The 70,416-nt window shown below is 51.5% G+C and overlaps 1 protein-coding gene across 7 annotated transcripts; it reads left to right on the top strand.

The window, feature by feature from the left end:
* The first annotated feature begins 13,803 nt into the window (after positions 1-13,803).
* Positions 13,804-48,376, top strand: LOC144263807 (class I histocompatibility antigen, F10 alpha chain-like). 7 transcript variants are annotated; one of them, XM_077814781.1, is made up of 8 exons: positions 13,804-14,005; positions 24,932-25,195; positions 38,791-39,066; positions 40,698-40,973; positions 43,274-43,375; positions 43,794-43,826; positions 47,332-47,548; positions 48,130-48,376. In XM_077814781.1, the coding sequence occupies exons 1-7, from the start codon at positions 13,819-13,821 to the stop codon at positions 47,418-47,420; spliced, it is 1,227 nt and encodes a 408-aa protein (XP_077670907.1). In that variant the 5' UTR covers positions 13,804-13,818; the 3' UTR covers positions 47,421-47,548; positions 48,130-48,376. The 7 variants fall into 7 exon arrangements, with proteins under 7 accessions (XP_077670907.1, XP_077670912.1, XP_077670913.1 ...); XM_077814786.1 differs by lacking the exon at positions 24,932-25,195; XM_077814787.1 differs by lacking the exon at positions 38,791-39,066.
* Positions 48,377-70,416: the final 22,040 nt, after the last annotated feature.

The following is a 70,416-nucleotide window of genomic DNA, read 5'->3' as shown; positions in this document are numbered from 1 at the left end:
GTGTTGTGGGTTGTGTTGAGTGTGAGACATGTGTATCGTGTTGAGTGTGTGAGTGTGACATGTTGTGGGTCGTGTTGTGTTGAGTGTGTGTGTGTGTGTGACATGTTGTGGGTCATGTGTGTGATGTTTTGTGTGTGATGCTTTCCATGTCGTGTTGTGTGTGTGTCTGTGTCATTTTTGTGTGTCGTGTTGTGGTGCCATTTTGTGTCATCGTGTGTGTGTGACGTGTGTGCGTCCGCACGTTGGACGTATTGTGCGTGTCCGTGTGGGAAGTGCGAAGTGGGAGGGGTCAACTTGCCGCCCCCTTCCCCAACACTTTAGCCCCCTGTCGTAAACATGACCCTACCCCCTCCCCAGGGTGCTACTGACACTAAAACGACCTAAAAGACCCCCGACTTATCACTATTGGCTGCACCCCATTGCCACCCGCACTTCTATGCTGCTACTGGCCAAACCCTCCCCCCAAAATCTAAACCCCACCCCCTACCCGGAACCCAACTGGAACCCTGACCCCATAACCTGCCCCCCAACTCGAAACCCCTGAACCAAAACTGTAGCCCAACCCTCACCCCAACCCGAACCTCCAGCTCTGAACCCCGCTCCTCGAAGCCTGACACCGCTTTAAGCCAGAGCCCGGTTCCCCATTCCCACCCTGGGCAACAACAGTGCAAACCACCCTCCTGCCCCCCGCCCAGGGATCCTGCTTCTTACCACCCCTTCTTTGGAAATGAACCTTTTCTTCACTTGCATCCCACACACCTTCATTCTCCTTTGAGGGGTTATTTAGTGACAGGGGTCCACACAAGGCAACTCTTTGCTATCACAGCGTAACAGGATACAGAGAAGTGAAAACAGTGCAAACAACACTCCACGAGTTTTCAGGAGGTTTAAACACCCAATACAGTTGAACATTGAACAGTCGCTTTGATCTCTACTAACACACACATCCGTTGGCCTGAATACATTCTGACACAAGCTGCTCTGCCAGCGTCACACCTTGTACAAACATTACTGCAACAGCGTGTAGGGCAGCGTGACCCCCGGGGGTCTGTGAGCTGTTTCAGGGCGTCCGCAGGACCCCGCAGCTTCGCCTCCCCGCCTGTTCCACCCACCGCCTGTGCTTCCCCGGAGGGATCTCCAGACTGTCAATGCTGCCCGGAGCTTCCCTTCCCTGCCAGGCCTGAGCAACCAGCGCTTGTAACCAGGACACTCACAGCCTCCCCGCGGGGAGCGTATGGACACAAACCGGCTGGAGAGCAGTTAGGGCAGGAATCCCTGGAGACTCGGGCAGCATCTTCAGCGGATGAGGGTGACACACCCCACAGGAGCTGAATTTCCCACTCGGGTCTAAGTCGTGCCGTGTGGATGGGGCAGCACGGTTGGGAGGCTCTGTTTGCTGCGGTGGATCCACTGGGGGTTGATGTCGTGGGGGTCGAGTGAAGACCCACTAAATTGACAGCAGAGCGCTCTCCGGTCGCCGTTGGGACTGCGCCGGGAACGGCAGGAGGAAGGGAAGTCGACCGAAGAGCGTCTCCCGTTGACCCAGCCTAGTGTAGACACAGCAGTAAGTTGACCAAAGCTACCTCAAATCCAGCTCTGTTATTCACGCAGCGGGAGCAGCGTAACTTAGGACGACTTACTGCGGTAGGATAGAGTCATAAATAGAAAGGGAAGGCTAACCACCTTCAAATCCCTCCTGGCCAGAGGAAAAATCCTCTCACCTGTAAAGGGTTAAGAAGCTTGGAGAACCTCGCTGGCACCTTACCAAAATGACCAATGAGGAGACAAGATACTTTCAAAAGCTGGGGGGAGGGAGAAACAAAAGGTCTGGGTCTGTCTGTGTGATGCTTTTGCCGGGGACAGAACAGGAATGGCGTCTTAGAACTTAGTAAGTAATCAAGCTAGATCTGCGTTAGATTCTGATACCTTTAAATGGGTGAGAAAATAAGCTGTGCTGAATGGAATGGATATTCCTGTTTTTGTGTCTTTTTGTAACTTAAGGTTTTGCTTAGAGGGATTCTCGATATTTTGAATCTAATTACCCTGTAAGGTATTTACCATCCTGAGTTGACAGAGGTGATTCTTTTTACTTTTTCTTCTATTAAAATTCTTCTTTTCAGAAACTGAATGCTTTTTTATTGTTCTTAAGATCCAAGGGTCTGGGTCTGTGGTCACCTATGCAAATTGATGAGGATTTTTACCAAACCTTCCCCAGGAAGGGGGGTGCAATGTTTTGGTGAGGATTTTTGGGGTCTAACCCGGTTAGACTTTTGGTGGTAGCAGCGAAAGTCCAAGGGCAAAAGGTAAAATAGTTTGTACCTTGGGGAAGTTTTAACCTAAGCTGGTAAAAGTAAGCTGAGGAGGTTTTCATGCAGGTCCCCACATCTGTACCCTAGCGTTCAGAGTGGGGAAGGAACCTTGACAGACAGACACAGTGTGAGGCCTGAGTTTCCCCTGCAGTCTGGATGCTCAAACACCGGCTTGGCAACACAAGTCAGCAAGCCCAGGCCACATAGAGACAGGCTCAGTGTGCAGTGTGGACAGACCCTCAGACAGCCCCAGTATTGTCAAATGAGGAAATCCTTCCTGTGTTTTGACTTGCTGGTAGAAGAGCCGAGTGACCTTGGAGCTCACCGAGCTTCACTGACCAACGCAGCGCTCCAGCACCTGAGCTCTCGGGCTCCCTGTTGAAAGAAAAGCTGAAGGAGCGACCAAGGTCAAAGAGAGGTGCTCGTCTTTGGCCCAGGGCAGGGAGTCCCACCCTCAAAGCGAGAACATTTCTCTCTTTGTCTGTCTGTGTTGGGGCAGGAGCGATAACACGTCTCCTGCATTGGCTATTTCAGAGAGTAGTTTCTGACTGTCTTCTCAAAGACAGGGTGCGAAACAGGCCTCAAACCTGACTGAGTGGAAACAAGAACGATGCAGCTCAACTGAGCCAGCTGAGAATTGAGATGTGCCCCTTTGCTCGAGTGAGGGAATGACCTGTGAGGGGACTGGAAACCTGACCGGCCAATTCTTAACTTGCCCTCTCTTCGCATCTTTCCTCTGAGTGCCGTCATGGTATCTTCAATACTCCAGCACCGGACGCCCTGCCAGCTCTGGGCCCGACAAGCTTTCCTTGGGATTGGATTCTGGAGAGCAGGGGGGCAGGGAAGCAACAGGTGCATGTGACTCCGTGGTGAGGTTTTCCTTGCAAGATGTGTGTGTGAGTCTGTGTGTGTTGGAAGCACTGAGTGCGGCTCTCACTGAACCCACAGAGGGCGAGGGTGGCGGGAGCGAGACAGTAGAAGTATCAAGGGGCAAGGACGGGCGTAACGATGATGACTGTTTCATTCCTTAGATGTGGGGCCACCACCTTTCTCTTGAGCCTTGTCGTATCCCAGGGGTGAAACTCACCATCTGTCCAGCTACAAGGGCGTGTTTGTGTTCATTCCTGCGAGCCACACAGGGGTTTGATGTTGCTGCTTCCAATCCTCTGGCTCTGCCGGGAGAAGGGGCAATTCAGGCCACCCCTGAGCTGAGGGAGGGAGATGATTTTCTGACAGGGAGGGACGCCTCCTCCTAAAGGTGCTTGGCAGGCAGCCCTCCTTCCCAGGTCCGTCCCGACAACACCCAGTTGAAAAGGGGCCCTCCCCAGCCCTCCTCAGCGCGGTGACAATGAGTGAGTGAGGGAGCGTGGGGGAGAGGGAGCGACGGAGGGGAGGGAGATGGCGTGAGCGGGCCGGGACCTCGGCGAAGGGGAGCACAAGGGTGTTCAGTTTTTTTGGGTGCGAAAGTTGGCAACCTGAGATCCAGGGGCAACAACTCCAACCTCCAAAGAAGCTGGGCAGGGGCAGGACATCAGCTTGGAGGGGAGGGGTGGGTGGGGCAGTGACATCACCAAGGCCTTTTGCAGGAACTCAGCCCATTGGGCAAAGGTGGTGGGGAGGGGGTGACCTCGCTGAGAGACCCCGACATCAGCCGGGCAGGGCCGAGGTGCAGGGCCAGGGCAGTCCTGGAGACCCCCCCGGCTTTGCAGCCGCACGTCTCCTTCTCCAGGTCTCCCCTCGAGGACGGGGAGAGAATTAGGATTCCCGTCTGTGAGCGTGAGGAGGAGCCTCTGTGGAGTTTTCTCCTTTCCTACCCCTGGTTGTGCCAGAAAACGAACGTCCCTTGGACAAGGGCAGAGGCTCCGAGAGGTTTGGAACCCGCTGGGTCTGATGCACCTGCTGCAGGCAGAATTCTCGGCACAGAAAACACTGGCTTAAGGGGCAGAATTTGATTTCCTACCTCGGACTGTGACCCTTGGAATCACTGGAGCCCTTGGGGTTTATCCTTTTTGGTTTCCCTTTTCCTCTTTTCTCCTATTCGCTTGCTTCTTTTCCCCCTTTTCCCTGCTTCACTCCCTCTAACAAGGAGGGGTGTGTGTGGGGTGTGGGTGAGGCGGGGGATTGCTCTCATTGTGGGGGGTCCTCCCAAAGAGGTGGGTGTGGATCTGAGAGTGATCCCCTCTGGAGATGGTGATGGGGCAGAGGGTTGGGGTGCGGGGGAGGGTTAGGGCTCCGGCTGGGGGTGTGGGGTTCAGGGTGTGGTTGGGGATGAGGGGTTTGGAGTGCAGGTTGCCCCAGGCAGAGAGGACTCCCCCCCCACCCGAGCCCTCTCTTACCACAGCAGCTCAGGGCCAGGGCCGAGGCACCTCTCTCCTGGCCACAGCACCTCCTGTGGGGCTGGTTTGGGGCTGCGGGAGGGGACAGGATTTATTTTTCCTATGTCAAATGGGGGAAGGGAAGGAGTTACGCTTCATTTTTTACCGTGGAAACTGAGGTCCCATCTAATCTACAGGACACTATGGAAATAAGACACCACATCACGTGGGGACCTCCCAAGAGCAGAGGGTGCGAGAACTCCAGCAACTGAGAGGGCAAGGGATTTACCGTCAGATTGTTTCACATGCTGCATTCGTCGGCTGACATTTAACAGCAACGCTCAGCTAACATCGTGGAGAAAGGAATTCTCTGCTAAGGATTCAACGTGCCCCTTTGGCCAACTCCACCCCTTCCCTGAACAGAGTGTGCTCAGAACAACCCCCCCCACACACACACACACACATACAAAGCAAGGGAGGGGCTTGCTTGGCTTGTTTTACTTTTTATTTGGCAGCAGGTTTTTCAAAAAGCATTTCCTGCCCCTGTTCCCCATGGGAAGGAAGCAGATGGTTGTGGGGAAGGGAACCTCAGCATGGTAGAGCTGGGATTTGGGGAGACGCAGAGGGGGGTGAAGGGGCAGTTGCAGGGGAGGGAGTCTAAAGGGGGTCAGGTGGGGCAGCTGGGTCTTCCCCCCCCTACAAACAACTGCCCTCCTTCAGCCTTCCCCCCTACAAACAACTGCCCTCCTTCAGCCTTCGGGGGGAATGAGGGGAGGGGGACTGGGGCAGTTGGGGGAGGCTGAAGGGAGTGATGGGGGGCTGAAAAGGTGATGGGAGGAAGGGGATATTTGGAGGGAGGCTGAAGGGGTGATGAGGAGAAGGAGGCCTGGGGCAGAGAGACAGTTGTGGGGGCTGCTCATCCCCATGGGAGGGGAGGAGGAAGAGGAGCTGCCCTGGTATCGGAACCAGCTTCTTTATTAGAACTTGGTACTTCACTGTTCCTGAGCAGGGTCCTGGGATCAAAAGGTTCGACAGGGAACTAGAGAGATTCCTGCTGGCTCGGTCCATCAATGGCGATTAGCCAGGATGGGCAGGGATGGTGTCCCTAACCTCTGCTTGTCAGAAGCTGGGAATGGGGCGACAAGGGATGGATCCCGGCATGATTCCTGTCTGTTCATTCCCTCTGGGGCACCTGGCACTGGCCACTGTCGGCAGACGGACACTGGGCTAGATGGACCTTTGGTCTGACTCCGTCTGGCCGATCTTTGCTCTTCTGTTCTTATCACCTGCTCAGTGACATCTGCAATTTGCTGCCCCCACTCACCACCAGCATCTGCTCCCTGCAACCAAAGGCAGGGAAAATCCCCCTGAAGGGGGGAAATTGGAGGGGAGGGCTGGGCAGAGGGACAAAACTGGGAGTGGATCAGGGTTTCAGACAGGGGAGCTGCCCTGCCAGATAGGTGCAGAAGAGAAAACCCCCAGATAGAGGGTGGCAGAGGGGATAACAGTTCCCACAGATGCGGGGAGCCATCAGCAGCTGTTCCAAAAGAGGGTGTGGTGGATGGTAGAAGGACTTGTGTTCCTCACTGGATGGTCCCTCTCAGCACCCCCTCCCCAGGGCTGTGGTGTTAAAGGCCCCAGGGGGCCCAATGCCCATGGACCGCAGCTCTTCTCTCGCTGACATGGTGGAGTGAGCTGCCAGTGGAAACTTGATTCAGGGAAATAGTTTACACCCTCCCCACAAACCCCCTCAGCATAACGCAAACAGATACTTTGATAAGTGTTAACCCAGTTTCCAAGAATTCCTGGCCAGTTTCCGTCTCTATAACATGTCTGCTTGGAGCCTCATAGGAGCTCAAAATGTGTCCTATCTGCTGTTCTGATTGCCTGAATTGGTCTCCCAGTCCTGAAACCACCTGGATTTCTGTCGTTCCACATCTTTTCATGATTGATTTCTAACAATGTTATTTGGATGACACTGTCCAGTGGAGCAGGAACCCACCGGAGAGGTTGGAATTAGGAAACCCCGGTGATCCAATCCCCCTGGCCCGAGCTCTTTCCTTATTTAGCCTCAGGGAACCAACTTCCACAGGAGCGCTGGAGAGAGCCCCACCACGGCACCGTGCTTCACACACTGACCTGAGACATGGGGACCCTGGTTCAATCCTTCCTCCCTTGCAGACAGTGGGGGGGTGATGCTGGCAGCACCAGCTCATGGTCAGGCCTCCCAGAGCCACAGATCGAGCCCAAAGGCAGGCTTGCCTCGGTGGCAGGACAGAGCAGAGGGCCCAAGGGGAGTGTCTGGGACTCCCTCTTCAGGCTGTTGCCGTGCCTGGGGAGTTGGCTCTTGGTGGGTGAAAGCAAACTATCAAGCTCCTAGTCCCCATGGGGTGTGTGCCCTAGTGTGTAACAGTCTGCCCTGAGGTTGGTACTCACGCCCCAAGCTACGCTCGGCAGCTGGACACAGCCCAGGTGAGTGCTGTGAGAGAAGGGTCGGGCTAGGACACCTCTCCCTTGTCAGTCTCTCCCATTCAAGTGCTTGGCCGCATCTGGAGTACTGTGTCCAGTTTTGGGCCCCACACTACAAGAAGGAAGTGGAAAAATTGGAAAACGTCCAGTGGAGAGCAACAAACAAGATTAGGGGATAGGAACACATGATTTATGAGGAGAGGCTAGGGGAACTAGGATTGTTTAGTCTGCGGAAGAGAAGAATGAGGGGGGATTTGATAGCTGCTTTCAACTACCTGAAAGGTAGTTCCAGAGAGGATGGTTCTAGACTATTCTCAGTGGTAGAAGAGGACAGGACAAGGCTTCCTACACCGGGGCCATTCCTCTCTATATGGGACTGGGTTCCCGTGAAGGATGTGGGTGACCTAGCACTTCACAAACATCCCTTTCTACCGGTGCTCAACTCACTGTGTGTGCAGGCCCAAAACCACAGCAGCACCCTGCAAACCCTACCCCACTATCACATGAGACCTCTCCACCTCAGAGTCCCTATCACACCCTGACACATAGCCCTGGTCTACACTATGAGTTTAGGTTGAATTTAGCAGCATTAGATCAATTTAACCCTGCACCTGTCCACATGACGAAGCCATTTACTTCGACTTAAAGGGCTCTTAAAATCGATTTCTTTACTCCTCCCCCGATGAGGGGATTAGTGTACATTGGTGAGGCCTCATCTGGAGTACTGTGTCCAGTTTTGGGCCCCACACTACAAGAAGGATGTGGATAAATTGGAAAGAGTCCAGCGAAGGGCAACAAAAATGATTAGGGGTCTGGAACACATGACTTATGAGGAGAGGCTGAGGGAACTGGGATTGTTTAGTCTGCAGAAGAGAAGAATGAGGGGGGATTTGATAGCTACTTTCAACTACCTGAGAGGTAGTTCCAGAGAGGATGGTTCTAGACTATTCTCAGTGGTAGAAGAGGACAGGACAAGGAGTAATGGTCTCAAGTGGCAGTGGGGGAGGTTTAGGTTGGATATTGGGAAAAACTTTTTCACTAGGAGGGTGGTGAAACACTGGAATGCGTTGCCTAGGGAGGTGGTGGAATCTCCTTCCTTAGAAGTTTTTAAGGTCAGGCTTAACAAAGCCCTGGCTGGGATGATTTAATTGGGGATTGGTCCTGCTTTTGAGCAGGGGATTGGACTAGATGACCTCCTGAGGTCCCTTCCAACCCTTATATTCTGTGATTCTAACCCGACAGGACACCTCCTACGATACACTGCTCCGAGTGAGACGCTCAAACAAGTCCCCACAGCTCCCCAGCCTCCCCCCACCGGGAGGCAGGTGTGAGAGGATTGTTCTCCCCAACTGACAGAGGGAGAAACGAAGGCTGAGAAAGGCGAAGGGCGTCGTCTTCCATCACACAACCTGTCGGGATAGAGTTGAGAACAGGACCCGGGTGTCCTGACTTTCAAACGAACCATCAGTCTGGAGTTTCACACACTGAAGGATCAGAATAAAGGGACCTGCAATGAGCTACAGACCAACAACCATTCACACCGATTCTTCAGCAAGTGTTTTAGAAGCAGAAGAACACCAGCGAGAACCAGGAACGTCTCAGAGACAATCAGCTGCAAGGGGGAGAACAATTCACCAAACTGATGATTGGTTCTGGCTTATTTACTGGGCCTTAAACAAGAACAACAAAGTCCTGAATCTCCTCCCTGCCACTAGACCCCCTGCTCAGCCAATCAGCGTGGAGACTCTGGCGGTGGGCTGAGGGTTCCCCAGATGGCCCAGGGATGGCTCAGGTCACCGGTGAGGATCACTCTCAGAGCACGCTTCCTGTCCCATCTCTTTGGGAGGCCTCCCACCATGAGGGCAACAGAGCAGCCCCCTCCTCGCTAGTGGAGGGAGGGAAGCAGGAAAAGGGAAACCAAAAAGGACAAACCCCAAGGACTCGAAGGGACAAAGGCCTAGCTGGGGGAAAATTGTCCCACCTAAACCTCCTGTTTTCCGTGCCGAGAATTTGGCCAGCACCGGGCGGATCAGGCTGCCTCAGTACTAAACCTCTCCGGGGCTCTTCCCTTCTCCAAAGGGACGTCTGTCTTCTCGCTCAATGAGCAATGGGAAAGGAGAAAACTCCAGAGAGGCTCCACCTCGCGCTCACATACGAGACCCTGAATTCTCTCTCAGTCCTCAAGGAGACACCTCAAGAAGGAGACTCCCTGCAGCAAAGCCCCGGGGGTCTCTGAGATCCCCCTGCCCTGCAGCCTGTCCTCCCTGGCCGTTGTCGTGGACTCTCTGTGAGGTCACCGCCTCCCAACCTCCTTTCACCAATCAGCTGAGTGCTGCAAAAGGCCCTTGGGATGTCACTGCCACCCCCACCCCTGCCCTGCAAGGCTCATGTCCTGCCCCGAGCCGGCTCCTGTGCGTGTTTGAGCTGCTCCCCCTGGGTCACCCCCACACACTCAGTGGTCGTGCAAGGGTTCACGCAGGCCACACGTGGAACCATCAGAGGATGCTCCATGTGCCGCACTTGGTTTTGCAGAGATTTGGAGACTTGAAGGCCAGAAGAGACTCTTAGATCATCTCATCTGGCCCCCCTGCACATCACAGGCCTCCTGCATGGCGCAGTAGCGAGTTTTGGACCAAAGCAGACTCGAGAAAGGCATCTCATCAAGGGACGGAGGAAGCACCACTTCCCTTGGGAGTCTGGAGGAAATTGATGCTGTGGGGGGCAGGGAATTGTCCCCAAGGCCACACTTGTGAGTCTGTATCATAACACACATGCATAACAGCACTGCGCGAAGTATGTACATGTCACCTTAACTCTGATGTTTCCTAACGTTTAAAGGCCTGGTCTCCAGGGTGTTCTTTGTGCTTACAGATCTATTTTGGGGAGAGATGCACTAATTTATTTCAGAGTGGTAGTCATGTTAGTCTGTATCAGCAAAAACCCCCAAAAAACGAGGAGTACTTGTGGCACCTTAGAGACTAACAAATGTATTTGGGCATAAACTTTCATGGGCTAAAACCCACTTCATCGGATGCATCCACTGGTGTTAAGGTTCCTTCCCCACTCTGAATGCTAGGGTACAGATGTGGGGACCTGCATGAAAACCTCCTAAGATTACTTTTACCAGCTTAGGATAAAACTTCCCCAAGGTACAAACTATTTTATCCTTTGCCCTTGGACTTCCACTGCCACCACCCAACGTTTATCTGGGTTACTGAGAAAGCGTTGTTTGGAAACGTCTTTCCCCCGAAAATCCTCCCAACCCTTGCACCCCACTTCCTGGGGAAGGTTTGGTAAAAATCCTCACCAATTTGCATAGGTGAGCACAGACCCAAGCCCTTGGATCTTAGAACAATGAAAAAAGCATTCAGTTCTTGAAAAGAAACATTTTAATAAAAGAAACAGTAAAAAAAAAAAAAAGGATCACCTCTGTAAAATCAGGATGGTAGACACCTTACCGGGTAATTAGATTCAAAACTTAAAGAATCCCTCTAGGCAAAACCTTAAGTTACAAAAAAGACACACAGACAGGAATATTCATTCTCTTCAGCACAGCTATTTTCTCAGCCATTTAAAGAAATCATAATCTCACACATACCTAGCTAGATTACTTACTAAATTCTAAGGGTATGTCTACACTACGAAATTAGGTCGAATTTATAGAAGTCAGTTTTTTAGAAATCGTTTTTAGATAGTCGATTGGTGTGTGTCCCCACACAAAATGCTCTAAGTGCATTAAGTGCATTCACTCGGCGGAGTGCTTCCACAGCACCGAGGCTAGCGTCGACTTCCGGAGTGTTGCACTGTGGGTAGCTATCCCACAGTTCCCGCAGTCTCCGCTGCCCATTGGAATTCTGGGTTGAGATCCCAATGCCTGATGGGGCTAAAACATTGTCGCGGGTGGTTCTGGGTCCATATCGTCAGGCCCCCGTTCCCTCCCTCCCTCCCTCCGTGAAAGCAACAGCAGACAATCGTTTTGCACCTTTTTTCTTGAGTTACCTGTGCGGACGCCATGGCATGGCAAGCATGGAGCCCGCTCAGCTCACTTGGGCAATTAGGAGCACATTAAACACCACACACGTTACCCAGCAGTATATGCAGCACGAGAACCTGGCAACGCAATACCGGGCGAGTAGGCGACCTCAGCGTGGTGGCGTGAGTGATGAGCACATGGACACAGACTTCTCTCAAAGCAGGGGCCCTGCCAATGTGGGCATCATGGTGCTAATGGGGCAGGTTCATGCGGTGGAACGCCGATTCTGGGCCCGGGAAACAAGCACAGACTGGTGGGACCGCATAGTGTTGCGGGTCTGGGACGATTCCCAGTGGCTGCAAAACTTTCGCATGTGTAAGGGCACTTTCATGGAACTTTGTGACTTGCTTTCCCCGGCCCTGAAGCGCAGGGGTTTTTGTAACCTTTAAGCTGAACCCCAAGAACTTCACTCTTGGTGCTGAATCCTTGCAGCTGCTCTTTTAATATCTAGCAACTGCCTGAGTCTCCACATGCTTGTTCGTTCTTTCTTTCTTTCTTTCTTTCTTTCTTAATAAAATTTATCTTTTTGAAGACTATGCTTGGATTTCTGTGTCTTTAGAGGTCTGTGCACGTTTTTCAGTTAGTTGCTGGCAACAGCTGATTTCTTCTTCTTTTCCTTTTCTCAGCTCTTCCCCAGGGGTTGGCGGTGGGGGGGTGGAAGAGCTTGGGGGTACCCCACAGGAAGGAATTCCCGAATGTGCCTTCCTGGGCTCTCAGAGGGGTTCTGCATTTGGTGGCAGCATTTCCCAGCCCAAGGCCAGGGGGATCTGGAACCGAGGGAGTTTAATACAAGCCTGGAGTGGCCAGTATTAATGTGTAGAGACCTTGTGGATCCCCACCTTCTGCGCTCGAAGTGCCAGTGGGGAATCTGCCTTGACAGCAACCCAGATGGGGAAGTTTCCCATGAGCCTGGCTCCCCAGACCAGGAGAGACCAGCCCAGGGCAGGATCCAAAACCCAGTGATACTAACGCCCACAGTGACCCTACTGCAGCATGGGGCAACCTTCACAGGCCCCAGAGCCTCGGAACCTCCTCTCCCCGCCAGAGGAGGAGACGCACCAAAAAGAGTTCCCAGAAATGATGTAAACAGCCGAGTGACCGGCAAAAGCAGAGAAAATAAAGGGGTTAGGTCATCATCTGCCTGTGCCTAGATCAGGGGGCTGGAGTCCGGAGTCCTGGGTTCTCTCCCTTGGCTCTGGGAGGGAAGTGGGGTCTAGGGGTTAGAGCAGGGGGCTGGAGCCCGGACTCCTGGGTTCTCTCCCTTGCTCTGGGAGGGAAGTGGGGTCTAGGGGTTAGAGCAGGGGGCTGGAGCCCGGACTCCTGGGTTCTCTCCCTTGCTCTGGGAGGGAAGTGGGGTCTAGGGGTTAGAGCAGGGGGCTGGAGCCCGGACTCCTGGGTTCTCTCCCTTGCTCCGGGAGGAAAGTGGGGTCTAGGGGTTAGAGCAGGGGGCTGGAGTCCGGAGTCCTGGGTTCTCTCCCTTGGCTCTGGGAGGGAAGTGGGGTCTAGGGGTTAGAGCAGGGGGCTGGAGCCCGGACTCCTGGGTTCTCTCCCTTGCTCTGGGAGGGAAGTGGGGTCTAGGGGTTAGAGCAGGGGGCTGGAGCCCGGACTCCTGGGTTCTCTCCCTTGCTCTGGGAGGGAAGTGGGGTCTAGGGGGTAGAGCAGGGGGCTGCAGCCCGGACTCCTGGGTTCTCTCCCTTGCTCCGGGAGGGAAGTGGGGTCTAGGGGGTAGAGCAGGGGGCTGGAGCCCGGACTCCTCTCCCCATGCCCAGGGGGGGTGGCGGCGCTGGGGAGGTGCCGGGATGACTGTGTCTCACTCCCCCGAGGGGAGAGCGGGGCGGGCGCTTCGTTCACCGGCCCCGCGGAGCGGTTCGAGCCCCTCGCCGGCCGGAGCAGCGGCCGAGCTCCGGGAGAGCGGCGAGAGCCCCGGCCCCGGGGCCCCCGGACCGACCGGAGCCCGAGCTGCCGCGGCCCGTCCCCCGCGGGCTGCGGGGCCCCTGGAGGCTCGGGGGGGTCCCCGGCCGGGGCGGGGGGACAAGGGGGGGCGGGACCGGGCCCGGCCCGAGCTGTGACCCCCCCTCTCCCGCCGGCCCCCCCAACCTCCAAACTCGGCATCCATGGAACAGCGACCTCGGCCGGGGAGCGAGTCGCGGCTCCAGGCCGGGCAGCCCCGAGGCCACGGTCCCCGCCGCGCCGAACCCTCCGCCCGTCCTCTCCCGCTCGGACTGCCCCGCCCCTCCCCTCCCCTCCCCTCCGCCTGCCAGCCCCGCCGGGCTCTGCCCAGCGACCGGTGACGGCGCCGGGGCTCCGCGTCGCGATTGGCGGGATGCTCGGGGCAGGAGCTGGCTCCGCCCCCCGCGGCGTTCTCGGGTCCCGAGCCGAACCCGCCCCTCCTCTCCCGCTCGGACTTTCGCTTTCCCTTCGCCTGCCGGCCCCGCCGGGCTCTGCCCAGCGGCTGGTGACGAGACGGGTCTCCGCGTCGCGATTGGTGGGATGCCCCCTCCCCAGCCAATCCCTGCAGGCCGGAGGCTCCCGGGGCAGGAGCTGGCTCCGCCCCCCGCGGCGTTCTAGGTTCCCGCGCTGAACCCGCCCCTCCTCTCCAGCTCGGACTTTCGCTTTCCCTTCGCCTGCCAGCCCCGCCGGAGTCTGCCCAGCGACTGATGACGAGACAGGTCTCCGCGTTGCGATTGGCGAGATGCCCCCTCCCCAGCCAATCCCTGCAGGCTGGAGGCTGCTGTGGGAGGAGCTGGCTCCGCCCCCCGCGGCGTTCTCAGGTCCCGGGGCCGCATCCGGCCGCGCTGCGGGGGGTCCGGGCATGTCCCTGGCGCTGCGCCTCCTGCTGCCGCTGCTGGGGGCTGCAGCCCTGCCGGGGGCCCGATCCCGTGAGCATCGGGGGGGCAGGACGGGGGCAGCCGGGCTGGGGGGAGCTGGGTGCCGGGGGGGGGCAGTTCTGGGCTCTGCGTTCAGAGGTGTCGGGAGACCCCCCCCGGCACTGAGCGGTCGCTGACAGGGATCAGTGACGTTGCTATAGTGACCGGGGGGGGTCCTGGCCCCCTTGTGCCCGGCGCTGCCGGGGGCTGCGGGGACAATGTGCCGTGGGGGGCTGAGCGACCCTGACCCGAGCGGTGACCCCGGCGTCTCCCGCCGACCGCCCCCAGCCGGGGGGTGCGGCCCCGCTCGGACCGGCACCCATGGGTGCTGCACCCGCCGACGAGCCCCTCGCGGCCCCGTGCGGCTCCCGGCTGCGGGGCATCCCCGGGGCCAGGCGCTGCCCAGGCTGGGTCCCTGCCCGCGTCTCCGGGCCGGGCGGGGCTCTCAGACCCGCGTCCTGTGGGCAGAGCCGGGCTGAGGGTCAGCGGGGGGAGTAAACTGACCCCCCAGACAGACCAGGGTTCAGTGACGGGAAAAGGCTTCTCGGGTCTCTCGCACCTTTAATGGCTCCCAGACGGTTCCTCACGCCGGGTTTCACCCCAGGGCCCGGGACTCCCGAGTGCGGCTTGTCCTCGGCTCCGTCCAGCCGGGCTCCGTCAGCACCGGTCTAGTCCCACCCACAGTCCCCAATGGGTCCTGTCTGTCCTGGAAGCAGGTCCTTCGAGGCGCCATCCCAGGGAGGAGATGTCAGCCCCGCTCTCTCTCTGGCCGCGTGTTGGCACCCCGGGGCTGGGGGAGAGTTTGGAGCCCCTGGATCTGTGCGTTAGTCGGGTCTTCGTTTGGGCGAGGTGAGCTCCCGCTGCGGAGCCCAGAACAGCTGCTGCGTTTGTGCGGTTGGGGTCTCCTGAACCTGCCGGATAAAGAGCTTCCGGATCCCTGCAGGTTGGGGTGAGGAGAGGGGAAGGCCCATCCTGCTTTTCTAGGTGTGGACTTGAATCTTCCTTGTTCCCCAGGAGGCAGCAGCTCAGACCCTGGGGAGCTCAGGAGCCCGTATTGAGCTGGGTGAGGCTGCGGGGTGGGTTTGGGGTTTGTTTGAAATGGTTTAAGGCACACTGGTGCCCTTGTGTCACCTCAGTAACAGGCTTGTTTTGACTTAAAGAGGGTTAGGCCCCAGTGCAGCCTGGCCCTACAGGATCATAGGACCATGGAAGACATGGGTTGGAAGAGACCTCAGGAGGTCATCTAATCCAACCCCCTGCTCAAAGCAGGACCAATCCCCAACTAAATCATCCCAGCCAGGGCTTTGTCAAGCTGGACCTTAAAAACCTCTAAGGAGGGAGATTCCACCACCTCCCTAGGTAACCCATTCCAGTGCTTCACCACCCTCCTAGTGAAATAGTGTTTCCTAATATCCAACCTAGATCTCCCCCACTGCAACTTGAGACCATTGCTCCTTGTTGTGTCTTCTGCCACCACTGAGAACAGCTGAGCTCCTTCCTTTTTGGAACTCCCCTTCAGGTAGTTGAAGGCTGCTGTCAAATTCTCCCCTCACTCTTTTCTTCTGCAGACTAAATAACCCCAGTTCTCTCAGCCTCTCCTCATAAGTCATGTGCCCCAGCCCCCTAGTCATTTTCGTTGCCCTCCACTGGACTCTATCCAATTTGTCCACGTCCTTTGTTTAGTGGGGGGGGACCAAAACTGGCCGCAATACTCCAGATGTGGCCTCACCAGTGCTGAATAGAGGGGAATAATCTCTTCCCTCGATCTGCTGGCAATGCTCCGACTAATGCAGCCCAGTATGCCGTTGGCCTTCTTGGCAACAAGGGCACACCGCTGACTCATCTCCAGCTTCCCATGCACTGTCATCCCCCGGTCCTTTTCTGGAGAATTGCCACTTAGCCAGTCGGTCCGCAGCCTGTAGCGGTGCATGGGATGCTTCCATCCTAAGTGCAGGACTCTGCACTTGTCCTTGTTGAACCTCATCAGATTTCTTTTGGCCCAATCCTCTAATTTGTCTTGGTCACTCTGGACCCTGTGCCTACCCTCCAGCATATCTACCTATCCCCCTACCTTAGTGTCATCCGCAAACTTTCTGACGGTGCAATCCATCCCCTCATCCAGATCATTAATAAAGATGTTGAACAAAACCGGCCCCAGGACTGACCCCTGGGGCACTCTGCTTGATACCGGCTGCCAGCTAGACATCGAGCCGTTGATCCCTACTCGTTGAGCCCGACGATCTAGCTAGCTTTCTATCCACCTTATAGTCCATTCATCCAGTCCATACTTCTTTAACTTGCTGACAAGAATACTGTGGGAGACCGTATCAAAAGCTTTGCTAAAGTCAAGGAATAACACGTCCACTGGTTTCCCCATATCCACAGAGCCAGTGCTGCTCTCATAGAAGGCAATCAGGTTGGTCAGGCATGACTTGCTCTTGGTGAATCCATGTTGACTGTTCCTGATCAGCTTCCTCTCCTCCAAGTGCTTCAAAATGGATTCCTTGAAGCTCTGCTCCATGATTTTTCCAGGGACTGAAGTGTGGCTGACAGGTCTGTAGTTCCCTGTATTCTTGTTCTTCCCTTTTTTAAAGATGGACGCTATATTTACCTTTTTCCAGTCGTCCGGCACCTCAGCCCAATGGCCTCAGGTTTTCAAGGATAATGGCCAATGACTCTGCAATCACATCAGCCAACTCTCTCGGCACCCTTGGAGGCACTAGATCCGACTCTATGGACTTGTGCATGTCCAGCTTTTCTAAATAGTCCTTAACCTGTTCTTTTCACCATTGAGGGCTTCTCACCTCCTCCCCATACTCTGCTGCCAAGTGCAGCAGTCTGGGAGCTGACCTTGTCTGTGAAGACCGGCAGAAAAAGCATTGTGAGTACTTCAACTTTTTCTACATCATCTGTCACTAAGTTGCCTCCCCCATTCAGTAAGAGTCCCACACTTTCCCTGACCGCCTTCTTGTTGCTAACATACCTGTAGAAACCCGTCTTGTTACCCTTCACATCCCTTGCTAGCTGCAACTCCAATTGTGCTTTGGCCTTCCTGATTACACCCCCGCATGCTCGAGCAATATGGTTATACTCCTCCCTAGTCATCTAGTTTCCACTTCTTGTAAGCTTCCTTTTTGTATTTAAGTTTACCGAAGATTTTCACTGTGAAGCCAAGCTGGTCACCTGCCATATTTGCCATTCTTTCTGCACATCGGGTTGTTTCTTCCTGTGCCGTCAATAAGGCTTCTTTAAAATACAGCCAGCTCTCCTGGACTCCTTTCCCCTTCATATTAGCCTCTCAGGGGATCCTGCCCATCAATTCCCTGAGGGAGTCAAAATCTGCTTTTCTGAAATCCAGGGTCTGTATTCTGCTGCTCTTCTTTCTTCCTTTTGTCAGGATCCTGAACTCGACCATCTCATGGTCACTGCTGCCTAGGTTGCCACCCACTTCTACTTCCTCTACCAATTCTTCCTTGTTGGTGAGCAGGTCAAGAGGAGCAGGGCCCCTAGTTGGTTCCTCCTGCACCTGCACCAGGAAGTTGTTCCCAACACTCTCCAAAAACTTCCTGGATTGTCTATGCACTGCTGTATTGCTCTCCCAGCAGATGTCAGGGTGATTGAAGTCCCCCATGAGAACCAGGGCCTGTGATCTGGAAACTTGTTAGTTGTCTGAAGAAAGCCTCGTCTACCTCATCCTCCTGATCTGGTGGTCTATAGCACAAGCCCACCACGACATCACTCTTGTTGCTCTCTCCTCTAAACTTAACCTAACCATTAGAGAATGGAAAGTTACAGCAAGTCCATCTGGGTCTGTCCAGAACTTTCTCTTTTGTTCCAGTCCAGAAGCTTCTCCTCCCTCCAGCAGCCCACACTTAGCCCCAAGGGGCCCCTCCTTAGTCTTTTGTTCTTGTTTCTGCCAAACATTGTCATCTGGACTCGTCTTCGGCTCTTTGTTTTTCAGCTGGTCACAGCTGGTTGGCTTCCTGCAGAGAATGGGTCATCCTTCGTCATTAGTTGCTTGGTGCCAAATGTCAAGGCAGTTGTCTTCTGGGACTCCCCATCAGCATGGGGCTCAGACCCCAGATAGTGAGGCATCAGTCACACCTGGATCTCTGCAGCGTAAACAACCTTTTCCCCCACCTTGATAACCATGCCGCTTATAGGGGAAACTGAGGCACACACATTACAAATCATTGGGAGAGGTGATTGGTGGGTGATGCTGAGTAAGACCAGGTGATGATCGGAGCAGAGGAGTCTGCACTGGAGAGCTCAGAGAGCAGGGCTTGGTGAACCCAAGTCCAGTGCATGGCCCTTCTGGAGAGTCGGGGAGCTGTCCCAGGGCAGCCAGGTGAATGCAGAGGGGAGGGTGAGGAGATGGGGAGCAGAGGGTCGGATGGGCCATTGCCTTGGAAGCTGAAGTTACTGAGGAGGAGTGTGGGAAGCTGAGGAAAGGGAGGGAGAGCTGGGGTGGGGACCAGGGAGGGTGACTGAGGGGAGGAGCGGGGTGGATGGCAGATGACAGCAGCGTGGAGAGAAGAAAAGAGAGAAATTAAGTGCAGGGCCCTGTAAAAGAAGAGATGGAGTGAGGAGGGGAGAGGGAGTGGCTGGAAGCAGCAGGCGAGTGGGGAGCAGAGGCCGCTGCAGGGCAGTGTCAAGAGGCAGGGAGCCAGATCTCTGAGAGGCAGGAGCGGGATCAGACTCTGATCCGTAGTGTCCCTGTTGCTCCCATCACTTCAGTGTCCAAGGGCTAGAGCCATAAAGGGGCTAAGGTGCCTAAATCCCAGAATCAGGCCCCCCAGTGTTCACAGTTGTGGGCCCCACGCTGCAGGCCAGTCAGCCTCACCTCAGTCCGTGGAAAAATCATGGAGCAGGCCCTCAAGGAATCAATTCTGAAGCACTTAGAGGAGAGGAAAGTGATCAGGAACAGTCAGCATGGATTCACCAAGGGCAAGTCATGCCTGATTAACCTAACTGCCTTTTATAATGAGATAACTGGCTCTGTGGATGAGGGGAAAGCAATGGACGTGTTATTCCTTGACTTCAGCAAAGCTTTTGATACGGTCTCCCACAGTATCTTGCCAGCAAGTTAAAGAAGTGTGGGCTGGATGAATGGACTATAAGGTGGACAGAAAGTTGGCTAGATCATCTGGCCCAATGGGTAGCGATCAATGGCTCCATGTCTTGTTGGCAACCTGTATCAAGTGGAGTGCCCCAAGGGTCAGTCCTGGGGCCGGTTTTGTTCAATATCTTCATGAATGATCTGGAGGATGGCATGGATTGCACCCGCAGCAAGTTTGCAGATGACACTAAACTGGGAGGAGTGGTAGATATGCTGGAGGGTAGGGATAGGATACAGAGTGACCAAGACAAATTAGAGGATTGGGCCAAAGGAAATCTGATGAGGTTCAACAAGGACAAATGCAGAGTCCTGCACTTAGGACGTAAGAATCCCATGCACTGGTACAGACTAGGGACCGAGTAGCTAGGCAGCAGTTCTGCAGAAAAGGACCTAAGGGTTACAGTGGACAAGAAGCTGGATATGAGTCAACAGTATGCCCTGCTTGGCAACAAGGGCAAATGGCATTTTGGGCTGTATAAGTAGGAACATTGCCAGCAGGTCGAGGGACGTGATCATTCCCCTCTATTAGACATTGGTGAGGCCTCATCTGGAATCCTGTGTCCAGTTTTGGGCCCCACACTACAAGAAGGATGTGGAAAAATTGGAAAGAGTCCAGCGGAGGGCAACAAAAATGATTAGGGGGCTGGAGTACATGATTTATGAGGAGAGGCTGAGGGAACTGGGATTATTTAGTCTGCAGAAGAGAAGAATGAGGAGGGATTTGATAGCTGCTTTCAACTACCTGAAAGGGGGTTACAAGGAGGATGGATCTAGACTGTTCTCAGTGATGGCAGATGACAGAACAAGGAGCAATGGTCTCAAATTGCAGTGGGGGAGGTCTAGGTTGGATATTAGGAAACACTTTCACTGGGAGGGTGGTGAAGCACTGGAATGGGTTACCTAGGGAAGTGGTGGAATCTCCTTCCTTAGAGGTTTTTAAGGTCAGAAATCACATTGGGAAAGAAAGCTACTAGAGCCTCCCCTGGGATAGTGCTTGGAGTGTGCTATAGACCACCGGGATCTGATTTGGATATGGATAGAGACCTCTTTAATGTTTTTAATGAAGTAAATACTAATGGGAACTGCGTGATCATGGGAGACTTTAACTTCCCAGATATAGACTGGAGGACAAGTGCTACTAATAATAATCGGGCTCAGATGTTCCTAGATGCAATAGCCGATCGATTCCTTCATCAAGTAGTTGCTGAACCGACAAGAGGGGGTGCCATTCTAGATTTGTTTTTGGTGAGGAGTGAGCTATTTTTAAGAAAGGAGAAAAAAACGTGATCTGGGTAACTACAGGCCTGTTAGTTTGACATCTGTAGTATGCAAGGTCTTGGAAAAATTTTTGAAGGAGAAAGTAGTTAAGGACATTGAGGTCAGTGGTAAATGGGACAAAATACAAGATGGTTTTACAAAAGGTAGATCATGCCAAACCAACCTGATCTCCTTCTTTGAGAAAGTAACAGATTTTTTAGACAAAGGAAACGCAGTGGATCTAATTGACCAAGATTTCAGGAAGATGTTTGATATGGTGCCACATGGGGAATTATTGGTTAAACTGGCAAAGATGGGGATCAATATGAAAATTGAAAGATGAATAAGGAAATGGTTAACAGGGAGATTATAGCAGGTCCTGCTCAAAGGTGAAATGTCAGGCTAGAGGAAGGTTACCAGTGGAGTTCCTCAGGGATCGGTTTTGGGACCAATCTTATTTAATCTTATTACTGATTTCGGCACAAAAAGTGGGAGTGTGCTAATAAAGTTTGCGGATGACACAAAGCTGGGAGGTATTGCCAATTTAGAGAAGGACCGGGATATCATACAGGAAGATCTGTATGATCTTGTAAACTGGAGTGATATTAATAGGATGAAATTTAATCGTGGGAAGTGTAAGGTCATGCACTTAGGGATTAATAACAAGAATTTTAGTTATAAGCTGGGAACACATCAATTAGAAGTAACGGAGGAGGGAAAGGACCTTGGAGTACTGGTTGACCACAGGATGACTATGAGCCGCCAATGTGATATGGCCGTGAAAAAAGCTAATGCGGTCTTCGGTGCACCAGGCGAGGTATTTCCAGTCGAGATAAGGAGGTTTTAGTACCATTATACAAGGCACTGGTGAGACCTCACCTGGAATACTGTGTGCAGTTCTGGTCTCCCATGTTTAAGAAGGATGAATTGAAACTCGAACAGGTACAGAGAAGGGCTACTAGGATGATCCGAGGAATGGAAAACCTGTCTTATGAAAGGAGACTCAAGGAGCTTGGCTTGTTTAGCCTAACCAAAAGAAGGCTGAGGAGAGATATGATTGCTCTCTCTAAATATATCAGAGGGATAAATACCGGAGAGGGAGAGCAATTATTTAAGCTCAGTACCAATGTGGACCCAAGAACAAATGGCTATAAACTGGTCACGGGGAAGTTTAGACTTGAAATTAGATGAAGGTTTCGAACCATCAGAGGAGTGAAGTTCTGGAACAGCCTTCCAAGGGAAGCAGCGGGGGCAAAAGACCTATCTGGCTTCAAGATTAAACTCAATAAGTTTATGGAAGAGATGATATGATGGGATAACATGATTTTGGCTATTAATTGATCTTTGTCTACTAGTGGTAAATAGGCCCAATGGCCTGTGATGGGATGTTGCGGGGGATCTGAGTTACTACAGAGAATTCTTTCCTGGGTATCTGGCTCGTGAGTCTTTCCCACATGTTCAGGGTTTAGCTGATTGCCATAATTGGGGTCGGGAAGGAATTTTCCTCCAGGGCAGATTGGCAGAGGCCCTGGGGTTTTTTCGCCTTCCTCTGCAGTGTGGGGCACCGGACACTTGGTGGAGGATTCTCTGCACCTTGAAGTTTTTAAACCGTGATTTGAGGACTTCAGTAGCTCAGATATAGGTGAGAGGTTTATTGCAGGAGTGGGTGGGTGAGATTCTGTGGCCTGCTTTGTGCCGGAGGTCAGACTAGATGATCATAATGGTCCCTTCTGACCTTAGAGTCTATGAGTCCGGCTTGACAAAGCCCTGGCTGGGATGATTTAGTTGGGGTTGGTCCTGTTTTGAGCTGGAGGTTGGACGAGATGACCTCCTGAAGTCCCTTCCACCCTGATATTCTATGAGCTCACACAACAGTGTGGGAGGAACCGAGTGATTTGGGCATCACCTGGGGGGTAGGAGACACCTGGTTTCAGGCTCCCTCTGCCTGTGCGGGAGACTGGATTTGAGCAAGGCTCTGCCACCTCACAGGGTGCCTTAGTCCCTGCGCTGTGGGGTACTCTGCTGTGGGGCCTCCTCCATCGCTCCTGTAGGAGCTATTCCACTGGGGAAAAGTAGAACTGGGCCAGAGAGCAGGGGCTTGAGAATGGCTCTGGAGCCGGGTGGTTGGAGACCCTGGGTCCAGTCCCCCTGCTCCACTGACTCTCTTTAATTAGTTAGCCAGGGAGAAGCAGCATCAGCAGCCCTGCTCGCCGGATCCGGCGGCTGATTGTGACTGAAGGGGAGTGAAATGGACAGTGGCTGGTGCACAGCCGGAGGAGCTGAGGGGAAGAAAAGGGGAGAGCTCCGTCCCCGTTAGATCCGTCTGTTCTTCAGCTCATACATAAGCCAGGTCAGGGCTGTCCCTGTTGTGTGTGTCCAGCGTCCAGCACGGGGGGCGGCCCTCTGGTCTGTAACTGGCCATTAGGAACTAGGGAGCAAGGCCCCGATCCTGCAGACGCTGTGTGTCACGTTACTGAGGTGAGGGAAGGCTCCAGGGGGCTGTGAGAGTGAGTGAGGGTCCACACTGCGAGGCTGCAGGATCTGAGACTAAATAATCCCTGAGACATTGAGGAACTAACGGGACCAAATAAGTTACCAGCCTGCGTCAGCCTGTCCCCCCGCCTCCCCAGGTCCTGATGCCCCCCCCAGACGTGTGTGTAACTCCCCTGAGCCATGTCTGACGTCAGTGGGACGCTCATATGGGTGAAGGGATCAGGGATTCAGTCTCTGCATCATCAGGCGGTTTGGGAGCTGTCGTCCTTCCCCATCCCCTTTGGCCCTGATCCTGCCTGTGGATCTGTGGGGCCGGGGGATCAGCCTGTGAAGTCTGTGGGGCAGGGCCTGTGCAGTGACTGGCACGACAAGGGGCCCGATCCCTACAGGGGACCTGGTGTGCAGCCACAGCATGAATAAGTGAAGACCAAAGCAGACTGTGAAGAGTTACAAAGGGGATTACAGTGGACGAGAAGCTGGAGACGAGTCAGCAGTGTGCCCTTCTTGCCAAGAAGGCTAATGGCATATTAGGCTGCATTAGTAGGAGCGTTGCCAGCAGATCGAGGGACGTGATTGTTCCCCTCTGTTCAGCACTGGTGAGGCCGCATCTAGAGTATTGTGTCCAGTTTTGATTCCCCATCTACAGAAAGGATTTGGACAAATTGGAAAGACTCCGGTGGAGGGTAACGAAAATGATTGGGGGCTGGGGCACATGACTTCTGAGGAGAGGCTGAGGGAACTGTGTTAATTTAGTATGCAGAAGAGATGGGTGAGGCGGGATTTGATAGCAGCCCCAACTACCTGAAAGAGGGTTCCAAAGAGGATGGACGTAGGCTGTTCTAAGTGGTGGGAGATGACAGAACAAGGAGCAATGGTCTCATGTTGCAGTGAGGGAGGTCTAGGTTGGATATTAGGAAACACTATTTCACTAGGAGGGTGGTGAAGCACTGGAACGGGTTACCTGGGGAGCTGGTGGAATCTCCATCCTTAGAGATTTTTAAGGCCCGTCTTGACAAAGTCCTGGCTGGGATGAATTAGTTGGGTTTGGTCCTTCTTTGGGCAGGGGGTTGGACTAGATGACCTCGTGAGGTCTCTTCCAACCCTAATCTTCTATGATTCTATGATCTTACAAAACTGGGTGACTGGGTGACTGGGCAACAAAATGGTAAATGAAATTCAGTGTGAATAAACGCAAAGTAATGTACACTGGAAAACATAATCCCAACTATACATATAAAGTGACAGGGTCTAAATTAGCTGTTACCATTCAAGAGAGATCTTAGAGTCATTGTGGATAGTTCTCTGAAAACATGCACTCAGTGTGCAGTTTCAGAGCGGTAGCCGTGTTAGTTTGTTTATGGAGGACACGTGTCTCAGTGGCTATTCGTCACGATGAGGCAGGGATGGTGTCCCTAGCCTCTGTTTGTCAGAAGCTGGGAATGGGGCGACAATCCCGGCATGATTCCTGTCTGTTCATTCCCTCTGGGGCACCTGGCACTGGCCACTGTCGGCAGACGGACACTGGGCTAGGTGGAGCTTTGGTCTGACCCCGTCTGGCCGTTCTTATGTTCTGAATAAGTTATAGTAAATTGTGTGCACAGCCAGTGTCCTGGCTCCCACCTGTATCTTGGACACATCCCCCTGCCCACCTTGCCTTCCCCAGCTTCAGCTCCTGCATCTCCCATCCCCCAGTCCTCCTGCCCCACCCTCTCCCATAACACCCCCTTCCATTTCCCCACACCGCACTCCAGCCCTGCCCCTCCTCCTGGGCCCCCTTTCCTTCTTCACACTTCCCTGCACCCCCAATACACTCTCCCCATATACTCCCCTCCTCCTCCTCACACGTGCTCCAGCCCCCCCGTACGTCCCCACCCCTTCCCCTCCTCACTCCCCCTCCAGCCCTGCCTCCCTTTCTCCTCGTACCACACCATCTCTTGCTCCCCAGTCAGGCCGTTCTGTGAGCCCTTCCCCAGGTCTCCCTCCCACAGGAGCGCTCCTGTGTATTGCCAGGGGCTCCCTGGCAGGGTCTGGTTTGATCTGACCTCCCTGCCCCCAATCTTTCCCCCCAGGCCTGCACTCCAGGCGTGTATTGGACACGGTGGTGTCGGAGCCCGGCCCGGGGCTTCCCTGGTACAGCCGTGTTGTGTACGTGGACGATCAGGTCACCTATGTCTACACCAGCGGGATGAAGAGGGCAAAGCCCTACACAGTGTGGATGGCGCAGAACGAGGGTCTGGAGTTCTGGGACGAGGTGACCTGGTGGGGACTGCGCTTCCAGAAATGGTACAATGTGAGTCTGAACACCCTGGGTCAGCTCTACAACCAGAGTGAGGGTGAGTGCGGGACCCGACCCGACCTAGGGACGCAGAGACATGGGGTGGGGGGCCTGGTTGATGTAAACAGGGTGAAGGGACACAGGGATGCGTGTTGGGGATGGGGGGAAGGGACAGCCCCCAGGGGCATTTTCTCGCTGGAGTCCGTGTGAATGTGGGGGACAAAGGGACATGGGGCGGGGGGAGGGGCTGCAGGATGGAGGGTTCATGCGAAAGACATGTTTTGACACCCTCCAAAGTGGGACTCTCATACTGTCCCCTCCCCAGACACCCCAGATTTGTGCTACCAGTCCCATTTGCAGCTTCCTCTGCTGCCCTTCGGGGGACCCCCCGCCCCTCGTGTGTGGTCATTTCCTGGGCAGAGCGGCAGAGGTGCGAAAGCCAGAAGTTCCCGTCAGACCCGGCTAGTCTGACCTCCTGGTCACCCAGGCCAGAGAATCGTACCCAGCAATTCCTGCACGGAGGGGTTTGTTCCTCTCGGCTACGACAGTGACGCTGTCAGACCCTAGAGCTAGAGCAGGGCTCTGGGACGTCTTGTCTCAATTCCCAGACACCGAGTGATGGGGAATCCCAGTATCGACAGCCCCAAGTGTTGAGACATCACGAGTCAGGCCCACAAAATCCTGAGTTTGGCTTAAATGTCGTCAGTATTTTGGGAATAGTATTGGAGCTTATTTTTATTTGCCCTCTGGTCTGAGCCTTTAGGGGACACATTTCCGGGGTTTTCCCTGCTCCTAGAAGGACTAGAAGTTACTGCTGTAAGAAGAGAGCTGAGACTCTCCTCTAATCTCATGAGTCCAGGAACTAGGGATTTAATAAAACCACCCAGCATCATGAGACGCACGGTAAAGTCACAAGAGCAGGCAGTGCTGCATTCACCCAGCCCTGGGGAGAAGCTGCTCACCAGTGAGCCTCCTTCATTGTTCGCTTTGTCTTATTTCCAGAGTGAGTTTATCGAAGGTCAGATTCCTCTTCACTCTGCAGAGTGAGGGTCTGACATTGACTTGGGCTGGAGAGTTAGTGAGAGAATCAGTCCCTGCAACGTGCAGAGACTCCCGGGCTTCCTTACTCCCGGCAGCACAAACCCCAGCCTGTGTCCGCTGGTTGGAGCCCCTGGGGTCAGGCAGGTTCCCCTGCACACTATCGATAAATGTGTAAAGAGCCGTTCTTCCTGCTCAGCCTTATATATGGGGTGTAGCCCCTTGGCCAGGCCCCTGGATTGGGCTGTCTCACTTAGCATGGGGATGATCCATAAGCGTTCAGTGCCTGTCACTGCTGAACTATTCCTGGCAGATGAGGGTCTCTGATGTAAGTGCTCTGCCCTTCCTGACAGGAATTTTCACTCGCCAGCCCCGTGATTCCCCTGTGTCAGTGGTACTGGCCTGTCACATTGGTCCTCACCCAGGAGTGTCCCCAACCCCTTGTTATAGCACCCCCCGGCCTGCCCGAATCCCTCCTGGCTCCCAGCACTGAGACAGCAGCAATGAGAACTAATTCCCATCCTCTCATGGACACCTGGGTTCCTGGTGGCGCTGCCCCATGGCTAAGCGACAGGGTGGAGGGTTGTCAAGTGTCTGCCCCCCTAATGTGGGAGCACCTTCTGTAGCTAGTTTAACCCTCTCCTGACTAGTCTCACCCATTGGTCCCCGGCTGCTGAGACTCCAACCTGACCTGCTCACACGGACACTTGCCTCCCCAATGTTAAGAAAGGGGCTCCGCTCGCCTGCCCCTAACCCTGCGCTGGGGAGCTGCTCTTCTGTCCCCGCTGCCCCCTCCCGAACCACTGTCCTGACTGCCCCCTCCTGCCTTCCTCCCCCCATTTACCCCCTCCTCGCAGTCCTCGGGCTGCCAGGTCACCAGAGACTGTCCTGAGTCCTGCATCCTGGCCACCAACGCTGTTCCCCTCTCTAGCTGTGTCTGCCCCCAACACGCATATGGGGGAATTCGGAGTCTGGTCCCTCTGAGACCCCATCGGTGCCCCCACCCTGCTCATCCCTGTGGAGATCAGTATAGAGAAGAAGAGGGATGTGTGGGGCTGCTTGCTTCTCTCATTACTCCATCCCTTTTCCCCTTAGTTGTTTTTCTCTCTTTTTGACTTCAGTTGACTGGAATAAATAGTTAGTTGGACTCTCATAGCAGAGTTTCTTCTGGTCCTGAAACTGGACATGCCTTGGTCTCCGGGCTTCAAACCCGGCACCTTCTGCGGCGAGCCCATGCCTTTGAGCGACCGGCACTCTAGCTTTCTAAAGTGTGTGGATGAGACTCCTCTTGCGGATCTCTGTCAGCTCTGCCACCAGTTCAGTCCACATGTGAAACAGGATAGGGAGGCCACGCTGAAGTTGTGACAGGTTTGGTCACAGAGACTCCCATCGAGACTGTCACTCAATGTGCTGAGATACCAATGAAAACAACCCTCCTGCGAGAATAGGCTCCCCTCTACTCCTATCTTGCTGAGTTAGACACACCAGTCATCTCCAGCACAGACACAGAGGTTGGGCCACAGAAACTGAGTTTCACTCAGCCCTGGGGCTTTTCAGTTAACAGGGACTTTCCCAGCACCCAGTGTTCAGCCTTTCTGGGAGCCTGAACCCCAAATAAATCCGTTTTACTCTGTATAAAGCTTATACAGGGTAAATTCATAAATTGTCCACCCTCTATAACACTGCTAGAGAGAGATGGAAAGCTGTTTGCTCACCAAGGTATTAATCACTTACTCTGGGTTTATTAATAAACAAAAGTGATTTTATTAAGTATAGAAAGTAGGATTTAAGTGGTTTCAAGTAATAACAGACAGAACAAAGTAAGTCACAAAAGGAAAATAAAACAAACTCGCAAGTCTAAGCCTAATACATTAAGTAACTGATTACCAGAAATATCTCACCCTCAAAGAAGTTCCAATAAATTTCTTTCACAGACTAGACTCCTTCCTAGTCTGGGCCCAATCCTTTCCCCTGGTACCGTCTTTGTTAGATCCAGCAGATAACTCAGGTGGTAAAAGCAGGGGTTTTCTCATGACTGTCAGCCCCCTTTGTCCTGCTCCACCCCCTTTTATAGCTTTGGCACAAGGTGGAAACCTTTTGTCTCTCTGGGTCCCCACCTCTCCTGCTAAATGGAAAAGTACGAGATTTAAGATGGATTTCATTACCAGGTGATATGGTCACTGTAAGACCCCTAGTCTCCATTCTTCCTGGGTTGGCCCTCACATGCACAGTAAGGCTTGCAAGTATATGGAGCCATTCACAGTTCATTGACTCTGAAGCATCCTTAATGGTTTCCAATTAATATATTTACATTAGTGATACAAGTTTATATCTTATTCTCCTAACTCCAGAGATGGAATTAATACATGCAAACAAATGGGATGAATACACTTAGTAGATTACAAGCTTTCTAATAATACCATACAAGAGACCTTTTGCATAAAGCATATTCCAGTTACATCATATTCACATTCATAAGCATATTTCCGTAAAACATATGGAGTGCAACGTCACAGAAGTCCCTCCTGATGGAATCAGCACTCAAACCTTCTTCAGAGCTGAGCCAGTCAAACTTGGCACCGTGTACCTCAGTGCTGGTACGAAGAGCTGCTGCAGAGAGAGTCCGTACGGGACTCTCAGCACCGTTCCCCATGCCCAGGGCCAGGAAAGAAACATGAGCAGCAGCTGCCTGAGAGGTTCCCCATCTCTCAGAATGGACAAGCATGGGGAGTGCCGGGGAGTGCGACCAGCGTCTGGCCACTCCTCTGCCCCTGCTCCGCGGCGATACCGTCGACTCCGCCCTGTCCACAGGCCCTGTGGAGTCCAGTGCCCGACCAGCCGCCAGCACCAGAGGGGCAGAGAGGCACAGCAGGGTCGCGGTGCCGTCCGTCCAGGAGGGGTTTGCGGTGGCCAGGGACTGGCTGGCATGGTCGCTACCACCCTTGCTGGCAGTACAAGAGTTGGTGCCAGCAGTGGGGGAAGCAGAAGGGAGCATGTTGCCTCGAGCTCCCGTCTGGTACCAGGCCCCTTGCTCTCTGCTTATGTCGAAGCAGCTTCCCCATCTCGGCCCGATCCCTGGATCCTCAGCACCGTCCCTTGGAGCCGACGGGTACCACACCCCCCTCGTCCCCACGAGATGACTCATCAACCAAGTTGGAGTTTGAATCTTGCACCCAACCGAGGGATTAGTACCAGTACCCCAGCAATCAGCCCTATGCAATGGTGGATCCCGGGGTGGGGGTTCCTCCGATTGCCTGGCTCAGTGGGCAACGGCCCATGCAGATACAATGGCCTTTTCAGAACCCCTGGGGTTTTCCTCCACTGCCTGGCCTCCCGTCTAGGTGCTCCTGCTCAGTGGTGTCTGAGAGAAGGCTGCCTCCTCCTCCCCAGAAGAGGCAGGGATGGGTGTTTTGCCACCCCAGGACACTTCAAGGCTCACCAGGAGTTATGGAAGAAGGTGGCCTCAAACTTAGGGCTGAAAGTGGAGGTAGTTTAAAAAAAATCCTCCAACAGCTTTGTCAACATCTCGGCTGCAGTGGTCCTGTTGAAGGTAGCTCTGCCTTTCAATGAGGCCATAGTGGGTCCAGTTAAAACCCTATGGCAGACCCCTTCCTCACTGCCCCCCACGTCAAAGAAGGCAGATAGGAAGTACTATGTCTCCACCAAAGGGTAGGAGTACATATGTTCCCATCCCCCTCCCGGATCCTTGGTCGTCTCGGCAGCCAATGAGAGGGAAAGGCCAGGGTTATGAGGGGCCACCCACAAGTCAAAAGACTAAAAAAAGCAGGACTATTTTGGTAGGAAAATGTATTCTACCAATGGTCTATAGCTCCACAGCGCCAGCCAACAGGCACTGCTGGGCAGATATGACTTTCACTCCATGTTGAAATTTAAAGACTCGTTTCCCCAAGAGTCCAGGCAGAGGATTGTTGCTGTGGTGGAAGAAGGGAAGGCAGTGACCAGGGCTTCCCCACAAGCCACCCTTGACAGAGTGAATGCGGCAGCCGGGGCTATGCCGTCACCAGTGGCCATGCAAAGGGGCTCCTGGCTTCAGTCCTCTGGCCTACAGACAAAGGTACAGCAGTCTCTTCAAGACCGTCTGTTTAAAGGGACTTTGCTCTTCTCAGAGCAAACAGATGCCAAACTACACTGCCTGAAGGACTCCAGAGCCATCCTCAAGTCCTTGAATCTCCATGTCCCAGTGCCTTTGAGGAAAGAATTCAAACCCCAACAACCTGCCCACTTCCCAGGCCCGCCGCCTTGTCAAGCCCTGTTCAAAAAGCAGAACAGCAGTAGTAGATGCAGACAGGCGCCCCCATCTGCCTCAGCCTCGCTGTTTGGCCCTCATGGATACTCAGGGGGCTCCAAGCAAAACTTTTGATGGGGCACCCAAGGGCATTACACCAGTCCACATACCAGATCCTGCCCCCCTTTTGTTTTTGGACCATCTCTCCTGCTTCAGTTTGGCATGGTCCCTTATCACCACAGACCATTTGGTGCTGAGTACGGTGGAGGCGGGATTATACAAAGCAGTTCGTTTCCATTCCTCCCTCCTACCCCTCATCCCTGTCCCTCTTCAGGGACCCTTCTCATGAGCAACTTTTAGCCCAGGAGGTGCAAGTCCTTCTGTGGCTCGGAGCCATGAAGGAGGTGCCTTGGAACTTAAGAGGGAAAGGGTTTCACTCCTGTTATTCCTGTGATGGATTCTGTCACAGAGATCCCCTTGGGACTGTCACTGATATACTGAAATCATCTCTGAGCCAGTTTTCCCTGCCAGCTTGGGAATTCCAGAACCCTGTCTTGTTGAGCAGACATGCTAGTCTGTTTACATAGACCCAGGGTCCGGGTCACGCTCCCAAAGCTGCAGGCTTTAGCTGAAAGCTGTTCTGCAGGTTACCTGTCTCCAGTGCCCAGACACCCAGTTCCCAATGGGATCCAAACCCCAGATAAATCTGTTTTACTCTGTATAATGCTTATACAGGGTAAATTCATAAATTGTCCGAACCCTATAACACTGATAGCGAGATATGCACAGCTGTTTGCTCCTCCAGGTATTAATCACCTACTCTGGGTTTATTAAAAAACAACAGTGATTTTATTAAGTATAAAAGGTAGGATTTAAGTGATTTCAAATAATAACAGACAGAACAAAGTAGGTCATAGAGCAAAATGAAACAAAACACGCAAGTCTAAGCCTAATACATTAAGAAACTGATTACAGGAAATATCTCGCCCTCAAAGATGTTCCAATAAGTTTACTTCACAGACTAGACTTTTTCCTTGTCTGGGCCCAGTCCTTTTCTCCTCGTACAGTCTTTGTTAGATCCAGCAGACATCTCAGGTGATAAGCAGGGGTTTTCTCATGACTGGCACCCCATTTTATAACTTTGGCACAAGGCGGTAATCTTGTGTGTCTCTGGGTCCCCGCCCCTCCTGCTAAATGGAAAAGTACCAGATTTAAGATGGATTTCACGACCAGGTAACATGGTCACCTGTCTAGTCTCCATTCCTCCTGGGTTGTCCCCCACATACACAGGAAGGCTTTCAGGTAAATAAACCATTTACCATCAATTGTTCTAACTAATGGGAGCCATCAAGTTCCTAATGCCCCATTGACGGCCCTCACCTGGTGTGACTACAACAGTGATACAAGTTTATATCTTATTTCCCCAACTCCAGACATAGAAATAATACATGCAAACAAATAGGATGAACACACTCAGTAGATTACAAGCTTTCTAATGACATCATACAAGAGCCCTTTTGCGTAAAGCATATTCCAGATACATCATATTCACATTCATAAGTGTATTTCCATAAAGCATATGGAGAGCAAAATCACAATTCATTAATCCTGAGTGTCAAAGGGCGTCTCTGACCCATTCTAGCCCTGCAACACCTCAAAGGCTGAAGTTGTGCATTGTCTCCCTGGCCTCCATCATTCCTTCCCTGGATCCAGGGGACGGGTACGCTGCCCTCGATTTGAAAGATGCCTATTTCTACATCTCTATTTTCGGAGACCACAGAAGGTTTCTCAGGACTGTTGTGAACCAGGCTCATTAGCAGTTTACCATCCTCCTGTTCATCCTGTCAGCAGCCAAATGGGTCTTTATGAAATGCATGGTAATAGTGGCAGCCTTCCTGAGAAGGTGAGGGGTGCAGGTGTATCCGTATCTCAGTGACTGGCTGGTCAAGGGCCAGTCCAAGTGCCAGGTAAAAGCCAGTATCCACCTCGTCCAAGCAACCTTTCGAGCACTGGGCCTGCTGATAAACGAGCAGAAGTTTATTGAAGCAATGCTCTATTATACCCAGGCCAGGGCCTTCCTCCCAGAAGCCCACTTCCAGTCAGTGTCGTCACAGGTCAAGGCCCTCTCAGGCTGTTGGGTCACAAGGCCTTCTACATATACGTGGTGCGGTATGCGAGGTTGCACCTCAGACCCCTTCAGGCTTGGCTGGCCTTGGTGTACTGGCCAAACAGCCATCATTTGGACTCGGTGCTCATGGTGCCTGCCCATCTCAGGCACCTCAGGACACAAGGTCAGTGGTCCCAGCAGTAACTCTTGCTACAGATGAACATCAGAGAGCTCAGGGTGGTCCGCCTAGCACGTCAGGTATTCTTACCCCCCATCGCAAGCAAGGTGGTGCAAGTTCTTACAGAGAATATGGCAGCCATGTTTTACATCGACAGGCAGAGAGCGGCCCGCTCTTCTACCCCTGTGTCAGGAGGCCATTTGCTTGTGGGAGTTCTGCATAAAGCACTCGAGCCACCTCGAAGCTTCTCACCTTTGGGGAGCCCAGAACGAGCTGGCAGATCAGCTCTTCTCACCGCAAATGGTCCCTATGCCCCGACATAGCACGGGCCAGTTTCCAGTGGTAGGTCACTCCACTTGTAGACCTGTTCATGACCAAACAGAACAGGAAATGTCAGCAGTTCTGCTGTCTGCATGACTGCAACCCGGGATCGCTCCCAGATGCCTTCTTACTCCTGTTGGGAACACTGGGGCATGGCCACTAGGTAACTCGAGGGGATGGAAGACCACGAGTGTCGATGAAGCCCCCTTGCACTAGGCCCCGGTGTCCTTGGCCCCCCCCTCCTGCCTGGAGGCACTCGCAGCAGCTCTGCGTACTAGGCCCAAGTGTCCTTGGCCCCCCTGCCTGGAGGCACACACAGCAGTTATGCTGAGAATCTGCAACAGTATGTTGCAGAGTCAGACTGCCTGAAACTAAGCAAGGCCAAACAGGGGAGATATGGAAGAACAATGCTGAATAAAGCAGCTTTATGTAGAGTTTAACAAATGATACAGAGAATCAGGGAACTAGCTGGGAACTGGATTGGCTGGCTATATGGATACTTGGGGCAGCTTGCTATTGGATAAGTATGCTGGGAAAAAGGATGTATAAAAGCCTGTGTAACTTCCTGCTCTGTTGTGCAGGATTTGAGATTTTATTCTCCCTGTACCTTTTTGCAGCTGCAAATAAACTTTTCTGCTTCTCCGCCCCGTTGTGATTATTGGGTGCAGCACACCGGGTAATGAACCAACTCAAGCTGTTGTTCAGCCTCTCGGCACTGGGTGCCGGCAACACTCCCTTGGAGAAAGCACCTGTTCTGTGCCTTCCCCCCCATTCCTTTTGTGCACAAGGTCTTGCTGAGGTCAGGGGTGAAGGTTATTCTCATAGCCTCAGCCTGGCCATGTCAGCACGAGTCTGGCTTATTTCTAGACCTGCCAGTAGCTACTCCAATGCCGCTCCCTCCCCTTCTGGACCTGATCTCGCAAGATCAGGCCAAATGCTCCATCTGCCTGACAGCTCCATGGTGAAGCCTGCAGAACTGGCCTGTGCGGAGCAAGTCTGCTAGGTCTTGCTAGGCAGTCGGAAACCATTTACCAGAGCTACTTACCTCCCCGAGTGGAAGCGTTTCTCCATTTGGTCGACCCAGCAAGGCCTCTCACCGGGGTGCCAGAACCTCCCTATGAGTGGGGGGCCCCCGGGGCTGAAACTGTGACTCCGTCTCTTCCCCTGACACCCTCCCCCCCGCTCCAGCTCTTCTCCTGAGGCTCTGCCCCCTTCCCCCTGCTGCTGAAGTGGCAGGGCCCTGGCCCCTCGGTCCCCCTGTGCCGGCACCCCTGCCTCTCACCGGCTGAGTCATCTCTCAGATGAAGCAGATTCTCCAGAACAGTCTGGGAACAGCCAGGTCTAGCGATTCCATCTGTTGAGGTGCACCTAGCCGCCATCTCCGCATTCGACCCCCAGGTGGGTGGGTGGTCAGTTTTTTCACATGAAATGTCCCTTCACTTCCTGAAAGGCTTTGAAAGGCTTTACCCGCAAATCTGGGAACCCGTCTGTGATAAATGAGGGTGGGTAGCACCCTTATGTAACTCCCCAACCATTCAGTTAGCCTTAGAATCCTCCTTAGCCGCTGCACCCTAATTGCCTTACCTGTGAAGGGTTAAGAGGTAAACGTCAAATGAGTTGGCACCTGACCAGGGGAACCAATAAGGAAGCTGTACCCTCTCGAATTGGGAAAGACTGCTGGGTGTGTGGGTCTTTTGTTCTCTCGGCTGCAGAGGGACAGGGCAGCAGTCATGCTGTAAAAAGCTCTGGGCCAGGTATGAAAAGTCATCTGGATCATACCTAGAAACTATTCATTTGGAACCACAGATGTGGAAGTAGAACAGGAAATGGTCAGGTAGACGCGATTAGGCTTGTCTCTTTTTATGGCTTGTGGACTCCTCTGTGCTGACCCCAGGTGCTTTTGTTTTGTTGTAACCTTTAAGCTGGACCCCAAGAAAGCTACTCTCGGTGATTAATCCTTGCGGTTGCTCTTTTAAGATCTAGCAATAACTTAAGCTTTCCAAACGTGTTTTCTTTCTTTTTTCTTTTTTAATAAAATTTCCTTTTTTTAAGAACATGATTGGATTTCTATGTCTTTTGAGGTGAGGAGGTTGTGCATATCTTAATCTGCCAATACAACAGCTGGGTTCCCCTTTTCTTTTGTTTCCTTTCTCGGCTTCCCCGAGGAAGGGGTGGAAAAGCCGAGGAGCCCCAGAAAATCTTCCCAAGTGAGTTTTTCTGGATTGGCAAAAGGCAGATTTTCACTTGGGTGGTGGCAGCATTACCAGCCTGGAGTGGCCAGTATTAATTTTTAGAGTCCTTGCAGGCCCCCACCTTCTGCACTCGAAGTGCCAGAGTGGGGAATCAGCCCTGACACCATCCCCCTGGGGGACTTAAACATGGTCCTGTCAGAGCTCACAGGGCCTCCCTTTGAGCACTGGCATTGTGCCCTCTGTTGTACCTTTCCTGGAAGGTCGCCTTTCTGGTAGCAATTACCTCAGTCAGGAGGGTCTCAGAGATCAGAGCTCTTATGTCAAAATCTCCGTATACAGTGTTCTTTAATGACAAGGGTTGCCCCCACCCTTGTTCCTCCCGAAGGTAGTCTTGGAGTTTCCTAGTAATCAGGCTATTTTCCTGCCCATTTTCTTCTTGAAGCTGCACAAGAATAGGGAGGAAAGACATCTCCATACTCTTGGATGTTAGGCAGGGCATCCTAGTGTTCTGTATAGAAAGGACTATATAGAAAGTCGATCCATAAATCCACACAGCTCTTTGTGGCAGTAGCTGATAGGATGAAAGCCCCACCCATTTCAGCTCAGAGAATTTCATTGTGGATCACACTGTGTATTCACATGTGGTACGAGCAGGCAGGTATCCCACCACCTGCCTTCCCGGCGGCCCGTTCTATGAGAGCACGAGCTTCCTCAGTGGTGTTCATGGCCCAGGCTTGATCCAGGACATTTGTAAAGCAGCGACCTGGGCGTCAGGACATACTTTTTCTTCCAACTACGCCATCACCCAGCAAGCTAGAGATGACACTGGCTTTGGTTGGCCCACCTCTTACGGTACTGCAAGGGAGTCACGGAACGTGGCATGAACGTGTGCAAGCAGCTGAAGAAGAAAAAATGGTTACAAACCATTCTGTAACTCTTGGTCTTAGAGACGTGTTGCAAACGTCCATTCCACGAGCCACCATCCTCCTCCTCTGTTGGAGTTGCTGGCAACAAGGAACTGAGAATGTGCGGGGTCGACTGGTCCTCTTATACTGCGCCATGAGCGCATGGTACCAGAGGGCACGAGAGGCGACCTGACGGGTACCACTGAGAGAGAAATTTCTGGCGACTGTGTGCGGGGCCCGCACACCAAGCGTGGAATGGACGTGTGCAGCACAGCTCTGAGAACGGCCGTCACAGGAAGGTTAGTAACCGGTTTTTGCCCAAGCCTGGGGCATGGTTCAGGGATACAGCTCAGTGGGCTCGGCTCTCACCTGTGGCTGTGACCCCAAGTGGTATTTTAATCCCTTGGCTGACGTTTTTCCAAACGTGATTCGTGATTTTTTGGGTGTCTGAGATTCAGCGGCCGGGTGCCCCCATGTTCTGATCAGGCCCCTTTAAAAGGTCTCAGTTGGGCACCCAAAATCACTAGTGATTGCTGAAAATCTAGGCATTTACCTCGGTGTATCTAATGCATGATGGGGGAAGGGTGTAAATACTTGGGACCCTGTGTGGGGTATTTTTGTGCCCCCACATTCTGCCCTGTTTGCCAAGCGAGGGGTCTGATCCGTTCCCCACGCGTTTCAGTCTTCCTCGTGATCCTCACAGTGTTCTCTGTTCACCACAGCCTCCCTCCCTCTCTCCTAAATTCTCCTTCCTGTCCCCATCTCCCTTCCCTCCCCCCTAGTCTCCCTCCCTGCCTCCTGTCAGCCCAGGGGTGGCTGTATTAACTGAGTCTGCTCTTGGTTGTGTGCGAGATGGTGGCCGTTGTTGTGAAGATTAGCCTGGCTGTGGGAAAATGGAGGCCAGTTGAACTAAAGGCCGTCAATGGCCTGATCCTTACAGGGAATCACCTTGAGACAGTGGCCGTGTGAAAAAGAGGCCAAGCATCCGAAGTTGGTGCTTTGCCGTTCCTAGATTGAGCTGGAGGCACGGGGAAGATGGGGCAGGGAAACAGAGGGACCCTGGGGATTCTGTGAGGTCATTAAACCAGAGCAGAAGTTAGTGTGGGGGACAGATCTCCTGTACCCCTTCTCTACAGGGACATGCGGGTAATGTGAATGGAGGAGGTGGGGGACCAAGTCATCCTGAGGATCCTGCAAAATTAATACACCCAGAGCAGGAGAGAGTGGGGTATAGACACCCCGAACTCTCTCTCTTCTCCAGAATGACCCTGATTACCAGAACTGGGGGACTCCTCAGAGAGCAGAAGAGAGCTGGAGGGGATAGACCTCTGCAATATGGACTATATGGTGGATAGAAAATTGGTCCTCGGGCCGGTTTTGTTCAATATCTTCATAAATGATCTGGAGGATGGTGTGGATTGCACCCTCAGCAAGTTTGCAGATGACACTAAACTGGGAGAAGAGGTAGATACGCTGAAGGGTAGGGATACGATACAGAGGGACCTAGACAAATTGGAGGATTGGGCCAAAAGAAATCTGACGAGGTTCAACAAGGACAAGTGCAGAGTCCTGCACTTAGGACGGAAGAATCCCATGCATCGCTACAGACTAGGGACCGAATGGCTCGGCAGCAGTTCTGCAGAAAAGGACCTAGGGGTTACAGTGGACAAGAAGCTGGATATGAGTCAACAGTGTGCCCTTGTTGCCAAGAAGGCCAATGGCATTTTGGGATGTATATGTAGGGGCATTGCCAGAAGATTGAGGGACGTGATCGTTCCCCTCTATTCGACATTGGTGAGGCCTCATCTGGAGTCCTGTGTCCAATTTTGGGCCCCACACTATAAGAAGGATGTGGACAAATTGGAAAGCATCCAGCGGAGGGCAACAAAAATTATTAGGGGACTGGAACACATGACTTATGAGGAGAGGCTGAGGGAACTGGGATTGTTTAGTCTGTGGAAGAGAAGAATGAGGGGGGATTTGATAGCTGCTTTCAACTACTTGAAAGGGGGTTCCAAAGAGGATGGTTCTAGACTATTCTCAGTGGTGGCAGATGACAGAACAAGGAGTAATGGTCTCAAATTGCAGTGGAGGAGGTTTAGTTTGGATATTAGGAAAAACTTTTTCACTAGGAGGGTGGTGAAACACTGGAATGCGTTCCCTAGGGAGTTGGTGGAATCTCCTTCCCTAGAAGTTTTTAAGGTCAGGCTTGACAAAGCCCTGGCTAGGATGATTTAGTTGGGGATTGGTCCTGCTTTGAGTAGGGGGTTGGACTAGATGACCTCCTGAGGTCCCTTCCAACCCTAATGTTCTATGATTCTATTAATATCCAGAGGACTCCCTTTGGGGTTGTGCCACCCTGCACCCCCTACAGGGAACATACAAGAACAAGCAGCAGTGAGGTGATCCTTGAAGGTTGTGAGCTCTCTATAGTGGGGGGTCTTTAGTGTACAAAGACCCAACAGATGGAGCGTGGGCCCCCTGTGGGTTTGGCTTCCCTCCTGAAAGGAGCTGGGAGGGTGTAGGACCCAGCAGCATAAGTGGGAACCCCATTTCTCGGGGGAGGGAGGGTCCAGTAGCAAGGGGAGGACCCAGTGGTCTACCTGCAATGGGGTCTTGGTGAGATTTCAGAGAGAGGCTGCTGCTGACCCTCAGCTGTGTTTCAGGGTTTCACATTATCCAGACGATATACGGCTGTGATCTCCGGGAAGACAACACCACTTGGGGGTTTTACCAGGATTTGTATGATGGACGCGACTTTCTTACCTTCGATAAGGAGACCATGACTTGGGTAGCAGCAGATATTGGGGCTCAGATCTCCAAGAGGAGATGGGATGCTGAAGTACTTGACAACCAGCGGTGGAAACGCTACCTGGAGGAGAAATGTATTCCCTGGCTAAGGAGTTCTCTAGATTACGGGAAGGAGACTCTGCAGAGGAAAGGTAAGATGGGGGACAAGCCCCACCCAAGAGGTCACTACAAGTTACATCTCCATTCCCCAGCCCCAGTTCCAAAATGGAGCAGGGGAGTAAGGGGCAATTCAGCGAACCTTGCACCAGGGATGGGTGGGGAAACAACCCCTTCCCCGCCAGCGCTGCTGGAAAAAAAGATAAGAAATTGAAAATGTTAAAAGCAGCTCACTGTAGAGAAGCTGATCAAATGAGCCCAAATTTGCAGCACACATTCTAGCTCTTCCCCTGGTGTGACACAGTAGTTATCAAGGCAATCTGCCAATGCGTGTGCATGTTAGAGCACTTTACTTAATTATGGAAGAGCCACCACTTCTCTGGACACCAGCTTCATTCACCATGTAATTCTTCCTCATTCACTGTCTGCACCATCATATTTTCTTGTGTTACCCCCAGCCCCTGTGTTCCACCAATGACGGTAGCTTTGTTCTTGTTGCCTTTGTCCAAACTTCTCCCACAGTCACCTATGTGCTTTCTTCCATGCCATCCCCTACGTGTGGAATTGCCCTCCCCATACTAATCTGGAAGAAGGCTCCCCTTGTCCTTAAAGTTTTCCCCCTCAAGACCTACCTTTGCTGTAACACCCTCTTACTTATTCCTTGATTCTTTTATCAATAAGACATCTGATAATCACACTCAAATTTATCAGAGCTTTTTAGTTAAAGATTAATCAGCACAAACATAGAAGGGAAGAGGTTAAACGCTTTACCACTCTGACTCAGGAGGACAGTTGCAGCATAGTCTGCTTCAAAATGTTAACTTGCTATTACCCACATATGTACCTTGTGTGTTACCATGGACACACATTTCCCAAATTAGTTAGCATCATTACACACCCTAATCTTTCCCTTCCCAAACAGTTTGCACTTGCTGTTCAAAAGTTACTTGAAATTTGCACCCAGTTTTTTGCAACATACTAGTTACTTATTTCTCTCACGAACCTCAGCAGAACATTATCTTTTCAATTGCCATCTTTACAAATGCCAAGAAGTAAAAGCCGTACACAGCAGTGTAATGTATATTTCAGTGCCAACGGGCTGGGAAACTGATTTTTCAACATAAGGGTAAATACATTTGAAATCCATAATATTGGGGTAAATAGATTTGGTAACAACCTACAAGAAATTAGCCAATTAATATTAGCTAGTTTGAGGGGCAATTTAGCAGTGTGCGTCACTTTTTGTTTAATGTGCCCTTTCCATCTCTAATTGGTCATTTTATCCAGTTCATTTTTTTGCTCCTTGGCCAGGGCAAGATTCTTCTTTCTTTCATATCCAGGGACTGAGAGGAGATGGGCACAAACCTAGCATGTGATTGACACGTGTATCTGGAGCTTAGTGAAGCCTTTCAAGGTACTTGTGTCACTGGTTGGGAGCAGAGGCCAGGTCAGGGACCTGGATTGGGGGTTCACCGTTGCTGATGCTGTGAATTGGGCACAGGAATCTTCTAACATGGTGGCTCTCTCTCATCAGAGGGATTCCGTCTCATGGATTTTCGTCCTCTCCCGCTCCTGGGGTCTCAGAATTTCATGCTGCAAAGCTCCAGCAAAGGCTGCCTGGATTAGAGCTTGAAAATAACTAACTTCAGTTTCTTCTTTTTCCCAGTGCGCCCAACAGCTAGAGTGAGCGACAGGTCATCTCATGACGGCCTCACCACCCTCTCCTGTAAGGTCAGTGGGTTCTACCCCCGGGACATCACCGTGACCTGGCTGAGAAATGGGGAGAGCAGACAGCAGGAGACCTACTCTGAAGGCATCCTACCCAGTGGGGACGGGACCTACCAGACCTGGGTGACAATGGAGATTGATCCCAAGATCAAAGGCCATTATTCATGTCACGTGGAGCATGAAAGCCTATCAGAGCCACTCTCCGTCTCCTGGGGTAAGGCATTTGTGTGTGTGTCTCTTTTCTCCTTGTGGGAGAGGGGGAATCCATTAAACTCAACCCCTGAAAAATTCTCATTTGGATTTATAGGCTGAAGCTGGAATTTCCTCAGGGTCTGTGAGGCCCTGTCCCTCTGCAGTCAAGTTCTTGTGCTAGAGTTGGGACCCACAGTGCCTGGGGCTCATGTCTTGCTCTCCAGTTTGCTGCCTCTGGGGTTGTTCGATACATCTCAGCAATACACTGTCTCTGAAGGGAGAGGATTAGTAATCGGACATTAAGGCCTGAAGGGACCATTCTAATCATCTGCTCTGAGCTCCTGCATAGCCCAGGGCAGGGGGGAATCACACCAGGGACCCCAGCATCCAGTCTGGTCATCTGTGAGCAAACTAGAGCTCATCCTTCAGAAAGAGATGCCCATTCCAGATGTAAAGTCTCCAAGGGATGGAGAATTTACCACATCCCAGGGGAAGCTCAAATCTGCCCCTTATTTCCAGACAGAATTGGTCTTGCTTCAGCTTGCAGCCCGGTGTCAGAGAAAAACACAGTTCTCACTCTCAGGTTGGGTGCAGCAAGTCAGATACACTTTATTATCTCAAGCAATTGCACAGAGGGAGAGAGTGCCCTAGGACACAGGGTTTCCCACACCTAGGCAGGTCTCTCTACAGATAAACAATTAGAGCAAGTATTTATACCTTTATTACAGACAATAATAAGCAACAGCTGCATATTGTTTATACATATTCCTTCATGATATCTCATTTTGCTCAATTTCTCTTATAGTCTACGTTCTATTCTTATCTAATACAAGGTCACAACAGCCTCTTTCACAGTTCTTTTCCACTCGCTTTGCACTATCCCCGCTTCTACAAATCTTGCGTTATTAAGGCTAGAGTTAGCCTGACTTCTGTTCATTTCAGAGGCCTGCATCCAAATTCCCTTTATATACTTCCACATCGGTCTCAACTTCATGCACTTGTGGTCCTGCCATGAGTGCAGGGGACGGGACTAGATGACCTCTCGAGGTCCCTTCCGGTCCTCTGATTCAGCAGGTTCTCAGAAACATGGCTCTGCGGGCCCTTCATTCTTGCCCATGTGGCCAGAGAGGGAGGTTTAATGTTGGGAGCAGCTTGTTTCTGTGCGCAGTGATGCTGGAAGGGACGTATGGCCTTGGAATGGAGCGAGGAGGCAGATGAGAGCCCTGCATCACGGGGGAGAGACTCCTATGCCCCTAGCACAAGAAAGTCTAGGAAGAATTTATTACACATGGAGCTGCCTTCCAGCCATCTTTTTGCTTGGTTAAATGGGATGTGGAAAAATGCAGGATTTGGAAGTGCAAACAATTTCTGAGAGGGCAGCCTGCACCGGGACTCTCGTCAGCAGATGGTTTACATCACAATCCTGCTACCACGTCCCCTGCCAATTTTTGTGTCATAACCCACATTTCCTTATTCTCTTCGAAATATTTTTCTTTTTGCTGTATTATTATGCGGCTCTTTCAGACAACAGGAGAAGCTGATTAGGGAAACTGAAAGTGTGTACAGAACACGGGGTTTAACAGGTTTATATAAACCAAAAACAGTATTAATATTTCTGTCTTCCCCTCTTCACTTCCTGCCCCCTCAAAAAGCACGCATTGTGTCTGTAACTCCATTCATGGCAGAGAAATCCAGAGCTTTGAAGTCAGTTTCCAGTTTGGCACCAGATTTCCACAGTGGGACTATGTTCCATTAGTCATGAAAGTCAGCCTGGTCAAGGAGGGTTAGGGGCTGGGAGCCAGGACTCCTGGGTTCTGTCCTTGGCTTTAGAAGAGGAGTGGGGTCTCATAGGTTAGAGCAGGAGGTCTGGGAGCCAGGACTCCTGGGTTCTGTCTCTGGAAGGGGAGCTGGGGTTAGTGGGTTAGAGCAGGAGGGGCTGGAAGTCAGGATTCCTGGGTCGATTCCTGGCTCTTGCACTGCCTCACTGTATGATCTTCAGCAAGTCTTCCCCCTTTCCCGTGTAGGGACGATACTGACATCCATGCTCTCCCACAGTTCTGAAGATTGGTTAACGTTATAAAAGTCTTCGAGTTTAAGAGCTAAATATTTATTATGACTGGAAGTGGTAGAGACTGTGTCCAGGACTTCCTATGGTGGGGTGCAATGCATGGTGGATGCACTGGAAGGGATGGAGGGTTGCAGGACTCAGCCCTAACTTGGGGAGCTGACTGACAGATCCCTGCAGTGGGATGAAAGGAGGATTTTAGTGGTGGGGGGGAAGGAGATTTTTCCCCATTGATCATTCTTTCCATTCCATTTCAGAACCAAATAACAATCTGATTCCCACTGTGGCTGGAGTTATTACTGCAGCTGTCCTGATTGGTGTTATAATCGGAGTAGTCGTCTGGAAAAAGAAACGCCCAGGTAAAGAGCCTGGGATGGGGGGATTCTCTGGACTTGCCAGGCCCTGCACACCCGCCTAAGGGCAACAGCAGTTCAGGAGCCTGTGTCAGTCCGGTGTAACTGCCCCATTGCGGGACTGAGCTAATGACCCCCAATGGGAGCTGCTGGAGGGCCAGACCCAGAAACTGGGTGCAGGTTACAGTTTATATGGGGCTAGGATTTCCAAAGAGCTCAGCACCCAGTGCGCCGAGGTCTTTGGAAACTGTCTCATTGTGTCTTTCTCTCCTGCCAATTGTGAGCGCCTGGGACCTTGAGTCCATTACTGAGCGCCAGGGGGCTGTGCTGGGCCAGGGTTCCCGGTTTCGGAGCTGTGGACACAGATCAGAGTCGGTTCCTGCCTTGGGAGCTGAATTCACTGAAATTTGCCTTCTCTCTGCAGGGAAGAAGGGAGATGGCTATGCTGTAGCTCAGGGTAAGTGACAAGAGACCCATCGCCTCTTTTCAAGTGGCCATCTCTGAACGGCCATCATTGCTTGTGGATTTTAGCCTGGAGCCACTGACAGGAGATCCTCGCTTCCACTCATAGGCCTTGTCTACACTGAGAATTTTAGGGAAATGTCCAACTATTGCTCTAGTACCATAGAATCGTAGGACCGGAAGGGACCTTGAGAGGACACCTCGTCTTGTTCCCTGCACTCATGGCGGGACTAGGTATTATCTAGACCATCCCTGAGTAACCTGCTCTTAAAACCCTCCAATGAGGGAGATTCCACAACCTCTCTAGGCAATTTATTCCAGTGCTTAACCACCTCTTCCAGTCCTCTCTCCCATCTTTCATGACTTTTCAGAGCTATTGACTCAGATATCTCCTCTTTCAGTTCCTTGACTATTCTAGGATGCTTTTCATCAGGCCTTGGTGACTTGAAGACATCTAACTTGTCTAAATAATTTTTAACTTGTTCTTTCCCTATTTTAGCCTCAGATTCTACCTCAATTTCACTGGTGTTCACTATGTTAGACATCCAATCACTATGACACGTTTGGGTGAAAACTGAAACAAAAAAGTCATTAAGCCCTTTTTCCATTTTCACATGTTCTGTTATTGTCTTTCCTTCCTCATAGTCTAATGGGCCTGCCCTGTCCTTGGTCTTCCTCTTGCTTCTAATGTATTTGTAGAATGTTTTCATAGAATCATAGAATCATAGACTATCAGGGTTGGAAGGGACCTCAGGAGGTCATCTAGTCCAACCCCCTGCTCAAAAGCAGGACCAATCCCCAGTTAAATCATCCCAGCCAGGGCTTTGTCAAGCCTGACCTTAAAAACTTCCAAGGAAGGGGATTCCACCACCTCCCTAGGGAACGCATTCCAGTGTTTCACAACCCTCCTAGTGAAAAAGATTTTCCTAATATCCAACCTAAATCTCCTCCACTGCAACTTGAGACCATTACTCCTCATTCTGTCATCTGCTATCACTGAGAATAGTCTAGATCCATCCTCTTTGGATCCACCTTTCAGGGAGTTATCAACTCCCCCCTCATTCTTCTCTTCCGTAGACTAAACAATCCCAGTTCCCTCAGCCTCTCCTCATAAGTCATGTGTTCCAGACTCCTAATCAATTTTGTTGCCCTCCACTGGACGTTTTCCAATTTCTCCACATCCTTCTTGTAGTGTGGGGCCCAAAACTGGACATAGTACTCCAGATGAGGCCTCACCAGTGTCGAATAGAGGGGAACGATAACGTCCCTCAATCTGCTGGCAATGCCCCTAATTATACACCCCAAAATGCCATTGGCCTTCTTGGCAACAAGGGCACACTGTTGACTCATATCCAGCTTCTCGTCCACTGTCACTCTGAAGTCCTTCTCTGCAGAACTGCTGCCTAGCCATTCGGTCCCTAGTCTGTAGCGGTGCATTGGATTCTTCTGTCCTAAGTGCAGGACTCTGCACTTGTCCTTGTTGAACCTCATCAGATTTCTTTTGGCCCAATCCTCCAATTTGTCTAGGTCCCTCTGTATCCTATCCCTACCCTCCAGCATCTCCTCCCAGTTTAGTGTCATCCGCAAACTTGCTGAGGGTGCAATCCACACCATCCTCCAGATCATTTATGAAGATATTGAACAAAACCGGCCCCAGGACCGACCCTTGGGGCACTCCGCTAGATACCGGCTGCCAACTGGACATGGAGCCATTGATCAGTACCCGTTGAGCCCGACAATCTAGCCAACTTTCTACCCACCTTGTAGTGCATCCATCCAGCCCATACTTCTTTAATTTGCTGACAAGAATACTTCGGGAGACCGTGTCAAAAGCTTTGCTAAAGTCAAGGAACAACATGTCCACTGCTTTCCCTTCATCCACAGAACCAGTTATCTCATCATAGAAGGCAATTAGATAAGTCATGCATGACTTGCCCTTTGTGAATCCATGCTGACTGTTCCTGATCACTTTCCTCTCCTCTAAGTGCTTCAGAATTGATTCCTTGAGGACCTGCTCCATGATTTTTCCGGGGATTGAGGTGAGGCTGACTGGCCTGTAGTTTCCAGGATCCTCCTTCTTCCCTTTTTAAAAGATTGGCACTATATTAGCCTTTTTCCAGTCTTCCGGGACTTCCCCCGGTCGCCATGAGTTTTCAAAGATAATGGCCAATGGCTCTGCAATCACATCCGCCAATTCCTTTAGCAATCTCGGATGCAACGCATCCGGCCCCATGGACTTGTGCACGTCCAGTTTTTCTAAATAGTCCCGAACCACTTCTTCCTTCACAGAGGGCTGGCCACCTCCTCCCCATGCTGTGCTGCCCAGTGCAGTAGTCTGGGAGCTGACCTTGTTCGTGAAAACAGAGGCAAAAAAAGCATTTAGTACATTAGCTTTTTTCACATCCTCTGTCACTAGATTGCCTCCCTCATTCAGTAAGGGGCCCACAATTTCCTTGTCTTTCTTCTTATTGCCAACATACCTGAAGAAACCCTTCTTGGTACTCTTAACATCCCTCGCTAGCTGCAACTCCAGGTGTGATTTAGCCTTCCTGATTTCATTCCTACATGCCCGAGCAATATTTATATACTCATCCCTGGTCATTTGTCCAATATTCCACTTCTTGTAAGCCTCTTTTTTGTGTTTAAGATCAGCAAGGATTTCACTGTTAAGCCAAGCTGGTCGCCTGCCATATTTACTATTCTTTCTACACATCGGGATGGTTTGTCCCTGTAACCTCAATAAGGATTCTTTAAAATACAGCCAGCTCTCCTGGACTCCTTTCCCCCTCATGTTATTCTCCCAGGGTATCCTGCCCATCAGTTCCCAGAAGGAGTCAAAGTCTGCTTTTCTGAAGTCAAGGGTCCGTATTCTGCTGCTTACCTTTCTTCCTTGTGTCAGGATCCTGAACTTGACCATCTCATGGTCACTGCCTCCCAGGTTCCCATCCACTTTTGCTTCCCCTACTAATTCTTCCCGGTTTGTGAGCAGCAGGTCAAGAAGAGCTCAGCCCTTAGTTGGTTCCTCCAGCACTTGCACCAGGAAATTGTCCCCTACAGTTTCCAAAAACTTCCTGGATTGTCTGTGCACCGCTGTATTGCTCTCCCAGCAGATATCAGACATACATGACCCTGAATTCTCTCTCAGTCCTCAGGGAGACACCTCAAGAAGGAGACTCCCTGCAGCAAAGCCCCGGGGGTCTCTGAGATCCCCCTGCCCTGCAGCCTGTCCTCCCTGGCCATTGTCGTGGACTCTCTGTGAGGTCACCGCCTCCCAACCTCCTTTCACCAATCAGCTGAGTGCTGCAAAAGGCCCTTGTGATGTCACTGCCACCCCCACCCCTGCCCTGCAGGGCTCATGTCCTGCCCCGAGCCGGCTCCTGTGCGTGTTTGAGCTGCTCCCCCTGGGTCACCCCCACACACTCAGTGGTTGTGCAAGGGTTCACGCAGGCCACACGTGGAACCATCAGAGGATGCTCAATGTGCCGCACTTGGTTTTGCAGAGATTTGGAGACTTGAAGGCCAGAAGAGACTATTAGATCATCTCATCTGGCCCCCCTACACATCACAGGCCTCCTGCATGGCGCAGTAGCGAGTTTTGGACCAAAGCAGACTCGAGAAAGGCATCTCATCAGGGGATGGAGGAAGCACCACTTCCCTTGGGAGTCTGGAGGAAATTGATGCTGTGGGGGGCAGGGAATTGACCCCAAGGCCACACTTGTGAGTCTGTATCATAACACACATGTACAATAGCACTGCGCGAAGTATGTACATGTCACCTTAACTCTGATGTTTCCTAACGTTTAAAGGCCTGATCTCCAGGGTGTTCTTTGTGCTTCTAGATCGATTTTGGGGAGAGATGCAATCATTTAGTTCAGAGTGGGAGCAGTGTTAGTCTGTATCAGCAAAAAACCAAAACAAAACGAGGAGTAGTTCTGGCACCTTAGAGACTAACAAATGTATTTGGGCACATTTGATGGTGTGGCTGATGTGATTAGGTCCGAGGATGGTGTCCCTAGACTAGATATGTGGACAGAGTTGGCAATGGGTTTGTTGCAAGGATAGGTTCCTGGGTTAGTTGTTTTTGTTGTGTGGTTGCTGGTGAGTATTTGCTTCAGGTTGGGGGGCTGTCTGTAAGCGAGGACTGGCCTGTCTCCCAAGATCTGTGAGATTGAGCGATTGTCCTTCAGAATAGGTTGTAGATCCTTGATCCCTAAGGAACTCCACTTGTAACCTCCCTCCAGTCTGACAGTTCACCTTTCAGCAGGACCTTCTATAATCTCCCTGTTTTTAATTCATAGATTCATAGATATTGAGGTCAGAAGGGACCATCATGATCATCTAGTCTGACCTCCTGCACAAAGGAAACCACAGAATCTCACTCCTGCGCAAAACCTCTCACCGATGTCTGAGCCATTGAAGTCCTCAAATCAGGATTTGAAGACCTCAAGGAGCAGAGATATGGGGAGGTATTTGTAGTGTTCCCCATTGTGAATCTTCCCCCAGTTGTACTTATCCCTTAATAAATCTTCTTTCTGTTTAAGGTTATATTCTTTCTATCCTTTATTTCAGTGCAACATGGGTGGGAGGCACAGAGGTTGCTAATGCTCCCAGTTGATAAATGCTAGTAGGAGTCGGACCTGTTGAAAATGTCACCTCCTTATTATTCCTGACAGAGATTTTGGGATTACATCTATTGGTGACCGCGGCAGGACACCTCAGAGATTTAGCTCTCTGATTGGGGTCCTTCGGTTACATAGATTCCAGCTAACAGTCCGTAGACTCGGGGAGGGAAGGGTCTGGAACAGTGCCGGTGAGGGCGTCGACCGGTGGGTGGGACTGGTTCCCGGGTCACTGCCTGTTCAGACAGGTGCTGTATCCCCACTTGGTTGTCGTTTATGTGGAGTGAGCTAGAGGCCGACAGGCCGAGGCTCCCTGCAGTGTAGTATTCTGCTGACGTCAGTAGCTTGGGAAGCAGATCCAAGCAGCCTGCAGCAAGTCCTGGGTTAAGTGGACCTGGCCAGTCCCTTAATCTAAGGCAGAGGTGGAGAGTAAGGCCCTAACTGTCCGCCTCTAGGACAACTGTCCATTGTCATGACCGAGCACTGTTGGGTTCCAAAAGGAGGCAACTGTGGGGTCTTGTGAATTACTGACCACAGGCAAATCGTCCCCACAAGTCTAGGACAGTGGGCTATTCGGCTTTGACATAATTGCTGTCTATTTTATCCGTGGTCAGATGGAGAAGTTTTCAACCTAGAAGGATGGTCCTGGCAGTCTAATAAAAATCGTTTGGAATATGCAGTGTCTGTTTTCGGGAAATCTCAAAAGCCTTGGAAAGAAGGGGCTTTCCAGGGAGATGAAGCACAATGGAAATCGCAGCTATTGTAGGGACGGTATTTGGCAAGCAAGACGGTTCCCAAGAAAAAATTGCAGAAGCGAGCATTGATTTATATAGATATGCCTCCTATAATGCTCAAAACAGCACACACTGCTGTACAGTACATCTTGTCAGGAAAGGCGAATTCAGGGAAGGTCAGCAATCCAAGACTGACAGCGTGGACTTTAACCCTTTTAAATAGGGAGATAGAAGTGCAAAAGTTTCAACACTTGGCTGCTGTACCTGATGCTTTAATGTCTGCAGAAGAAGCTCATGAATGTCCATTACCTGATATGCATGCACCAGCATTTAAGACTCCATTTCTCCTTGAAGCTAAATATGAGGATGCTAAAGAAAACTCTCAGGAAATTTGGGTGGTAGATGGATCCAGTTCCCATCATAGTACATCCCCTCTTGCTGGTTTTGCAGCTATGCAGGCTTTTTCAGGGAAGATAGTGCAAGGCACCATCCGTCATCACTCAGCGCAAGCGGCTGAAATCGCAGCAGTGATGGCTGCTTTAAGATCAGCAGATCCACAGAAGGACATCACAGTGTGTACAGACTGCAACTGGGTCCTGAGGGCATTCATCGATTGGATGGCAGTTTGGCTGGAGAGAAACATGTGTTCAGCAGATCAACAGCCAATAGCTTATGCTTCATATTTACTCTATGCTTGGAAGCTGGCAGAAGGAAGGCAAGGAAAAACTTTTCTATTCAAGGTCAAGGCTCACAGGAAAAATCAGTCATAGATCTCCATCCTGAATAGTGCTATGGATAAATTGGCGAAACAGGCTGCTTTATTGGGTGTAGAAGCTGAATGGAATGTACCAACAGATGTTGTAAACACTGTCCATCCCACTGAAACCCTGCAACATCAGGATTTAAGACAGCTTCAGCAGAAGGATACCAGTGTGATGGAGCTGTTGAGTAAGCAGCGGTGCAAAGGATTTACCATCTCCACAGATAAGACAGGATTAATTCTGGCAAGAAAAGAAAACCAACCAGAAGGCATCGAAGGCATCCCTGTGTTTGTAATTCCATCCTATCTCTGCCAAGAGTTAATTAAATTAGCCCACAAGCAAGGTCATTATGGAATGGAGAAAACCTTAAAGCTGCTACTCACCTTAGGATGGTGGCCTTCAATGGTCAAGGGAAGTAGAATCCTGGACATACAACTGTCTTCCAAGTGCCACGTGTAACCCAGATTCAAGGATCTAAAAGGGACCATTACTTCACCAGCCTATCAATGGCTCTTGGACAAGAGTGCAAACAGATTTTGTAGGTCCATTGCCAAGGACAGGCTGAAGAAATCCATACTGCTTAGTGCTTATAGAGCCATTCACCAAATGGAGAGAGGCCGGTCCCACAGAGAACTGCACTGCAAATACCACCGCTAGAGTCCTTTTAGAACAAGCTTTTAGTAGGTTTGGGTGTGATTTAACATATCAGGTCCATTTAATATATCCATCACCATGGGTATTGCCCCCACTAATGTATCCTCAATAAAGGTAAAGGTCTTCCTCCCTAGTCATCAAATGGATCATATTGAACTAAAATGTCAAAAATGTGCTGCTCTTTGCAATAAGTCTCCTAAGGAGGTTGTAAAATCAACATTTTATGAAATGGAAGAACACCCTAGAAATTTTGGAGCAGTATGTCACACTTTGTTAAAACTAAATGTTTCTGTAAATGATACTGGGAATTGAAAGGTCCTTTTGGCTTAGTGAACAGCAGAGAGGCTTACAGAGGGAGTTTGCCTGGGATCTGCCTGAGAGGAGGTACGCTAAGGGCTGCATTAAGGAGGCTGTGTTGGTGAGTATCTGAGTGTCTGTTGTGGGGACAGTTTGACAGTTTGACCGTGTGCTTGACTGGTTGTTTGAAAAGTGTGAATTGGGAGTGCTTTGTTCCAGGAGAGCCTTGAGTGGGCCTGACTGTTCTAAAAAGCCAGTCAGCTGCGAACCAGCTGAGCAGTGAACAACAGAGAGGCTAACAGAGGGAGTTTGCCTGGGAGTTTGCCTGGGGAAAGCCCATGGAGGCTTACATCTTGCCGGCTTCTCTGAGTAGTTACTACAACTCCTGAGGAAGGTCGTAGAAGGAAGGCAATATGGATGGGGGGTGTTCAGCTGTTGTGACCTGCACTGGATGTGCCATGTCTGTCTTTCTTCCACAGGACAGAAATGACTTTGTCTGTGGAAAGTGCAAGCTGGTCTCCATATTGGAAGAGAAGGTTCAAGATCTGGAGCAACAGGTATCGACCCTGCATTGCATAAGAGAAACTGAAGATTTCCTGGACAGACGTCAGGATATGCTTCTACGGACATAATGTTCTGAAGATTCAGAGCAGGCTGTGCAGCGGGGACAGGAGGATGGTGAAGAAATTTGGCAGCATGTGACCTCCAGAAGAAGAAAGGGGAGCGTCCATGTACCAGCAACGCAGATACAGGTAAGGAACCGTTTTCATGTTCTCTCCACAGGTACTAATGCGGAGAGTGGACTAGATGATACATCTGAGGGAAGGGAACAGAAGGAGACTCCACCGATTGGAAGGCATGAGATGCACTGTCCTAGGGTTGGGGGTTCCACGACCACCGCTCCCAAGAGAAGGAGGCGGGTGGTGGTGGTCGGGGACTCTCTCCTCAGGGGGAGAGAAGGATAAAGGAGTTTGAGGTGCAAGTGGTGTTCTCGTCCATCCTCCCCGTGGAAGGAAAAGGCCTGGGTAGAGACCGTCGAATCGTGGAAGTCAACGAATGGCTACACAGGTGGTGTCGGAGAGAAGGCTTTGGATTCTTTGACCATGGGATGGTGTTCCAAGAAGAAGGATTGCTAGGCAGAGATGGGCTCCACCTAACGAAGAGAGGGAAGAGCATCTTTGCAAGCAGGCTGGCTAACCTAGTGAGGAGGGCTTTAAACGAGGTTCACCGGGGAAAGGAGACCAAAGCCCTGAGGTAAGTGGGGAAGTGGGATACCGGGAGGAAGCAGGAGTGCGCGAGAGAGCAGGGCTCCTACCTCATACTGAGAAAGAGGGACGATCAGCGAGTTATCTCAAGTGCCTATACACAAATGCAAGAAGCCTGGGAAACAAGCAGGGAGAACTGGAGGTCCTGGTGATGTCAAGGAATTATGAGGTGATTGGAACAACAGAGACTTGGAACAACAGAGACTTGGAGGGATAACTCACATGACTGGAGTACCATCATGGATGGATATAAACTGTTCAGGAAGGACAGGCAGGGCAGAAAAGGTGGGGGAGTTGCACTGTATGTAAGAGAGCAGTATGACAGCTCAGAGCTCAAGTATGAAAGTGCAGAAAAACCTGAGTGTCTCTGGATTAAGTTTAGAAGTGTGAGCAACAAGGGTGATGTTGTGGTGGGAGTCTGCTATAGACCACCAGACCAGGGGGATGAGGTGGACGAGGCTTTCTTCCGGCAACTCACGGAAGTTACTAGATCGCACGCCCTGGTTCTCATGGGAGACTTCAATCATCCTGATATCTGCTGGGAGAGCAATACAGAGGTGCACAGACAATCCAGGAAGTTTTTGGAAAGTGTAGGGGACAATTTCCTGGTGCAAGTGCTAGAGGAGCCAACTAGGGGCAGAGCTCTTCTTGACCTGCGGCTCACAAACTGGGAAGAATTAGTAGGGGAAGCAAAAGTGGATGGGAACCTGGGAGGCAGTGACCATGAGATGGTCAAGTTCAGGATCCTGACACAAGAAAGAAAGGAAAGCAGCAGAATACGGACCCTGGACTTCAGAAAAGCAGACTTTGACTCCCTCCGGGAACTGATGGGCAGGATCCCCTGGGAGAATAACAGGAGGGGGAAAGGAGTCCAGGAGACCAAGCTGTATTATAAAGAATCCTTATTGAGGTTTCAGGGACAAACCATCCCGATGTGTAGAAAGAATAGTAAATATGGCAGGCGACCAGCTTGGCTTAGCAGTGAAATCCTTGCTGATCTATGTACAAAAAAGAAGCTTACAAGAACTGGAAGATTGGACAAAGGACCAGAGAAGAGTATAAAAATATTGCTCGGGGATGCAGGAGTGAAATCAGGACGGCTAAATCACACCTGGAGTTGCAGCTAGCAAGAGATGTGAAGAGTAACAAGAAGGGTTTCTTCAGGTATGTTAGCAACAAGAAGAAAGTCAAGGAGCGTGTGGGCCCCTTACTGAATGAGGGAGGCAACCTAGTGAGAGAGAATGTGGAAAAAGCTAATGTACTCAATGCTTTTCTTGCCTCTGTCTTCACGAACAAGGTCAGCTCCCAGACTACTGCTCTAGGCAGCATAGCATGGGGAGGATGTGACCAGCCCTCTGTGGAGAAAGAAGTGGTTTGGGACTATTTAGAAAAGCTGGACGTGCACAAGTCCATGGGGCCGGATGCGCTGCATCCGAGAGTGCTAAAGGAGCTGGCAGATGTGATTGCAGAGCCATTGGCCATTATCTTTGAAAACTTCTGGCGATCGGGGGAAGTCCCGGATGACTGGAAAAAGGCTAATGTAGTGCCCATCTTTAAAAAAGGGAAGGAGGAGGATCCTGGAAACTACAGGCCAGTCAGCCTCACCTCAGTCCCTGGAAAAATCGTGGAGCAGGTCCTCAAGGAATCAATTCTGAAGCACTCAGAGGAGAGGAAAGTGATCAGGAACAGTCAGCATGGATTCACCAAGGGCAAGTCATGCCTCACTAATCTAATTGCCTTCTGTGACAAGATAACTGGCTCTGTGGATGCGGCGAAAGCAGTGGACGCGTTGTTTCTTGACTTTAGCAAAACTTTTGACATGGTCTCCCACAGTATTCTTGCCAGCAAGTTAAAGAAGTATGGGCTGGATGAATGGACGATAAGGTGCATAGAATATTGGCTAAATCGTCGGGCTCAACAGGTAGTGATCAATGGCTCCATGTCCAGTTGGCAGCCGGTATCAAGCGGAGTGCCCCAAGGGTCGGTCCTGGGGCCGGTTTTGTTCAATATCTTCATTAATGATCTGGAGGATGGTGTGGATTGCACCCTCAGCAAGTTTGCAGATGACACTAAACTGGGAGGAGAGGTGGATATGCTGGAGGGTAGGGATAGGATACAGAGGGCCCTAGACAAATTAGAGGATTGGTCCAAAAGAAATCTGATGAGGCTCAACAAGGACAAGTGCAGAGTCCTGCACTTAAGACGGTAGAATCCCATGCACCGCTACAGACTAGGGACCGAATGGCTCAGCAGCATTTCTGCAGAAAAGGACCTAGGGGTTACAGTGGACGAAAAGCTGGATCTGAGTCAATAGTGTGCCCTTGTTGCCAAGAAGGCCAATTGCATTTTGGGATGTATAAGTAGGGGCATTGCCAGCAGATCGAGGGATGTGATCATTCCCCTCTATTCGACGTTGGTGAGGCCTCATCTGGAGTACTGTGTCCAGTTTTGGGCCCCACACTACAAGAAGGATGTGGAAAAATTGGAGAGAGTCCAGTGGGGGGCAACAAAAATGATTAGCGGACTGGAGCACATGACTTATGAGGAGAGGCTGAAGGAACTGGGATTGTTTAGTCTGCGGAAGAGAAGAATGAGGGGGGATTTGATAGCTGCTTTCAACTACCTGAAAGGGGTTCCAAAGAGGTTGGATCTAGACTGTTCTCAGTGGTAGCAGATGACAGAAGAAGGAGTAATGGTTTCAAGTTGCAGTGGGGGAGGTTTAGGTTGGATATTAGGAAAAAAAACTTTTTCACGAGGAGGGTGGTGAAACACTGGAATGCGTTACCTAGGGAGATGGTGGAATCTCCTTCCTTAGAAGTTTTTAAGGTCAGGCTTGACAAAGCCCTGGCTGGGTTGATTTAGTTGGCGATCAGTCCTGCTTTGAGCAGAGGGTTGGACTAGATGACCTCCTGAGGTCCCTTCCAACCCTGAAATTCTATGATTCTATGATTTAAAATTTTTGTAGCCCCTGTGCCATACATTAGTTTCTTGGGACTACTTGTAGTAAAAAGGGATGTATCTTGCACATAAACCCTCACTTTGTATGAAAAAAATTGGTTTTAAACGTTCAAGTTTCTGTTATCCCTATGCATGCAGAATGTGCCCGGTATTTAACCCCTTTGCTAATGGGGTGGATGGCATGGGTGCAAGGTAAGGACTTGCAACCACCATCTCCCCACAGAACTAAGAGAGATCTAGCTGCTAAGGTCCTAGGAGGGGTGGGGACTGGACTAGGAGTGCTAAATACGGTGGATCAGCAGTTCCTGGCATGACGTATAGGTGAAGTGGGACATGATATCTCCTCACTAGCCAATCCCCTCTCTGCAGCATTGAATGATTTGGGTGAACTAGGCTGTTGTGTTGCTAACACGTGACCAGCGTGGTTAGAAGTGCAGGAAATGGATCACCTGCAGGTGACAGGAGCACGGGAGACACTGCAGCCTGGTCTGACAGAAGCCCTTGCACGTGTCCAAGCGCAGCAGCTGCTTCTCGATATTGCAAAGGCCGTAACCAGGGCTGGTGAGAATGGGAACAGGCCGCAGGAAATTCAGCACGTTTTCTGGTCTCATGCCACCAAATTCGCGAAAGAAAAACAGCAATGGTGGAAAATGGTGAATTTCACCTATGAGCATGCTAATGAGACTATTGTGGCATCCATACTTCCTTTAAGGGATGCCACAGAGGAAATAATTCACCCCCCTGATTCCTTTGGGAATGTTTGTAAACAATTCCCTAATGCTGCCGACGGAAAATACCAAATGGGTGCATGTAAGAGGAGAGCAATATTATTCTTTACATTTACAAGCTTGTGTGGAGGAAGCGAAAGTGGGTTTTACCTGTACCACTGGGGTATGGGAGGAGACCCATCTTTGTTTAGATCCCCATGAAGGTGTTAGGGAAAAGGGGTTTCCCTCCATCTAGGGTTGGGAGGGTGGCCTTCCCTGGACTTCTGTATTAGCCAAACAAACACAGAGTCAGGACTCTTAGCTAAAATGAGGCACTTTAATGCTAGCAAGTACAACAGGTGAAGGGCTCACCAATTCCTACACAGAGGAATATGGCGAAGCCCAGAACAAAGAACAAGGTAGAGCTTTTATAGCTTGGTTCACCATACTTTGTGATATCTCTTCCAGTTCAAACCGGTCAACCCCTGTTGGTCTGAGTCCTGAGGTATGAACATGGAGCCCCATCTGTATAAGGAATTCTTTCCCCAAACGGGGAGTACAGGTTACACATAGTTCAAATGCTTTCCACCCATAAACACAGGGAAAGGAGAGATAAGCAGAGAAAAAAGACAGAAGCCTAGCTTTACATGATTATAGGGTTGTTTTCTGGTTCTTTTCTTTACCAAAGGGAAATGTAACTACCGGCTTCACCATCCTATGCATTTTCAAAATTCAGCGATAGTGGTTATTGATAGTCATTGTTTGTGTATAAGAACTTGATGTAACCATGTTCATTAATGGTTTCTATCATATTGAACACGATGCAGGAGATAATAGATGTTTACGTTCAGTTTTTTCTGTGAGGGGCTGCGCTACAGACATGAATCTGTCAGGTGTGGAAGTGAGGAGCACAATAGCATCTTACGCTACATATGACCATCCTCCACCTATTCATATCGGAGCAGACCTCCAAGCACTGAAACATTTAATGCACCATAAGGAGATGGTTGACCACCTAAAACAGCTTCAACAGCATGGAGCTCACACTTTCCTCATGGTACACCATTCTGTGGGTCAAATCAGAAAGGTGTTAAAAAGAATTGGTGATGAAACCAAATCATCCAGCTGGTGGGAAGATCGTTTTACAGCTCGATCAGGTAAAGATAAAAAGGCTTGGGAAATTCCGCTCCATCCAATTGGAGTAATACTGATCAGACAGGGGGTTATGGTCATATCTCTAGTAATTATATCTGTGTATGTGTGTGCAAAAAGAAATTTAAAGCTAAAATTCGGCTGTGATGCCTTTTGTAATGTGTCAACCTGCATAACTTCATTATGGGTTCAATGTTCAATGGTATTAATGTAACAGTAATGCCAGATGTTTGTTAAAATGTTCACACCTGTCAAGGAGGGGATATGGAAGGTGATTTTGGTACATGGTCATATTCTGTGATGAATGTTGCTGCAATTAAGAATGGAGTTTAGAAATTCAAGATGGCGCACATGATTGGAAGGGTTTGAACTCCATCTTGGTACCCATTCTTCCTGGCATTTTCCCGCCAAAACTCTGTGACCCTGATGGAACCGGAGGGGCAGAGAACTGGCTGGGCCCGGTGGGGCAGGGCCCGTCAGCGTGCGCCTCAGGAATGTGCGCTACGGCGAGCGTACGAGGGAGGGTCGGGGGTGACGCAGGCGCTGTCCATCATGGAGGCAGCCAGGGCCAGGTTCTTTGCGCGGCACCAGATCAAGACTCCGGCTACTAACATCTGTCAAGGACTCAGATACTTACCTGACTCCTGTCACCCACCAAAGGCCCCAGTGGAGGCTTTGCTGTCGGCCCAGATCTGTTGATCTGCTTCGGCAGTAGAGAGCCGGATCCTCCGATGCTCCAGAGATCCTGAGACGGACCATCCGTTGTCGGGGTCCTCCTTCTGCAGCTTGGAGAGAGAGAGTCATTATTTTTTGGGCATTTATTAGTTTAACCAAAGGACAGTTTAAGGGTCTGGGCTTTATGCCCCTTGCTGGACTCTATGGGGAGGTATTTGTAGTGTTCCCCATTGTGAATCTTCCCCCAGCTGTATCTATCCCTTAATAAATCTTCTTTCTGTTTAAGGTTATATTCTTTCTATCCTTTATTTCAGTGCAACATGGGTGGGAGGCACAGAGATTTCTAATGCTCCCAGTTGATAGATGCTGGTCGGAGTCGGACCTGTTGAAAATGTCACCTCCTTATTATTCCTGACAGAGATTTGGGGGTAACAGTGCAGAATGAATGTTGTTCTGTGCACCAATAAGGAGATGAGGGGTGACCCCTCCCCTGTACATTGCTGCTCATTCCAAAATTCATTCTGCACATGGACGGTGTGTGGTAGGCTGAAGGGTTCGGCGTGTGGGAGGGGGCTCAGGTGGGGCAGAGGGTTGGGGTGTGGGCTGTTGGGTGGGGCCAGGGATGAGGGGCTCAGGGCTAGGGCAGACGGTTGGGGTGCAAGAGTGTGAGGGGTCCGGCTGGAGGTGCGGGCTCTGGGGTCGATGAGGGGTTTGGGATGCAGGTTCCTCCGTCTAATCTCCAAGATGCTCCAGAAATAAGATGCTGTGTCCTGTGATGAGCTCACACCCAAGAGCAGAGGGTGAGAGAACTCCAGCAACTGAGAGGGTAAGGGATTTACCGTCAAATTGTTTCAAATGCTGCATTCGTCAGGTGACATGTAACAGCAACAATCAGCTAACATCGTGGAGAAAAGAATTCTCTGCTAAGGATTCAACATGTCCCTTTGGCCAACTCCACCCCTTCCCTGAAGGGAGTGTGCTCAGAACAACCCCTCCTCAGCCGAACACACACAAACCCACAACTTGGCGCCCAGCGCAAAGCAAGGGAGGGGCTTACTTGGATTGTTTTACTTTTTACTTTACAAAAGGTTTTTTCAAAAGCATTTCCTTTCCCCATGGGAAGGAAGTGGATGGTTGTGGGGAAGGGAACCTCAGCGTGGTGGAGCTGGGAATTTGGGGAGAGGCAGAGGGAGGGGAGTGGGTGAGGGGGTGAAGGGGCAGTTGCAGGGGAGGGAGGCTAAAGGGGGTCAGGTGGGGCAGCTAGGTGAGGGGTTTTGGGGGTAAGGCTGAAGGAGGGCAGTTGGTTGTAGGGGAGGAAGACTGAAAGGGCAGCTGGGGAGGAGCCTAGGTGGGGGGAAAGGTTGAGGGGAGCGATGAGGGGAAGGTGACCAGGGCAGTTGGGCGAGGCTGAAGGGGGGCTGAAGAGGTGATGGGGGGAAGGGAACATTTGGAGGGAGGCTAAAGGGGTGATGAGGTATAGGGGGCCAGGGCAGAGAGACAGCTGCGGGGGCTGCTCATCCCCACGGGAGGGGAGGAGGAAGAGGAGCTCCCCGGTATCAGAAGCTGCTTCTTTATTAGAACTTTCTATGTTCCTGAGCAGGGTCCTGGAATCAAAAGGTTCGACAGGGAACTAGAGAGATTCCTGGCGGCTCAGTCCATCGATGGCGATTAGCCAGGATGGGCAGGGATGGTGTCCCTAACCTCTGTTTGTCAGAAGCTGGGGAAGGGGCGACAAGGGATGGATCCCGGCATGATTCCTGTCTGTTCATTCCCTCTGGGGCACCTGGCACTGGCCACTGTCGGCAGATGGACACTGGGCTAGATGGACCTTTGGTCTGACCCCATCTGGCTGTTCTTTGCTCTTCTGTTCTTAACACCTGCTCAGTGACATCTTCAAGTTGCTGCCCTCACTCACCACCAGCATCTGCTCCCTGCAACCAAAGGCAGGGAAAATCCCCCTGAAGGGGGGAAACTGGAGGGGAGGGATGGGCAGAGGGACAAAACTGGGAGCGGATCAGGGGGTCAGACAGGGGGCTGCCCTGCCAGATAGGCGCAGAAGAGAAAAGCCCCAGATAGAGGGTGGCAGAGGGGATAACAGTTCCCACAGATGGGCTGAGCCATCAGCAGCCGTTCCAAAAGAGGGTGTGGTGGACGGTAGAAGGACTTGTGTTCCTCACAGGGTGGTCCCTCTCAGCACACCCTCCCCAGGGCTGTGGTGTTAAAGGCCCCGGGGGTCCCAATGCCCAAGTACCGCAGCTCTTCTCTCGCTGACATGGTGGACTGAGCTGCCAGTGGAAACTTGATTCAGGGAAATAGTTTACACCCACCCCCAAACCCCCTCATCATAAAGCGAACGAATACTTTTATAAGTGTTAACCCAATTTCCAAGAATTCCTGGCTAGTTTCCGTCTCTATAACGTGTCTGCTTGGAGCCTCATAGGAGCTCCAAATGTGTCCTATCTGCTGTTCTGATTGCCTGAATTGGTCTCCCTGTCTTGAAACCCCCTGGCTTGCTGTCATTCCACATCATTTCATGATTGATTTCTAACAATGTTATTTGGATGACACTGTCCAGTGGAGCAGGAACCCACCGGAGAGGTCGGAATTAGGAAACCCCGGTGATCCAATCCCCCCTGGCCCGAGCTCTTTCATTATTTAGCCTCAGGGAACCAACTTCCACAGGAGCGCGGGAGAGAGCCCCACCACAGCACCGTGCTTCACACACTGACCTGAAACATGGGGACCCTGGTTCAATCCTTCCTCCCCTGCAGACAGTGGGGGGTGATGCTGGCAGCACCAGCTCCTGCTCAGGCCTCCCTGAGCCACAGATCGAGCCCAAAGGCAGGCTTGCCTCGGTGGCAGGACAGAGCAGAGGGCCCAAGGGGAGTGTCTGGCACTCCCTCTTCAGGCTGTTGCCGTGCCTGGGGAGTTGGCTCTTGGTGGGTGAAAGCAAACTATCGAGCTCCCAGTCCCCATGGGGTGTGTGCCCTGGTGTGCAACAGTCTGCCCTGAGGTTGGTACTCACGCCCCGAGCTACGCTCCACAGCTGGACACAGCCCAGGTGAGTGCTGTGAGAGAAGGGTCGGGCTAGGACACCTCCCCCTTGTCAGTCTCTCCCATTCAAGTGCTTGGCCTCATCTGGAGTACTGTGTCCAGTTTTGGGCCCCACACTACAAGAAGGAAGTGGAAAAATTGGAAAACGTCCAGTGGAGAGCAACAAACAAGATTAGGGGATAGGAACACATGATTTATGAGGAGAGGCTAAGGGAACTAGGATTGTTTAGTCTGCGGAAGAGAAGAATGAGGGGGGATTTGATAGCTGCTTTCAACTACCTGAAAGGGGGTTCCAAAGAGGATGGATCTAGACTGTTCTCAGTGGTAGAAGAGGACAGAACAAGGAGTAATGGTCTCAAGTTGCAGTGGGAGAGGTTTAGGTTGGATATTAGGAAAAACTTTTCACTAGGAGGGTGGTGAAACACTGGAATGCGTTACTTAGGGAGGTGGTGGAATCTCCTTCCTTAGAAGTTTTTAAGGTCAGGCTTGACAAAGCCCTGGCTGGGATGATTTAGTTGGGGATTGGTCCTGCTTTGAGCAGGGGGTTGGACTAGATGACCTCCTGATGTCCCTTCCAACCCTGATATTCTATGATTCTATCAATATGGGGGTTACAGGGCACCTAGAGGAGTTGGATTTGATGTTTGCATTTTGCATAACGAAAGAGAAGGGATAATCATGTATTAAATGGATTGATGTAGGATAGCATTTGACCATATTCTGCCCACCACCCTTTCTGAGAGCAGGAAGGAATGGCCTCGTGTGCCATTGGTAAAGAGGCATCAGCCAGATTCTGATGTCTGAAGCTGATTTCAGGCAGGAATAGACCAGAACAGTCCTGGTCACCTTTTATTTTAGGATAAGGTTTCATTAGGGTATTTGCTCCGAAGTCTTGTTCCTTATCTGCATTACAAATTAAGTTGTGTTTCTTCTCTGCATTGGAAACTAAGTTGCCCAAAGTTCTTTTGTAATCCCTTTAGAAATCATATCATCCTTTCTAAAATGTTATCCTGTCTGAAAGTCTCCCTGAAATTGTGTGGTGCGAGTGAGAAATGTGTGCATAGTTCAAAATAAAGGTGGAAAACCATCACAAATGTCCAGATGGTCAGGAAGACGTGAGAGACTTGGAAACAGCAGGAGACAATCAGAAAACATCCACCGTATCCGACGCTAAACATGTTAGCAGCACTGATGACCTCAGAGGCTAGGCAGGCGCCCTGAATGCAAGACAAAGAAGAGCTCAGGATGGGAAGCCAACAAAACCACCAAATGATAACAGCGGAAAACCCGGAGATTAACCCCACTTGAGGACTAACGATTACAGAATGACATTGCAAAATCCATCGACGAAAGTGGGAATTGACAAGTCTAAAGCTGGGTTGTTTTGCCATAAGACTCTGGGTTCAGTCCTGCAAAGCCTCGGAGCATGGGATCGCGACCGACGGAGCCCAGCTCCTCGCTTGTGTTCAATCTAACTGGCCATTAGATTGACAAGAGCTACAGCAAACTGGTAACTGTAAAACCATCTGCAGGACGTGTGTGTGTGTGTGTGTGTGTGTGTGTGTGTGTGTGTGTGATTAAATGCGTATGCTAAGAGTTGTATTTTCAAGAAATGCGGCGTATTGCCTTTTCCCCTGAAAAGATCCCGTGTGCTTCTTATCAGCATAAGACGCTCCCCCAAGGTGTAGAGTGTCACAAACACATCCCATGACTCTCCCGCCAACAACTGGAACTAGGACATGAATGTGGAAGAAAGAAAAAGAATTGTGTTAATGGTTTATTTACAGTAACTGGAAAGCAGGAAAGTAAAAGGAGCTGAGAAGGAGCTTTCATAACCACAGCGTAGGGCAAGGAGACCAACAGATTTTGAGAACACTTTTCTTAATGGCGCTAAAGTCACAGAAATGGCCAGGAAGTAACCCAGGGAATTAATGAATTACCATCTCACGTGAATAAATCTCTCTGTCCCGCTCACTGTCCCGTTCCTTCTCCTTTTCCTTTGTTGTTGGTCCAGGAGAAGCTTTTCTTTCCCTGCTCAAGAGCATGACTGGCTGTCAGTCGCCCCATCCTCTTCTGGGAGCAGGTGCTGAGAACTAAAAGAGCTTTCAAAGACTGGGCTCTTTCCGTTTTGATTTTCCTTCGACTCCCTATAGGCCTGTGTCCTTGCTTCCCTTTTGCTGCTGCTTCCAGGTGGTTGGTTTGAGGTCCGTGGGGTCTGTGGTGTCCTGGTTTGGATGGGTTATTGGAGGAGGGGGAGGACGAGTCTTTGTGGCAACAGCGTGTGATTTGCCTTGACTGCCTGGCTTGCGCTTTTGGCTTCACTTTTGTTTTTTGATTTTTTCCTTCCACTATCATCAGTTCATCTCTTCACCACATAACTGTCCGGAGCCTGGCTCGGAGCCGGAGGCAGAAGGAGAGAGACAAGAGAGAGATTACAGCATCTCCAGGTAGGGACCACGGCTCCAGGAGGCCCCAACAAACAGTGTGGGGTTTTTAATTCATAGCTGTTGGTCGGTCTTGGGGAAACCCTGGTGCACCAGCGGGGGGGGGGGGGTGTCTGACGGGGTGGGTGGGGTGGCGGGGGGCGGTGAGGGGGCCAAGCTGGGAGGTGGAGGGGTCTGTGTGGTGGGAGCTGTGGGAGGGTAGGGGATGGATTGGTGCTGTGGGAGGAGGAAAGGGGGGTTGTGGACAGGGGGCGATTGGGTTGTCGGGATGGGGACTGGGTCTGGGAGGGCTGTGGGGGAGGGAGAGGCTATAGGGGACTTGGATCGGGGACTTGGGTCAATGGCATGGCTGTGGCTGTTGGGTTGGGTTGGGTTGGGAGGGGCAGCTCCATGGCCGCCCCCAGGGGGACACAGCATGGCTGTGGGGGGCTGTAGGGAGGGGAGGGGTCTGTGGGGTGGGGCGGCTGCAGCGTGGCTTGGGGCGAGGAGGACAGTCGGGAGGGGACTGTGGAGGGGCTCGGCCACACTGGGGCCTGGGGCCTGGAGCCTGGAGCCTGGTGGGGAGGGGTAGTGGGGTGGCAGCCGGCCATGGCTGTGGTTCGCTCTTGGGGCATCTCAGGTGGGGGGCCCCAGCGGGGGACGGGGGGTCTGGCAGTGCCCCCAGAGAGAGAAGGGGAGACCTGCCCCCCAGGGAGCTGCTCCCGGTGCAGCCTGTGGGGGGCGGGGAGGCCCAGGCTGCTCCCAGCGGGGGGCTGAGAGTCCCTGCCCTGGGCAGAGGGAAGCTGAGGCAGCTCCTGGGGTTTGGGGGGCAGCGACACGTGGGGAGCGGGGTGGGGGCAGAATGGGGGCCGGGGGCCTTGAGCTGTTCCGCCCGGCCCCGAGCTCTGGAGAGCCCCCGGCCCCGCCCCTGCTGTCCCCCCCGACAGCCTCTGCTTCCAGCGGGAGGTGGGGTAGAGGGCAGGGGAGTTCGGGGGGGGTCAGGGGCTGGGGGGCGGATGGGGTCGGGGCAGTGAGAGGGCGGGGAACAGGGGGTTGAATGGGGGCAGGAGGTCCCAGGGTGGTCAGGGAGAAGGGGTGGTTGGATGGGGCAGGAGATACGGGGGGGCAGGCAGGAAGGAGAGGGGGGTTGGATGGAGTGGTGGGGGACTGTTAGGGGCGGGGGGGATCTGGGGCCCCTCAGGGAACAGAGGGGTTGGATAGGGCCGGAGGCCCGGGGCGGCCGTCAGGGGTCGAGAAGCGGGGGTCGGATGGGGGCGGGGGCTGGACCATGCCTTGCTGTTTGAGGAGGCCCAGCCTCCCCTAACTGTCCCTCCGTACAATTTCTGAAACCCGATCCAGCATCAGGCCAAAAGTTTGCCTGCCCCTGGCTTAGGGCCTGATTCATGCAAAGACCCATTGGGAGTGTGTGAACATTGCCCCATTTCTGAAACTGGAAACAACCCCCTGCACAGGGCTGGGAAAACAGAGCAGAGCGCTGGAGCCTGAACCCCTCATCAGAGACTGCGATGAAATCCTCTCAGACGTTGGCATCCTGATAGCAGGAGTATCTGGCTGTGTCGACTCTCTCCTCAGGCCCTGCGCGACCAGCACCCCTAGCCAATGCCTGAGATGACGGGGCATCCAGGATTTCCAGGTTTATGGATCTTGGGTAGCAGATAGAAGACCCCTGGTCGGGGTTCCAGGGGCGGGTCTGTGCAGATTTGTTCTTGTGCTTTTTCAGGGAGTTTCTTGAGCAGATGGTGCAGTTTATCTTGGTCACCCTGAGTGGGATCAGAGGGGAAAGGGCTGGAGAATGTGCAGTTGGAGACCTGCCGAGCAGCCTCTTGTTCATATTCCAACCTATTCATGAAGACGACAGCACCTCCTTTGTCAGCCTTTTTGATTCGGATGTCAGAGTTGTTCCTGAGGCCGTGGACGGTGTTGTGTTCTGCACGGCTGAGGTTATGGGCCAAGTGATGCTGCTTTTCGACCACTTCAGCCCGTGCTTGTCGGCTGAAGCACTTGAGTTGAAGTCCAGTCTACTGTTTCGACCTTCAGGCAGAATCCTTCTTTTTGTCGTGTTGGTCGGAAGGTCTCTGTGGATTAGTGTGTTGTTCAGAGGTGTGTTGGAAATAGTCCTTCCGTCGGAGACGTGGAAAGTAGGATTCCAGGTCATCGCAGAACTGTATCATGTTGGTGGGAGTGGAGGGGCAGAAGGAGAGGTCACACAAGACACCCACTTCCTGGACACTACAGTGCTAATAAGCAATGGTCACATAAACACCACCCTATCCTGGACCGCTATATTTACCGACATGCCTCCAGCTTTCATCCAGACCACATCACACGATCCGTTGTCTTCAGCCAAGCTCTAAAATACCACCACATATGCTCCAATCCCTCAGACAGAGACAAACACCTCCAGGATCTCTATCAAGCATTCTTAAAACTTCAATCCCCACCTGCTGAAGGGAAGAATACCCAGAAGTCACCTACTCCAGAACAGGCCCAACAAAGAAAGGAACAGAACGCCACCAGCCATCAGCTTCAGCCCTCAACTAAAAGATCTCCAGGGCAGGATCAAGGATCTACAATCTATTCTGAAGGATGATCCCTCAATCTCACAGATCTTGGGAGACAGGCCAGTCCTCGCTTACAGACAGCCCCCCAACCTGAAGCAAATACTCACTAGCAACCACACAACAAAAACACTAACCCAGGAACCTATCCTTGCAACAAACCCATTGCCAACTCTGTCCACATATCTAGTCTAGGGACACCATCCTAGGACCTAATCACATCAGCCACACCATCAAATGTGCCCAAATACATTTGTTACTCTCTAAGGTGCCAGAACTGCTCCTTGTTTTGTTTTTGGTTTTGTTTTTTGCTAATACAGACTAACAAGGCTCCCACTCTCCTCAAAATCGATCTAGAAGCACAAAGAACACCCTGGAGACCAGGCCTTTAAACATTAGGAAACATCAGAGTTAAGATGACGTGTACATACTTTGCACAGTGCTGTTGTGCATGTGTGTTATGATACAGACTCACAAGTGTGGCCTTGGGGTCAATTCCATGCCCCACACAGCATCAATTTCCTCCAGACTCCCAAGGGAAGTGTTTCAGAGTAACAGCCGTGTTAGTCTGTATTCGCAAAAAGAAAAGGAGTACTTGTGGCACCTTAGAGACTAACCAATTTATTTGAACATAAGCTTTCTTGAGCTATAGCTCACTTCATCGGATGCATACCGTGGAAACTGCAGAAGACATTATATGCACAGACCATATAATGTCTTCTTCAGTTTCCACGGTATGCATCCGATGAAGTGAGCTGTAGTTCACGAAAGCTCATGCTCAAATAAATTGGTTAGTCTCTAAGGTCCCACAAGTACTCCATTTCTTTTTGCGAAGACAGACTAACACGGCTGTTACTCCGAAACCTGTCATTGTAGGAGAGTGGTCACTTTAGATAAGCTATTACCAACAGGAGAGTGGGTTTGTGTGTGGGGGGGGGCGGGGAGAAAACCTGAATTTGTGCTGGAAATCGCCCAACTTGATTATCATACACATTGTAAGGAGAGTGATCACTTTAGATAAGCTATTACCAGCAGGAGAGTGGGGTGGGGGAGGTATTTTTTCATGCTTTGTGTGTATAAAATGATCTTCTACACTTTCACAGTATGCATCCGATGAAGTGAGCTGTAGCTCACAAAAGCTTATGCTCAAATAAATTGGTTAGTCTCTAAGGTGCCACAAGTCCTCCTTTTCTTTTTGCCAAGGGAAGTGGTGCTTCCTCCATCCCTTGATGAGATACCTTTCTCGAGCCTGCTTTGGTCCAAAACTCACTACTGCGCCATACAGGAGGCCTGTGATGTGTAGGGGGCCAGATGAGATGATCTAAGAGTCTCTTCTGGCCTTCAAGTCTCCAAATCTCTGCAAAACCGAGTGCGGCACATTGAGCATCCTCTGATGGTTCCACGTGTGGCCTGCGTGAACCCTTGCACGACCAGTGAGTGTTGGGGGAGACCCGGGGGAGCAGCTCAAACATGCAGAGGAGCCGGCTCGGGGCAGGACATGAGCCCTGCAGGGCAGGGGTGGGGGTGGCAGTGACATCACAAGGGCCTTTTGCAGCACTCAGCTGATTGGTGAAAGGAGGTTGGGAGGCGGTGACCTCACAGAGAGTCCACGACAACGGCCAGGGAGGACAGGCTGCAGGGCAGGGGGATCTCAGAGACCCCCGGGGCTTTGCTGCAGGGAGTCTCCTTCTTGAGGTGTCTCCTTGAGGACTGAGAGAGAATTCAGGGTCTCGTATGTGAGCGCGAGGTGGAGCCTCTCTGGAGTTTTCTCCTTTCCCACTGCTCATTGAGCGAGAAGACAGACGTCCCTGTGGAGAAGGTAAGAGCCCCAGAGAGGTTTGGTACCGAGGCAGCCTGATCCGCCCAGTGCTGGCCAAATTCTTGGCACGGAAAACAGGAGGTTAAGGTGGGACAATTTTCCCCCAGCTAGGCCTTTGTCCCTTCGAGTCTTTGGGGTTTGTCTTTTTTGGTTTCCCTTTTCCTGCTTCCCTCCCTCCACTGGCGAGGAGGGGGCTGCTCTGTAGCCCTCATGGTGGGAGGCCTCCCAAAGAGATGGGTCAGGAAGCGTGCTCTGAGAGTGATCCTCACCGGTGACCTGAACCATCCTTGGGCCATCTGGGGAACCCTCAGCCCACCGCCAGAGTCTCCACGCTGATTGGCTGAGCAGGGGGTCTCGTGGCAGGGAGGAGATTCAGGACTTTGTTGTTCTCGTTTAAGGCCCAGTAAATAAGCCAGAACCAATCATCTGCTTGGTGAATTGTTCTCCTTCTCACTGCTGATTGTCTCTGAGCCATTCCTGGTTCTCGCTGGTGTTCTCGTGCTTCTAAAACACTTGCTGAAGAATCAGTGTGAATGGTTGTTGGTCTGTAGCTCATTGCAGGTCCCTTTATTCTGATCATTCAGTGTGTGAAACTCCAGACTGATCATAGAATCATAAAACATCAGGGTTGGAAGGGACCTCAGGAGGTAGTTGAAAACAGCTATCAAATCCCCCCTTATTCTTCTGTTCCGTAGACTAAACAATCCCAGTTCCCTCAGCCTCTCCTCATAACTCATGTGTTCCAGTCCCCTAATCATTTTTGTTGCTCTCCGCGGGACTCTTTCCAATTTTTCCACATCCTTCTTGTAGTGTGGGGCCCAAAACTGGACACAGTACTCCAGATGAGGACTCACCAATGTCGAATAGAGGGGAACGATCACGTCCCTCGATCTGCTGGCAATGCCCCTACTTATACATCCCAAAATGCCATTGGCCTTCTTGGCAACAAGGGCACACTGTTGACTCATATCCACCTTCTCGTCCACTGTAACCCCTAGGTCCTTTTCTGAAGAACTGCTGCTGCGCCATTCGGTCCCTAGTCTGTAGCGGTGCATGGGATTCTTCTGTCCTAAGTGCAGGACTCTGCACTTGTCCTTGTTGAACCTCATCAGATTTCTTTTGGCCCAATCCTCTAATTTGTCTAGGGCCCTCTGTATCCTATCCCTACCCTCCAGTGTATCTACCTCTCCTCCCAGTTCAGTGTCATCTGCAAACCTGCTGAGGGTGCAATCCACACCATCCTCCAGATCATTAATGAAGATATTGAACAAAACTGGCCCCAGGACCGACCCTTGGGGCACTCCACTAGATACCAGCTGCCAGCTAGACATGGAGCCATTGATCACTACCTGTTGAGCCCGACAATCTAGCCAGCTTTCTATCCACCTTATTGTCCATTCATCCAGCCCATACTTCTTTAACTTGCTGGCAAGAATACTGTGGGAGACAGTGTCAAAAGCTTTGCTAAAGTCAAGGAACAACACGTCCACTGCTTTCCCCTCATCCACAGAGCCAGTTATCTCATCATAGAACAATGGTTCGTTTGAAAGTCAGGACACCCGGGTCCTGTTCCCAACTCTATCCCGACAGGTTGTGTGATGGAAGACAAGGCCCTTCGCCTTTCTCAGCCTTTGTTTCTCCCTCTGTCAGATGGGGAGAACAATTCTTTCACACCTGCCTCCCGGTGGGGGGCGGCTGGGGAGCTGTGGGGACCTGTTTGAGAGCGTCACTCGGAGCAGTGTATCATAGGAGGTGTCCTGTCGAGTTGAGTCATTCCAGAGGATGATGTCGTGCAGCAGAACCCCGTTTTCCCAACCTGGCGTGACACAGCTTTCCATGTGAACCGAACCAAGGGCGCACACAGGTCCAGAAGCCGGCGATTTCTCCTTTGGCCGCTAGATGGCGCTGCAGCCTCCCACTTCCCCCTTCTCCTGGTCAGCGCAATGGGGGTTAGTCTCCCCAAAAAGAACGCCCGTCTCGCTTTGAATGTTCCTTGACGTGCACCCTGTGGACTGTCATAAATATAAAGGGAAGGCTAACCACCTTGAAATCCCTCCTGGCCAGAGGGAAAATCCTTTCACCTGTAAAGGGTTAAGAAGCTAAGACCCAAAGTATTTGGGACATAAGACTTGTCTGGAAAGGCACAGAAGGCTAAAGTGTTTTTTACCATAGCAGGTGACTTGTCCCAAGAATGAAGTCAATCCCCCTTCGAAAGAAGCCCCAAATGAGCTGTTACCAGAATTGCCCTTTACCTTGGGGTACGCCCATTTGTTAGGGTTACTCTTCTGGGTGGGGGGGAGATTCTGCAATTCTGTCAATGTGCTGCGTTTGTCACTTGTGTTTTCCTATGGATCGCTACTCCTTCCTTCTGCAAGTTCCCTCCCAATGGAGCTACCCTGCAGGACCTCGGTTCCCCAGGGCTGGGGTCTTCCAGCCCCCAAATGTGATGAACATGAACAGACACACAGACGCACACACATGAACATAGCATGTCAGAGAGGACTGGGTCATCAGCACTTGCAAGCTGATCCCTGATGTGTCCCGGGACTCAGTCGGCTGGATCGAACAGCAATTTAAAGCTGGTCCCCCCATATGTCCTTGGACTCAGCGGGCTGTGCTGAGCAACACCTTAATCTGCCACCCTCCTCTGCCCCCAGGTTCAGCACCTACTTGTCCCCACTTTCACCCCAAAACCATTCTGCTCGTAACCCACTTGATGAGCAAACCCCCAAGGATTTTTGGAGCTGCAGGGATCTTTAGCTTGGGTACAAGGAACGTTGCTGCAGAGTGAATGGAGAAGCCAAAAACACCCATGGAGGTATGTTAGGGGGCTTATTCCTTCACCCACTTCCTTCCCTGGTCCTTCTCGCATGAACAGAGAGCAACAA

This window comes from Eretmochelys imbricata, chromosome 4 (assembly GCF_965152235.1).
Source record: "Eretmochelys imbricata isolate rEreImb1 chromosome 4, rEreImb1.hap1, whole genome shotgun sequence".
Classification (NCBI taxonomy): Eukaryota; Metazoa; Chordata; order Testudines; family Cheloniidae; genus Eretmochelys; species Eretmochelys imbricata.
Note: the sequence above shows the minus strand (reverse complement) of the source record. Positions and strands in the feature narration are given on the sequence as shown.

Excerpts from the sequence above, each read along its gene's own strand:
- LOC144263807 (XM_077814781.1), top strand. The coding sequence starts at position 13,819 with ATGCCCCCTCCCCAGCCAATCCCTGCAGGCTGGAGGCTGCTGTGGGAG. Across the intron at positions 14,006-24,931 it reads CCTGCCGGGGGCCCGATCCC|GCCTGCACTCCAGGCGTGTA; the intron begins GTGAGCATCGGG and ends CTTTCCCCCCAG. Across the intron at positions 43,376-43,793 it reads CTGGAAAAAGAAACGCCCAG|GGAAGAAGGGAGATGGCTAT; the intron begins GTAAAGAGCCTG and ends TTCTCTCTGCAG.